The sequence below is a fragment of the Coenobita brevimanus genome, chromosome 44 (genome assembly GCF_032717465.1).
Source record: "Coenobita brevimanus isolate Jiangsu-jjx chromosome 44, ASM3271746v2, whole genome shotgun sequence".
NCBI lineage: Eukaryota > Metazoa > Arthropoda > Malacostraca > Decapoda > Coenobitidae > Coenobita > Coenobita brevimanus.
This window is the reverse complement of record NC_136997.1, coordinates 22372170-22444258: the sequence shown is the minus strand read 5'-3', so window position 1 is coordinate 22444258 and position 72089 is coordinate 22372170. Positions and strand designations below refer to the sequence as shown.

The following is a 72089-nucleotide window of genomic DNA, read 5'->3' as shown; positions in this document are numbered from 1 at the left end:
TGTCACACACACACACAAACTATCTATTGGTCTTTCTGTCTGTCCATATGTCTATCTATTTATCTATCTATCAATCAACACCAATATAATCACCTTGAGAGCAACGTTGACAGGATCATTGATAACTCGTTGTTGATACAGAAGTAAGGCAAGAGACGAAGCCACCACAATGGTCGTAGCGGCCAGCAGTCCCCACATGAGCATTGAAAAAGGATACAGAACATTCTTCCAACGTGGCAGTGGCTGTGGGACGCGTATAAGGAAGGAGTAACCCGTGTCCCAGTGAGGATAGGTGAGATCGAAGTCGTGAAGTCGTTCCCTATTTGGCTGAAGAACGTTGATGGTCATGACCTTCCCGTGGTACATCACTTGGCCAAGCATGCCTGTGTAGGTACCATTTATTTTACGACCGAACTCAGCATTGGGGAGGGGAATCATGTTCACTCCAAACCTATACTTGTCTCCAATAATGTTCAAGGTCTCTGCATTCCTCCCGACACAGCCACCCATTTTGTTGAAGTAAACAAAAGGAACATCGTAGCAAACAGCCGAAACCTGCAAAATGTTGCCCCCGAAATCCAGAAACCGAGGCGGGAAAAGAGACTTGAGCGTGTAAAGTTTACTAGGGTTCCAGACTTCCAATGGAGCTTTTGTAAGTGAGCTTCCTTGTCTGTTGCGCTGTGTGGGTAGGCTGGTGTAGGAATATATGTGTGTTTTTCCTGCTTGAACGACCGACTGCAGAAGTAGGATGAATTCTGAACGTTGGACGACAGGTTGACTCAAGATAGAGGTCGTGTTGCGATATGGGTCCAGACAGAAGAGGACCAGGTAACAAGGACTCCAGTCTTTGTTGCCTGCCAGGAGGAGGAGAAATGAAGTAGGATCACTGTAGAAGATGATGACAGCAGTGAGTCTTGATCCCCTGATGTGGTGTTGGGGACGTGGAGTGTGGAGGAGTGAGTGTTGGCTGGCGAGGTAGACGGGAGTGAAGGAGAGTCCCGCTGCTGACACCACCTGACTCAGATCTAGTAGGCGATGGCTGTGGTCCTCACTCACCACCAGGAGGTCCCGCCCACGCAAAGGACCCCCAACCAGCGATGACAGAGTGTTGGTTGGGAGAGTGTGGCTGTCTGGGGAAGAAAAAGAATGATTTATAGTTGGTTAGTTTTCATCTGAGGGAACTGGGTCACTTCTGTTGCTTGAATACTAAGTTGTGACTGCATGAACTCGAGGACCCATTGTAGATATGGCTGGCATAAAACTGTCATCTCCCCATCTTGATTGTTGATTTGTGACAGTAGATTAGCACTAGAACAATGGTAGTCACGAAGAAGTTCAATGAAAAGGACATAGAGCCAGTGTACTGAATCATTCTATCACTTAAGCTACCAATGGACGAAAATCTAGGCCAAGTTAAAAGAACTATACTCTTGTTACTCTAACTTGGCCGAAAATTAACAACTCTCTAACTTGAGTGCTGAGCTGTAGCAATAAATTAACACTAAAATATGATGCTAGTCATGTGATATAAAAAGAATGTAGAGCCAAAGTATTGCCGCTTTCTGCCACTGAGCTACGTGAAATAAGCTACCAGTGGACGAAAATCTAGACCAAGTTAGGATAAATGAGTATATTTTCTTGTCTAGTAGGAGGAACTCTCTTACACTCAATAAAATCATCTGGTATGAGGATATTTAAACATGAATATATACTGTACGTTGATCTCACTATGCGGAAGGGGTTGTTTTTGTGGCCTGAGGTTCATCTGAAACTTGGTCCCGGTGGACTGAAGGCTTAATTTGCTCCTCTTCTCCAGTCCACCCTCCTCCTTCCAATGAACAGGGAAGTAGTTGAAGGACGTTTGTTTAACCTGGCAATTGAACAGCTTGGTTATAATAGTCCCACCACATGAAGGCGTCCCTTATGAAATGTGGACCTGGTGGACTGCAGGCTTAAACTGTCGTTCTCCTGCAGTCCACAATCCTTCTTTCGGTGGATAGGGAAGTAGATGACGGAGTGAAGAGAGAAACCTGTACTTTATAGGAAATACCATCCAATATTTTATCAATATGCCGGAAAGCGAACCCGGTATGCTGCCTGGCTCTCACCTGAGAGTCCCGGGTTCGATTCCCGGCATATTGGTAATATATTGGATAGTTTAGGGAGGTTTGAATAACAAGGTAGTTGAGCCACTCGGTTATAATACCTACCACCACATGAAGGAGTCTCTTGCCAGCACCAAGGAAGTTACTAAAGAAAATACAACACTGGGGTGGGATACTCAAACATATTTACGATCCAGGCCCTGTCGTAACTGTGATGGGTTTTGACAGGAGGAACTGGAGACATGGAAACTTTTCTTTCTCTGTCGTTTCACCCAAAATAGACAACAGAAAACAGGTAACAGAAAACGGACACCAGATAACATAACAGACAACACATAACGGACAACAGATATAACAGTTTCCCTCAAGTAACCAGGAATTGTTTTTGACGAAAGAACGCCAGCCAGGGAAAGATTCTAATGTCGTTAACCATCCTGCAAAAACTAATCCGAGATACGACAGGGAATCCACCATGAAATACCTTTAATCCCACCCCTGGACTGTATTATAAATGGCTTTGGTGATTCCATAACTCCTTTTAGTTAGCGATTTGTTTTCCACATAGTACCTCATTATCCTCTTGGTGGTAGTAGTAGTAATAGTAGTAGTAGTAGTAGTAATAGTAGTAGTAGTAGTAGTAGCAGTAGTAGTAGTAGTAGCAATAGTATTAGCAGTAGTATTAGCAGTAGTAGTAGCTGTTGTTGTTGTTGTTCTTGCCCTAGGTTCATCTAAAATGTTAGCCCAGTGGACTGCAGGCTTAAGTTGCCCTCCTGCAGTCCACCATCCTCCTCTGGGGGGATAGGGAGGGAGTTGAGGGAAGTTTGTATAACCGGGCAGCTCCACAGCCATGTTATATCAGTGCCACCACAGGAAGGCGTCCCTCTCCAGCATCTATGTCGATGACAAAAAATAGCACGAAAGAAAATGTTAAGTGTAACATTCAAACTAAATAGCTAAGGAAGAGGTGTTAAGAAGCCTCCTGCACCACTTAGAATACGTCCCACTGTCACCGGAAGAAGCTAAGACTTTCTGAAGGAGGCAGAAGTATCTGAAGCTCAAGAGGGAAGACTGAAGTTAGGAGGAGGAAAAATTATAATATCTTAGCCTGTACTTCGTTCATTTTAACTTGGCGGATATTTCGTCCTTTCTGCACTTATTTCCTGTAACTCACTGACAGACTAAGGCAAGACTACGGCTCTACATCCCTCCCATTGAACTTCTTCGTGACTAGCATCATAGTCTAGGGTCAGTCTCTCGTATCAGCTGAATATTCAAGATGGAGAGATGGCCATTTTACACCTAGCTGAAGTGAACAGTGAATAACCGTAAAACTGCCCTCTCTCCATTCTCAGTACAGAGCAGTAACAAGAGATTAACACTAGAATATGGTGCTAGTCACAAAGAAGTGCTTAAAAAGAGATGTTAAGCCGCAGTGCTGCCTTTTTCTACCCATGGGCTACGGGAAAAAAAGCTGCTAAATGAAAATCTCCCCGAGATCGTTAACATTTTGGGCCATTTTTACTCTTTATACTCGTATGTCGTGGTGCTGGAGAGGGATGCCTTCACGTGGTGGCACCGATATAACCAGGCGGCTCAATTGCCAGGTTATACATATGTCCCTCAACTGTTTCAATGTTCCCCTACAGGGGGATGGTTGAATGCAGGAGGAAGGCGATTTCAGCCTGCACTCCACTGGGTTCACGTTTCAGATCAACCTGACGATATAACTGCAACTACTACTACTACTACTACTACTACTACTACTACTACTACCACTGCTGCTACCACTATTACTACTACTATTACTATTAGTACTATTACTACTACCACTGCTGCTGCTAATACTACTACTACTACTACTACTGCTACTACTACTACTACCACCATCACCACTCCACCACTCAGTACGGCTACTGTTGCTGCTGCGCTGCTGCGACAACAACTAATACTGCATCTACTGCTACAACTGCTACTACCGCCTCTGTTACTATTACTACTGCTACTGCTACTGCTACTACTACTACTACTACTACTACTACTACTGCTTCTACTACTACTACTACTACTACTACTACTGCTTCTACTACTACTACTACTACTACTACTATAATTACTACCACTACTACTACTACTACCACTATAATTACTACCACTACTACTACTACTACTACTACTACTACTACTACTACTATACTACTACTTCTCCTAATATTACAGTAGAGTCGAACTCTAAGTGACATAGCAGGTTTTGTAGCACCTCTTATAATTACTACCACTACTACTACTACTACTATACTACTACTTCTCCTACTATTACAGTAGAGTCGAACTCTAAGTGACATAGCAGGTTTTATAGCACCTCTTCCAGTGCGATTTATTTTTCATATGACACCTTACGCTATTTATGTTACTTAAGCCATTTGAATTTCCATGTAGTTTGCACCTGTAACATACAAGAGGATAATGAGGTGTAACAGAATAAATCGCTAAGTAATAGGTGTTACAAAACCTCGGCCAAACGATCATGTTTAGTTTCGAAAAATAATCACTTGTACTGTTGGCGGTACATTCTCTCTCTCTCTCTCTCTCTCTCTCTCTCTCTCTCTCTCTCTCTCTCTCTCTCTCTCTCTCTCTCACCGGATGACACTGGAAAGCTGCGCAGGGCTTCAGCAGGGGCGGCGAGGGAAGCGAAGAGAGAGAAGCAGAGGCAGTGTTGTGTGTATGAAGGCGCCATGGCGAGTGACCACACCTGCCCCGCCACACCACCACCACAGCACAAACACCAGCACCTTATAGCCGGCACCAGGGGGCTTGGCGCAGGCGTGTGGAGGGAGAAAGAGGACGGGGGAGAGAGAGAAGGGGGAGAGGGAGAGGAGTAAGGGGGGTGAGGAGGAAAGGGAGAGGAGTAAGGGGGGTGAGGATGAGAGGGAGAGGAGTAAGGGAGGTGAGGAGGAGAGGGAGAGGAGTAAGGGGGGTGAGGAGGAGAGGGAGAGGAGTAAGGGAGGTGAGGAGGAGAGGGAGAGGAGTAAGGGAGGTGAGGAGGAGAGGGAGAGGAGTAAGGGAGGTGAGGAGGAGAGGGAGAGGAGTAAGGGAGGTGAGGAGGAGAGGGAGAGGAGTAAGGGAGGTGAGGAGGAGAGGGAGAGGAGTAAGGGAGGTGAGGAGGAGAGGGAGAGGAGTAAGGGAGGTGAGGAGGAGAGGGAGAGGAGTAAGGGGGGTGAGGAGGAGAGGGTGGATGTGGAAGTGGGAAGAAGGGCAAATTCACGGACGAACACATATGGTTAATTTCGTGTTGTGTGATATACTAATATTAGGTTATTGTTTGTATTGTTATTGATAGTTGTAGTAGTAGTAGTAGTAGCAGTAGTAGTGGTGGTGGTGGTGGTAGTAGCATCATTTCAGGGTTTGATAGACGTTTGTATATCCCGTATCTCCACCACCCAGTCATGTCAGTGCCACCACGTGAAGGCGTCCCTCTCCACACCTGAGAGAGTTAAATTCCATGATCAGCACGAATACCAGTATCCCAGTTCGTCATTCTTATCAGGAGGATGTTTGTATAACCAGACAGGTGAGCCGCCTAGTTATATCGGTGCCACCGCACGAAGGCCTCCCTCACCAGAGCCAGTAGAGTGGAAAACAATGAATTAAATAGCTGAACGATTACTGCTGACATTTTCTTGATTGTCTGGTACAAATATGATCTTGTTTTTGGACACAGGAGCCAAAACAACAGCCGCATCAACTCAAAGGCTGACGTTCGTATGCAAACAGCCAATTTTGTGAGGGTTTTTATGGAACACCTGCTGAGTATTTGATGGGGTGGGTTAGCCTGCATGCCACGTTATAGACTGCGTTCAGCAGGGAGGTAGAGAAGCTGTTACCTTCACTTAAGCATTGGATGTGGTTAGCCTGCATGCCACGTTATAGAGTGCGTTCAGCAGCGAGGTGCAACAGTCACACCTTAACACTTATCATGGATTCAAGCCCTTCAGTCCGAAAACATATCACTGATTTTAATCCTGCTACCACCAAGCGATTTTATAGACGTTACTACTACTACTACTACTACTACTACAACGACTGTTCTAGCTAAACTCGCTTCACCTTAGCATGCCCAGATTTTTGTCCTTTTGCAGCTATTTTCACAGCCCAGTGGAAGAAAAAGACATTCCTACGGCTCAGCATCCATTACACAGCACATACTCGTGACTAGCAGCATATTCTAGTAATAATCTCTTGTTATCACCCGCCTTTACCATGGCGGAACGATAATGTTTTTGCCCGTGTGTGTGTGTGTGTGTGTGTGTGTGTGTGTGTGTGTGTGTGTGTGTGTGTGTGTGTGTGTGTGTTTGTGTTACCATTATATCTCATGAACGGATTGAGCTATCAACATGAAACCTTCAGGGTATCAAGATATTGCCATATTTTGGGGCGAGATCGAAAATGGACAATTGGGGTCAAGGTCAAGGTCAGCAAAATGGCTGCTAAAGGTCAACTAGCTTTTATCGCCCGCCATTAGCACCATTATATCTCATGAACGGCTTGAGCTATCCCCCCCGGACCCCCCCTGGAGGGACGCAGCTATCCGTCCCCCCCCGGGGGGGGGGCAGTTCCTCAACCCCCCCGCGGGGGAGGGGAAGCTGCTCTTGTAACTTATCCAACAGCATATTCTGGCGTGCGATTAGCATTCGGCTCCCTAATGCCTTTCTTTCATTACAAATCAGAATTCAGGCTGGAAAGATGGCAATTCTAGGTCAAGCATAGTAATTGAAAGGTTATTGAAGATCTAACCCCTCCAGTTCTCAAAGTCTCCTCTAACCTTAAGAAAATCGTCTGATGTTAGCTTAAAATATAAACCTTCACTCTAAGTTCTAAGCCTTTGACAGACAGAGTTTCTCATTACTGAAAGAATTCGTCTTGTTAGCCTGAAGGAAATCTCTAGATGTACAAATAACACAGACAGGTTTACTGTGAATATTTTTTAAGCCTGTGACTGATACGATATTGCTAAGTTTAAAAAAAAAAAAGCTGGTGTGTTTGACTAAATTTCCCAAGCACGCCATATGCGGGGAGATGGAAAGGGTCGCCTTCCCGTGGTGGCGCCGATATAACTGGGTGGATCCACTGCCCCTTGCACTAACGTCCCTCATCTCCCTCCCTCCCCACCCCCGAAAAGAGGATGGTGAACTGCGGTGAAGGACAATTTTAGCCTACTGTCCACCGGGTTCAAGTTACAGATGAAGCTGGGGCTGCAGTTACAACTATACTGCTGCTACTACTACTGCTACCACTACTACTACTACTACTGCTACTGCTGCTGCTGCTGCTACTACTACTACTACTACTACTACTACTACTACTACTACTACTGCTGCCGCTGCTGCTGTTGCTGCTGCTGTTGCTGCTACTACTACTGCAACAACAATGGCGGAATGATTGCTCTACTACTACTACTACTACCACTACTACTACTACAGTCGCGGAGAGAGCCAACCCTTTCATTCCGCTGATGTATTACTTTTTTATTCTTGCAACCCTCAGACAATTTTAATCAGCTTAGGAGAGACTTTTCGAGCCGGAAGGGTTACATTCAGCCTTCACTAACCCCTCCATTGTCAGACATCCTTCCTTGACTTAATAAAATCGTCTGGAGATAACGGTATTATAGGTAGCAGAAAATCAATGCCATCGAACTGAAAAGCTTTACGGTCGTGGGAGTCGCGTTCGATATTCTTTTCACCTTAACTTGGCTCAGATTTTCGTCCGTTTGCGGTTTATTTTACGTAAGAGCAACAGAAAAAGACGATGCTATGGCTGTACATCCTTTCCATAGCACTTCTTCGTGACCAGCATCATATTCTGGTGTCAATGCATTGCTACAATTCGTTATTCAACTTGGAGAAGTGTCTTAGTGTCTTACTCTTTTCACCTTAACTTGGTTCATATTTTCGCTCATTTGCAGCTTATTCCACGTAGCAGAATGGCAAAAAAGGACGATACTATGGCTGTGCATCCTTTCCATAGCACTTCTTCTTGACCAGCATTATAGTTTCGCGTTATTCTATTGCTACAATTCGTTGCTTAAGATGGTGAGGCGTCAGTCCATCTCCTGCATCTTCTATCATCCCTACATGAACACAGTGTGAATCAGTACCATACGAGAGAATAATTGGGTGTATTGTGTAGCATAAATCGCTAAGGAGGTGGTGTTAAGAAAATCGCCATAGCCACTTCGAATACAGCATATACAGTGGTGCATCAGTAACGCTTCTCTAACACACAGCTGGGCAATTTCTTGTACGTTGCGTGAATGGTTCAATTAGTGTTATGTCTCTTCTGCATCATTTATTTTCTGCTCCCAGTGCCGCACCCACGCCCACACAAGCAGACTTAGCCCTCTCCGCAACACAAAATACTGCCACATGAGTAATGAGTTATTTACAGACCACTCTCTATAACGTTTTGATATTTAACTAGTAAAGGGATTTTTATGAACGCCAAACGATTTCATTCAGTTGAAGATTAATTTTTCACCCTCTAGATGTAAAAAAAAAAGGTTGAATATTAGGACTGCCAAAAGATGTAAAGATTTCTGAAACCCATATCTTATGTGTATCTTATGTGTTGCGAGGACGGCTCAGTCGGCTAGTGTGGGCGTGGTTGTGGAGGTGGGAGTAGGAAATGACTGAATGATGCAGGGTAGATACTGATAACACTGAGCCGCACCCACAACACAAGAGAAATATCCCGTCAGAATGGCATACAGGGTGGTTCACACGTACAGGATGTTCAGTAAATATGTAGCAAAAATCAGGGGGTGTATTCCGGAGACGATACTGAATGCAAATTACTAAATGGGTATATTGTGAAATCTCAATAGTTTAGGAGTTACAGCACTTTATAGATCTGTGATGGATGTGTTGGAGTTAGGGGAATGTAAATGAGATGTCCATCAATTACAGTGAGATTTATTAATAGTATTATAAAACATGCTTTACAGCAAATATTCATAACTCAGGACACCTTGCTCAATGCATGCTGCAGCCCGTCGCAAAAGTGACTGTAGCACACATTCCAAAGCCCCAGGATTGTTGCTGATACGTGCCTCACTGTCCTGTGCACGACACCATATTTCCTTAGGGTCTGGAACCTTTTGGCATACACTTCGCTTTTAATGTGTCTCCATAGGTGCTCTATTCCATTATGCTAGAATAACAAGGGATTACCTAATTGCTGTGTTTCCTGGACAATGGATCGGGAGGTGGCCCAGTGCCATGGCAACCTCGGTCACCTGACATCACTCCCCTTGACTTCCACCTATAGGGGCACATTAAAAGCGAGATGTATACTACAGAGGTTCCAAACCGTGAGGAATTGTGGCGTCGTGTGCAGGACAGTGTGGCACGTATCAGAAACAGACCCGGGGCTTTGGAACGTGTGCTACAGCCCCTTCTGCAACGGGCTGCAGTGTGCATTAAGCAAGGAGGCCAGAGTCGTGAACATTTGTTGTAAATGTGAATGACATACCAGTGTTTAGTATATTGTATATATTGTTAATAAATCTCACTGTAAATGATGAACGTCTCATTTACAATCCCCTGATTCCAACACATCCATAGCAGATCTGTAAAGTGCTCTAACTCCCAAACTACTGAGATTTCGCAATATACTCATTCAGTAATTTGCATTCAGTGTCATCTTCAGAATACACCTCCTGATTTTTGCTACATATTTACTTAACACCCTGTACAACGCTTCAATTACACTTCGTCAGGTGCTTTATCGTGTTTTGTGTCTGTCCTGCATCATTCCATTTATTATCCCCACTGCCTCACCCACGCCCATGAAAAACGCATCGTTTGTACGAACTCTGCCTTAGAATCCAAATGCTTCTATTCATTTTAGGAAAGGCATCTCTTACAGTAAGGGTTAAAGCAGGCTATGTCTGATCCCTGTAGCTCGAAATGTATCTTATAATTTGTATAAAAACCGTCTGGAAGCAGCAAGCACCATGGAAAAGAAGGAAATACCAGCTGTTCGAATTCACTCCCCCCGACACCCAATCCAACGAACTCCCAACGTCTCTTGTTTTCTTGTGTTATTTATCACAGGAATACTGGGATACGGGCAAACTAAGAGCCCCATCAGAGATGCGCTTGATCGCATGGGCTGAAGTCAACGAGGGGGAGGGTAATCCCGAACCAGAGTGAGAGTAAGTTGAAGGGTACATTGGCAACAATGTTCTCAGCATCAGTTAAATTGTCCCCGACTGAGCAAAGCCCAATCCGGGGCGAGACCTGAGCGGGGTAGTGGCTGGACAGTGAAGGAGATAATAGATGAGTGGCTCCTCAGATCTAGCCAGGCAGTGGGAACATGGTTCCAGCTCTGCAGCAGAAATCTTTTTGTAACAGAGGAACCCCAAGCGCAATTGCTGGAGTCACTCCACGAGATAGTTTGGCAGGCCCAGGGGGAGTGGGGCAGAAGCAGGGCATAAGATGTGGCAGTGGCATACTATCTAGCGGAGCGAGAGCCCTCAGAAATGTAGAGCTGTTGGTCATCCCGTGACAGCCTGCCGATGGTGCCAATCCAGCTGATAACGATGTGTGAGGTGCCGAGCCAGAGCCCGAATGTGACCTCTGAGACCTCTGAGAAAGAGCAAGTGGAGCGTGCCGTGGAATCAGCAAGCTCTTTGCTGGCTATTCCCACATGACCTGGGAGCCAATGAAGAGTGATGGTGACACCTCTGTCGGTGAGAAGAGAGGCGACATGAAAGATTGCGGTGAGCAGAAAGACATTATCAATGACAAAAAAAAAAAAGTGTAGTCTCTGGAGCGATGACAGGGAGTCAGTGTGGATGAATACATGCCCGTGAGGATGGTTATAGGCATGGTGCATTGCTCCAGCAATGGCCATGAGTTCCACCTGAAATGCAGAGACTCCCTGGGAGAGTCGCCATGCTTCTGTATGTCGGCTGGAGACAAAAGCCAACCCAGTAGAGCCATCAAGACAGACTGAGGCATCCGTGAAATAAGTGGCCGAGTCAGGGGAGTGCAAAGTAGCTGTCACGAATCAGTTCGCGACATTTCCCTTTTGTGAGAAGCCACGAACTATTAGTGGAAAACTCACTGTGTATCGCTCAGCTAACCGTTTCTCCCTCCCTTTCGGAGTATACTTTTCAAAACATTCGTCACTTTCAAAAGTGACTGATTTAATGCACGTCACTAAGTGCGCTACTGAGCGATACAATTGTTTCTTTATCGTTCGCCTCTGCTTCCCTCAACCATTAGCCACGCCTTGCGTCCTGCCCATACAATGTATTTGAATTCAGTCTTGTGTTTGCTGTGACGGAGAAAGGTTCTGTGCTCAGAAGTGGAGAGGTCAGCTAGCACCCCAAGCTCCACTAGTTCAGCAATCCCAGTACTCCCACCCCTCGGGTGATACATAGTATTCATCGACTGGTATTTCTTTTGTGTATTTTGTAGTTTTAAGAGCTTAGTTAAGGTGTTTTTTCCTAGGCGTAAGTATTTAGCTTTTGTGTGAGTGAGTGAGTGCGTCTCATTTAATTGATTTGAATTGTAACGTTAAATTTATTTTTTAATTAATAAATTTAACAGTTCTTTTCCTTGAGCTTAAAGTAAAATCTTGTTTCATTTCTCCATTATTAAGCTTATTTTCCATATAGCTCCTAGCTTGCATAAACGTTTGCTTTCATAACTGGTACTTAGACCAGTCTTGTTGTATTAACTTAAAATCCGTTGTGCCAGGAGTTAATGCATCAGCAAGAACCTGATGTTATTATTATGAGTATTAGTTATTTATTGTCAGGGGTGATGTAACTTTCTCCAGAGGCTAACAGTACAGTAATTCAGCAATTGTGAGTAATTAGTCTCTGCTGTGTACTGTTGAGGAAGTTTATAAATTCTCGTTCTCAGAGAATCGTGCTAAGCCAGCGTAAAGTAATTGTTGCTTGATGTAGCAAGACAATCATTGTCTCTGCTCTTCAATATTATTGAATATTATTATCAATTTAAATAATATTTAAGCATTTATATCAAAATTACCGTGATATTATAAAAACCCCGTGACAATTGGCGACCTCATTCCAGGATATTAACTCCTAGCTCTAAAGCTATTCACGAGATAGTGCTCACTCATTCATATTTAGGTATTTATTATTAAAGTTTATAGGCACAAGTTTACTGGTGGTTACCGTTAATTTAGCAAGTGAGTTTTTGCTTTATTAATCAATAGAGTACTTAACTCTAGTTTATTCTTGGTAACGCCAGACGATTTTATTCGCTCCTGGGAAGTTGCCGTAACCATTGTGTTTATTATTGAGTCTTCCCAGTCATTTACATTTTTTATTTATTCTTTGCCAGTTAACTAGATAAGACTGGTCACCACTAGCTTGTGTCTGTATTCTTTACTTGTGTTTATTAGTATTCGTCGCTAAGCAGTCAGTACTCAATTTCGGTTTGCTTAATAAGCTAGCGCCATGGCTACCACTGTATTTTTACAGGAAGCCAAAGAAATGGGTCTTTCGGACCCAACCGAAATTAAAGAGTATATACTCTCACGGCATAATCAGGAGCAGCAGCGCGAGAATGATGCCCGTGAAGAGCGTAAGATTCAGCGCGAATGTGAGCGAGAACAGCGCGAGTACGAGCGAGAACAGCGCGAATGCGAGCGAGAACAACGAGACAGAGAACGAGAGCACGAACGTGCCGAACGTGAGGCACGCGAAAAACATGAACTTGAAGTGCTGAAGCTCAAGCGAGATTCCTTGGCTTCAGACACGTCTGGTGCAGTTGGTCCAAGCTCCACGAGCGTTCTCCCTGCACATGTCCTGGCGACCCCACGCATCAAGCTTCCTTCATACAAGGAAAGCGAGCGAATCGAGCCGTACATAGCTCGTTTTGAGGACATGGCAGACTTATATCAACTGGATGAGGCAGCTAAGCGGCTTCAGTTTCTTAGCCTATTTGAGGGCCCTGCCCTCGATATTCTCCACAGAATTCGTGGAGACAATCTCACATATGAGATGATGAAAGCTGCACTCATTAAGGCGTATGGTCTCACAGTAGACGATGCCAAAGTTCAGTTCATGCGAGCTCGTCTCCAAGACAAGGAGACAGCTGTTCAGTTCCTTGATCGTCTCACAGCTTACTTAAATGAGTGGATGGAGAAAGATGAAACTCCTTCCACGCCTGAGGGGATAATTGACCTTATGCTGCGTACACAGCTAGAGAGGTCGTGGCCTGCTGAGCTCATAGCACAGCTTAAGATCTGCCAGGTGAAAGATGCCAGCCAAATGGCAGAAAAGGCTGACGCATTCTTTACTGCATACGGGTATCAAGCTCGTAAGCAAAACACCTGGAGCAGAAAAGATACTGCCAAGTCTGGGAAGCCATCTCAGACTGAACCCCAGCAACAAGGCCATTCTCAGAATAATGGCCAAGGTCCAAAACCGCAGTGGAAGGACCAGGGGCAAAACACTCAGAAACCTGAGTGGAAGAGGTACAACAAGTACCCTAACCAGCAGCAGTATCAGCCACACAACCGAACGTCGGAACAAACTTTTTCACCACCAGCTCAAAAGAGGCAGGAAGCGAATGCAGCCTTCATTCCTCAGCAGCAGCCTGGTGGTCACGTCCCTACCAGTGTGGGTACTTCCCCACAGTTCACTAGTCCCACAGTGACAGTGAACCCCCCTCCACAGATGGCCAATGTTCCATCTTATAATTCTCAAGGCACAATGTTTGCCGCATCAGTTCAGCAGCCTCATGAGTGGCTAGCTGCTTCCTCCACAGGCCCCACTACAGGTGACAGCACCTTCCTTGTTCAGCCAGGGTTTGTGGGAGGCATTCCTGTGAAGGTCCTGAGAGACAATGGTTCCTCAGGTTGCTCTGTTAAGCAGAGTTTAGTTCGGCCTGAGCAGTATACAGGTCGACAGATCCATGCAAAGCTTATTGATGGATCAGTGAGATTGTTCCCTGAGGCATGTATCCAGGTGGCATCTCCATTTTATACTGGTACGACACTTGCAGTTGTCATGCCAGAGCCTCTATTTGACTGTATAGTAGGCAATATTAATGGAGTCAAGGATAGTTGCTCCGATGACGCTACTCAGACTTCGGCTGCTGCGGTAACACGAGCCATGACTGAGGCTCCAGACTGTGTCACCCCAGTGATCATTGAATCGCCGCAAGATCTGATGTGTAGCCAACTTGTTGTGCAAGAACAACAATCTGACCCGACACTTGCTGCCGTGCGGAACAAACAAAAGGGTCGAGTGATAAAGTATTCACGGGGAGGTCGAGCCAAGTTCCTTCGCAAACAAGGACGGCTCTACCGTGAGTCACGAACACCCGAGGGCGAGGTTCGACTGCAGTTTGTCGTTCCCGCCAAGTACCGCCCAGCAGTGTTACAATGGGGTCATTGTTCAGCCTCAGGAGGTCACTTGGGCAAAAGGAAGACCCAGGGCCATATCCGAGCTGACTTTTTCTGGCCAGGGATGGGACGGGACATAGATAGTTTTGTCCGTTCCTGTAGTGTGTGCCAAAGTATCACCACTAATCAGGGACATGACCTTCCTGTGCCATTCATAACCACACCTGTAATCTCTGAGTCAGTTGAGAGACAGGGTAGTGGTGAAGTGGGTGCAGACCTGACGTCTCGCCCATTGGCCCCACAGGACACATTATGTCCGGGGCCTGTACATACATATTATGTACCGTAAGTTAAGGGGGAAGTTGAGAGGCGACTTGAGGCTATGGAAGACCCAAGTTTGCACAAGGATTCTCAGCTTCCCGGTACTAATAGAAGTACTGTAGGTTAAGGGGGAAGTTCGAGAGAGAACTCCGCAGTGGCGACTTGAGGCTATGGAAGACCCAAGTTTGCATAAGGATTCTCAGCTTCCCGGTACTAATATAAGTATTGTATTGTAGGTTAAGGGGGAAGTGAGAACTCTGCAGAGGCGACTTGAGGCTATGGAAGGCCCAAGTTTGCACAAGGATTCTCAGCTCCCTGATATTAATATAAGAACTGTAGGTTAAGGCACAGGTTGAGGACCCGTGTGCAGTTCGAGGCTATGGAAGACCCGAGTTTGCACAAGGATTCTCAACTTGCCGACCATAATCGTGTGCTATAATTAATGGCGACCTCGAATGTACGAAGCTTAGGCTGTCACTCGTATTTTTCAGCCAAAGCGTACTTTTCGTAGCATGTACTGACTGCTAGGCAGAGAGAGTAATTGTAACATAATAAAATTTTGTCTCATTGACACTTTTGATGCTCCACCTCAATTGGTTTTGCAGGTTCAGCAATGGGTGTAGCAGTTTTGCTGTGCGGGCCAGCTGATCGTCTGCTCCACGCTGCCGCCTCTTCTCCTCTGCCTTCGTCGTCGTCATATTATTATTTACTGTGTCATTTTACACGTAGGTACAGTTACACTACAACTGTCACACCTACATCGTGTATTACATACACCACGCTACACAACAATTAGTTGTCAGTGTAAATGTAGCGAATTTTCGCTCAGTTTGACCTGAGTACAAGATTTTCACCGTCGTCACGGAGTTTTTCCCTCAAGCTTGCTTCTATTAACGTAAATACGAGGTTTTTTCGCTCACTGACGACTGCGACTTTCTCCTGTAGCAGGATAGCACACACACCACAGTGTGAATCTTGTGTGAATGACTTAGGATGTATACATATATATATATATATATATCCACAAATTTTTTCCCATAAGGAAAAAATTTAATTTTGTAGGGGCGTAATGTCACGAATCAGTTCGCGACATTTCCCTTTTGTGAGAAGCCACGAACTATTAGTGGAAAACTCACTGTGTATCGCTCAGCTAACCGTTTCTCCCTCCCTTTCGGAGTATACTTTTCAAAACATTCGTCACTTTCAAAAGTGACCGATTTAATGCACGTCACTAAGTGCGCTACTGAGCGATACAATTGTTTCTTTATCGTTCGCCTCTGCTTCCCTCAACCGTTAGCCACGCCTTGCGTCCTGCCCATACAATGTATTTGAATTCAGTCTTGTGTTTGCTGTGACGGAGAAAGGTTCTGTGCTCAGAAGTGGAGAGGTCAGCTAGCACCCCAAGCTCCATTAGTTCAGTAATCCCAGTACTCCCACACCTCGGGTGATACATAGTATTCATCGACTGGTATTTCTTTTGTGTATTTTGTAGTTTTAAGAGCTTAGTTAAGGTGTTTTTTCCTAGGCGTAAGTATTTAGCTTTTGTGTGAGTGAGTGAGTGCGTCTCATTTAATTGATTTGAATTGTAACGTTAAATTTATTTTTTAATTAATAAATTTAACAGTTCTTTTCCTTGAGCTTAAAGTAAAATCTTGTTTCATTTCTCCATTATTAAGCTTATTTTCCATATAGCTCCTAGCTTGCATAAACGTTTGCTTTCATAACTGGGACTTAGACCAGTCTTGTTGTATTAACTTAAAATCCGTTGTGCCAGGAGTTAATGCATCAGCAAGAACCTGATGTTATTATTATTAGTATTAGTTATTTATTGTCAGGGGTGATTTAACTTTCTCCAGAGGCTAACAGTACAGTAATTCAGCAATTGTGAGTAATTAGTCTCTGCTGTGTACTGTTGAGGAAGTTAATAAATTCTCGTTCTCAGAGAATCGTGCTAAGCCAGCATAAAGTAATTGTTGCTTGATGTAGCAAGACAATCATTGTCTCTGCTCTTCAATATTATTGAATATTATTATCAATTTAAATAATATTTAAGCATTTATATCAAAATTACCGTGATATTATAAAAATCCCGTGACAGTAGCCACCCTATGAAGGCCCTTCTGACGTAGCATGGCTGGAATGGAGGAGCATGGTTTGGCCTCTGAAGGACAGAGGATCATGAAAGGATGAGGGTCCCATGGTGGTGGGATAGCAAACCCAGGACAGGGTAAGTCTGGATCCCGACAGATGGCAGGGGCAGCACCCAAACCGTGAATAAGAGCAGCCATTTGAGCATGGCCAAGACTGGCAGTTATGGACGACGTTGCACCAATTGGAGAGTGATTACTGCCACCCTTAACACAACGTGATGCGCTAATGATGGCCCACTCTCCATACATAAATTAACCAGCTGGGTCCAGCAAGGAGCACCCAATATGATGCAGAGGGTGTAACTTTTTAGGACCTCCCTAGATCTAACGATTGGCTGGGAGAGGCCAGTTAAAAAGATGGCACTGTAGTCCACCAAAAATCTGATGACATGGATATAAAAAGTCTGGAGGACCTTGTAAGACGCCCCCAAGCTCCGGCTCGAAAGACACATGAGGGCAGCCAGGTGGGTGAAAGCAAGCTCCTGCAGGTATCTGTTGTGTTTTGCGAAGGTGAGGGCTCCATCGAACCAAACTCACAGATACTGGTGGAGAGTGACGAAGGTGAGCTGATGCCCACCAAGAGTCATTGGGAGGTCTTTTTTTTTTTTTTTTTTTATAAATAACAGAACGGAGGAAGGAAAAACAAATGGGTAAAAAAAAATAATCCATACACCAGATTACTGCTGTCCTCTGTTCATAAAATATCTTTAACAGTTAGGCTTGAACAGTTGTGGGTTGGAATTTGGAGGAAAACAACTCTGGGGAAGCGAGTTCCAGAGAGATGCAGTTCGGGGAATGAAAGAATTCTGATAGGCAGAAGTTCTGCAATATGGTTGAGTGACATTCCAGTCATGAGCGCTACCAGATGCCCGTGTAGCACGAGGGAAGGCATGGAGAGGTGGCACCATGGACGCAACTTCGTCTGAGCATTTGCCAAAGAAATATCTGTAAAATAATGCAAGGGAGGCAACATTTCTTCTTACTTGCAGGGGAGGTAGTTTATATGTAATGGCAGGGTTGTTAATGATTCTAACAGCTTTATTCTGAATTTTGTCTAGTTGTCTTAATGCAACCTCTCCACAACCATTCCACAAGGGTGAGCAATATTCAAGCTGAGAGCGCACATGACTCTTATAAATTATAGCCAACTGCTCATCGGCGAAGAAGTTACGGACTCTGTACAATAATCCAAGTTTCTTTGACGCGGTTTTAGCAAGTGATCTGACATGAGAGGTCCAGCTGAGGGCACTGTTAAGTGAGACACCAAGAATTTCAATACTTTTGGAGATGGGAATATTGGTAGCACTGAAGGTAATGTACGAATCTGGCAATATCTGTCTATTAGTAAACTGTATATATTTAATTTTACTAGCATTAAAAGAGACAAGGTTGTTTTGTCCCCATTCACTGATTGTAGATAGATCTTGATTTATGGAGATGGCTGTACTGAGTTGAGAGGTAGAGATATTAGACTTTGTAAATGGATGTCCGAGTGTGAATGAACTATGTAGTGTTGAGTCATCTGCATATGAGTGAATGGGATTGTGAGTGACAGATAAGAGATCATTAATATGAACCAGAAATAGGGTTGGCGCCAGAACTGATCCTTGCGGCACGGCGGCGTTAATTGAGTGGAAATTCGAATATACATCATCTACTTTTACTCTTATTTTCCTGTCACTAGGATAAGAAGAAATCAAAGGAACAAAAGACGTTAGTCCATAGCAAGGGAGTTTGGACAGCAGGGAATGGTGCCATGCTCTGTCGAAAGCTTTAGAGATATCAAAAGCTACTGCACGAGTTTCTCCAAGAAGATCAATTGATTGATGGATGGTACGAGTTAAGAGATTGAGTATGTCAATGGTGGATCTTTCGTGGCGAAAACCGTATTGTCTATCACTAATTACGTTGTTGGATTCAAGATGTTTAACAATATGCTTATTAATTAAAGTTTCAAATACCTTACCAAGAGAAGATGTGACAGCTATTGGTCTGTAATTGGAGGGGTCAGACGAACTCCCTTTCTTCGGAACTGGGTGGATATTGGCTTCTTTCCATGAATTTGGGAATAAAGAAGTACCTATGCATAGTCTGAATAATTTAGCTAGGACAGAGGCAAGTTCAGGGGAACACTTTTTCAAAACAATTGGCGGAATTCCATCTGGGCCTGGAGCTTTGTTGGTAGGTAAATTGTCTAGGATGGATTTTACGTATCTTGTCTGTATTTTAAGTGGGGCAATTTCGGGAGAGTCAAGTTCCAGTACTGAGACATTCTGGCTGGTATCATCTATGGTAGAATTTCTGGCAAAGGTACTAGCAAAGATATCTGCTTTCCCACGTGGGTCATTTGTAATATTGCCATCTGAAGATTTTAGTGGGGGAATGGAAGATGACTTGTTAAAGTTATTATTGAAAGAATTAAGAGTTGACCAGAATATTCTATTGTCATTAGGGTTGTTAGGTAGTTTTGATGCTTGCTTTTGAAGAAAGTTTGATTTAGATAGACTTAATTCAGCTTTTGCATGATTTCTAGCAATTTTAATTTGGGAGAGTGATTCAGATGTTTTTGATTTTAAGTAAGAGTTATATGCTAATGACTTTTGGGCTGTTGCTCTGGCACAATTGCCATCAAATCATTTTGGAGAGTTTGATCTTTTAGTGAATTGTTGACTTGGTATGAATAAATCCATACCAACTAGTATTAAGTCGCAAATGTGGGACTGGGTAGAATTGGGATCACTAGAGAAAAAAGACTGCCATGGAACATCAGCAAGATAATTTCTAAATCCATCCCAGTCTGCCCTGTCAAAGTGCCATTGGGTCACCCCGACAGGTTCAGAATGGGGAGGTGTAGGAGGGTTAACTAATGAGGCTTGGATGAGATTGTGGTCAGAAGATCCAAGTTTTGACAGTACCTCTATCCTGTATTGATCTGGATTATTTGTCAAGAATAAATCCAAGAGATGGGCATTATGGTCAGGATTATCAGGTATTCTGGTTGGTTGCTTTACCAACTGGGTGAGATTAAACGATTCCGCAAACAGCTCGCACTCTAGACCAGCGTCGTCGGTCCGGGCAGAATGCAATAACCATTCAACATTGTGTATGTTAAAATCACCTAAAATGGTAATTTCATTGCCAAGGGCAAGGTCAAGGTTACTTAACTGAGTGGATATGGAATCAAATACACTGGGTTCCGAAGAAGCATTGGGGGAACAATAAACTACACAGATATATTTGGTAATGTTTTGGCAATTTAATTTATATAATGAGTAATCAAAACTGGATGAAGTGAAGTTTAAAATAGTGTCAACTGTATATTGGGATTTGATATAACAACAGGTGCCGCCCTTGTTACGAAAGTTTGTAAGGAGATGGTAACCTGGAAAACAAAATGGAGATATATCGGTAGAGGGTGAGATTTGTGGTTCTGTGAGGAAAAGAGCCAAAGGGGATATGGACTGAAGGAAAAAATGAACTGAGTTTAAATTTGTGGTAAGGCCGCGGATGTTGGTAAAGAAGAAGGCCGCACCGTCACCTCTTTGCTGACGAGCATTCCCGGAAATAGCAACAGTCGCTGCCGGCACAGTCGCTTGATGGCGACCAGGAGGACCCTGTGCCTCCAGCCCTACCCTGCTGGTGGTGGCAATCCAAGGTACCACCTCATTTGACAGTAAGATTGCAGCGGCCATTACTAAAGATGTGAATAGAAGGTGTGATATGTTATGTGCATGTAGTGTGGTGTAGACAGTTGAAGGTAGAGGTATTATGAGAGCATGCTGGCCTACTCTCTGTGTAAATGAATGCACTGAAAATGTTCAGAAAAGGGAGATGGTCAGGATCAAGTCCTGAGGGCTGGTGAAACAGGAGCTCCAGCTCTCCCTATCACCAGCTTGCCATCAACCTCGGGAGTACTGCCCTGTTCGACTGGTGCTACAGTCTACTCTAGGGGATGGAGGCTGAAGGGGAGACATCTGGTCTTTGCCAAGTTCATTTTCAGGCCCAGCTCATTGCACCTGGCATGCAGCTTGGAAAGAGCTGAGTGGGCCAGGGTAAAACAATCTCGTCTCATAAAGACAAGGGTCAAATCGTCGGCGTAACTCAAGAGGGTCACCCCAGGGCTGTAATTGATAGTCAGTAGCCCGTCCACCAGAATGAATGAACAGTAACAGGTTCAAGACACTTCCCGGGGGGGTGCCAATGGGATGACGATAAAACGGGGAGAGGTGCCCCCGGAAGCGGACCTCTGCGGTATGCTTCTCAAAGAAGTCCCTGACCCATGACTGTCTTGGCTGCAGGAGCCACCTGAATAACAATAGGGCTGGCCAGTTCAAAGACTTTTTCGAGGTCAGGGAAGACAGGCATCCCCCTTCCACCTCTAAGCTCCTTGAGGAAGGATGCTAGGCAGTGAGTAGCACTCCTGCCTAGATGGTAGGCACAAATCCTCTGGTGTAGCAGTTCCAGACACCAGGCAAGGCGAGAGCGCATAACCCTCTCCACTGTCTTAGTGACACTAAGAAAGGAGATAGGGCGCATAGTGGAGGGATTGCGAGGTTTTAGAATTGGATGGATGATAGCTGTCTTCCACAACCTCGGCAGCCGACCATCGGACCACGAGAGGTTGAGCAGATCAAGCAGTCACTCACTACCTCAATCTCCAGCATGGGATAAGATACAGTATGGGAGTCCGTTGAGCCCAGGTGCAGTGTTACTCCCACAGGGCGGCACTTTTTGGAGTTCCCCGCTGGTGATAGGGCAATCAGCTGGGTCAGGCCTTTCCAAGGCAGCCTGGATCTCAGCGAAATGGGAGGCAGACAGCTGCGCTTGTAGGGCTCGGATGGACTGCGGGAGATTGTGGGAGACCGAATGGTCCGCGAAGTGCTGTGCAAGATGGCTGGCCTCAGCAGCAGGGTCAGGATGAGAAGGTGAGAGAGGAGAAGTTGGATCAGCAATGGACCGAATTCTCCACTTCTCATGGAGAGTGGAGTGAGAATCCAGGGTACAACACCACCTGATCCATGCCTCCTCATTGATGTGGCGCTTCTCAGATGTTACGTGGCACTGAACCGCAACCAGTTACCGACGGTTCAGGGATGTATGGCTTTGCTGGTACTGCCTGCATGCCGCATTTAGCCTGTTATTCAGCTCCCTGACCCTGTCACAATAGATCCAGCCGTCTCGGTAGCACCTCGGGGATCGTTGTTGCAGCGGTGTAGTGAGCGAGGCCACCTGTGTAAAAGCATGGGTTACATGATCCGCTCAGCTCTCTAGGTCCAGGGCAGGACAAGATGCCTCAAAGGCTGCCACCAAAGCGTGGCCAAATGTAGCCCAGTCAGCCCTGCGGAGATCCCATCATGGCGGACAGAGTGGGGCAGGTGGAAGTGGAGCCATGGGCAGAGTGACCTGTATGACAAAGTGATTGCCAACAAGATGGGGATGGAGTGACAACATTGCAGAGCCCGCAAGGGGGGAAGAGACAAACAACAGGTCGAGGTGATCCCCAGCAATATGTGTGGCCAAGGCAGTGTTATTTAAAAGGGAGACACCACACATCTGCAGAACTAAGGAGATGTGCTGCTCTGTTTCACTGGACCAAGGAAGTGAGGACAGAAGGGCGTGGTGGTGTTGAAGTCACCCCTGATGTACACAGAGGCCGTGGTAGCCTGGGAGAACAGGTCTCCGACCTCCAGGGTGCCCCTGTGACTTCAGTATATGTTGTACACCGCTAGGGATGATGTCGCCAGCTGAAAGACCACGCCCTGTACCTCTACATCAGGCCCACCGAAGGCAGAGGGGTCACAATCTGTGGACGCGATGTGGTCACGAACCAGGACGGCACAACCCCTGTGACACCATGCACATGTGGGAGGATATGAGTGTGTAACCCGGGAGATGGAAAGCTGCCTGCTCTGGCAGTAGTGTCTGCTGTAGCAGGAAGACATGAGGACGGTCCCTCATAGCTGCCTCCAGTAAGAGCGGGAGCTTATTCCTGGCCCCTAAACAGTTGCACTGGAGGATGTGGAGGCAGGAGGTGGCAACTCACAGGCAGGTGGATCTGGCTGCGAGGCTTCCTCCATTGGAACCTGGGTCACTGGGATCATCATGACCACAGTCGGTGTTGTCAGGGGCTCTGCCGAGGGCAGTGAAGGACATGACACCTGAGCGGCTGGTGGAGGGGCAGAGGAAGGCTGGACTTCATTTTTCTGAGCTAGATAAGGCTTTCTGTGGGAGTGAGGAGAAGCAGCAAAGTGGAGCTGCCGCTTCTCCTCATAGGTCTCATCAAGAATGCGACTGACCGTGGCAACAGCAGGGTCTGTGCTCATCAGCATCCCTGTCATCTCTGCAATGGTATGCACTACTGCCACAATTATTTGCATCCCCAGCGACTTGAGCTCTTCCAACAAGAAAAAGGGAGTTGACTGGATAAGAGCCTGGGGTGGGACGAAGCCATGAGCTGGGTGACAGGCCCTGGGGAGAGTGCTCTATCTTACAGTGGATCTCGGCAGTGGTCTGGCCCTGGATGATGCCTGTGGGCAGAGGTGGATAGTCGGTCTCATTGAGAGTGGGCGGACTTGGTGCAGTGGGGTGTCGTTGCTGTCCCCAGACAAAAGTACCTGGGGGAGCTGCAGTGGCACTGGTGGCCTGCTGGTTCCTCACCTACGCAACCTTCCGTTCCCGTCCCTGCGTCATTCTCATCACCCTTGCAAGGCAGCTGGGATGCTATGTGTGGTGAGACCCTGAGCAATTAGGGCAGTGGGCAGTAACAGGCTCCTTCACTTTGAAGCACGCCAGACACCACTCAGTGTCATGTGTACCACTGCATATCCCACACACCACAGGGCGGTAGCAGTTGGTGTGATGGTGGCCATACCATTGGCTAGGGTAGCACCTCAACGTCTCTGGCGTATAAGGGAGAAGGTAATACGTACCCCTATTCCCCAGATTGAGCTGTGGCACCAGAGGGCCACTCAGGGTCACACACACCTGCTGCGTCTCCTCCCATGTGCAGTGGTTTTGGCACCACGTTGCCTCCTCCACTAGGCTGTGCTTGAGCAGGATATCCACCAGCATATGCCGGGGATATCCCATGACTGTTGCTTGGTGTGCTGTCTACCACGAGTCAGCTCTACGAGCTGCACTTGCAGTACCTTGTCCTCCGCCACCTCCATCAGCTGCAGATACACTTCCTCGGTAACCAGGATCAGCATGCAGCTCTCATCGCGTCTGAAGCAGTTGGTAACCACAAGCCCTGGCAGGTGACTTTCCAGGGCAGCGACTGCGTCGTCACTGGTGCTGTGTCCCGACTGAACAGGAAGCTGAAAAGTGGGGAAGGTGGAACAGAGTGGTGGAGGTGCCATGACAGAGACTACAGGGCACGGAGCAGTTGGAGGCCCTCGTGGAGCTGCAGAGCATGATGCCAGGTGGGAGTCATTTCCCTGTGTCGCTTGCCGTGTTTTCTGTGACACAGGGTACCAGTCGTCGTTCTCTGGAGAGGCAGCAGGGGCTGCAGAGATGGCAGCCTGGGCAGGAGGAGCAGTGGCTGGGGGCGCCACAGAGGCACAAACGCCTGTAATCATGCCAGAACGAGCTGGGGAAGGTGATGGCCTGGAGGGAGCTGGTGCGGGGCAGTGTGGCGTCGTGGTCTTAGCGGCAGGACCACGCACAGCATGAGAGGAAGCTAGGGTGCCAGAGTTGGTGGAGAGAGTGGGTGAAGCAGTAGTCAAGTCCTCCATCACTTCATAGAGGCAGGTGACCTTCACCGAACTTGCCAAGGAGTTGGTTGAGGTAGCATAGTGGTGACGAGAAACAGCCCCAGTGGATTGAGGAGAAGGAGAAACTGAGGGGAATCCCTGGGCAACAAGAAGTGGGTGCTGCTGCTCCCACTTTGCGACGGCCACTGGTTTAAAGGGGGAGGGCCTCGATGGAGGGGGAGGGTGGCAGGCAGGCCCCATGGGCCTAGGGATGCTGGATCTCTTCATGCTCCCCGCAACAGACTTCACACATGCAGACGCTCAGATATTCACTGCAAAAAAGAGATAAACAGAAAAACTGGCCAAGTTCCCTACAGTGACGTGCAACCTATGCTCCCCACCTTCTAAAGGGTGATGTAGGAGACCCTGCCACTGCTCTGTGAGGGACTTCCCTAATCTAACAGCAGCCCCCCTCACTGCCTTCTTTAACCAGGCCCTAAAGGCCCCCCTCATGGAAATGCCCTAACGGCAGCCCTTCAGGGTTTGGCGTCGTTCTACAGTAAGAGACGCTAACGGCAGGCCAAAAAAAAAAAAAAAATCACACCCACACACACACCCACACTCGCTCACAGTCAGCCAGACATCTGTCAGCCTGAGCAAAAATAGGTAAAACAAAAAATAATTTTATTGTCAGACACAAAGTCCCAAAGGTGGCCAAAATCTGGTAAAATACCAGGAAATAGTTTCTCAATAAACGAGACAGAGTCCAGCTCCCTAGACAGATTGGCCACAGGTTCGCTCTGAAATGATGCAGGATCAAGACTGAGCTGAATGTCTCTCATCCGTCTCATTCAACTCCAGACGATCTTATGCCATTTAAGTAAGACGTCTCCTACTAAAAATGTTAATGAAACCTATATCTAACTCTTCTAGATCGAAATATCCGCTTAGTATGTTTAAATTGTCTGAATATAGCACAATAGGCTAGAGAAAGGAGGCGTCACAGTGAACGAGTTAGAATCAGGTGTTCAAAACTCTCCACGGTAATGCTCATCTTCCTGCTTCGAATCCTCTGAACCATTAAACCCTCTCGATTCCCTGATTTGTCCGACCGACGTGAGAGAGAGACGAGAGCAGGGATGCGGTAATTGCTATTTCTATCGTTATTACGCTATTTCGTTTATTATTACTCTTCTTTATGGTACTTTTCATGTTTTGTGCTTGGATGTGATTTAGTTAAAGGTGATTCGTGTTTACTTAAGATGAATGTGAGATAATTGTTGGCTGGTGCTGGAGAGGGATACCATAATGATAAATGTGACGCCATCTGTTGTTTCTTTCACGGCATATGAACGAAACATTTTAAACCCGCTGAACTGTAGAGTTAACTCACCATAATTACTGCCTATAGAAGTGGTTTAAAAGAGACCAGGCAGCGTCTTCATTCCCGTTCCCAAGTTGAATAAAATCATTTGGTGGCAGCAAGCCTGCGTCTGATCATCTTCCCTTATGTATGGTTTCCTTAGCACTGTTACTTATTGTATCGTATCTTTTGTTCTGGGACATTATTTGTCTAAAGAGGTATATTTTTTTATTATACTTTTTGGGATGTTTATTATGCCTACCTAAACTCCTTTGGACGGTTGATGTAATTTTTATATATTATTCTTCTATCTTCGGACGGTAATCCTTAAGGAGACATAACAACATCCTCAACCTAACACCAGGCTCATTCATATACTGTACCTCTGCACCCCATCCTTTCACCCTACCCTCAGCATCCCCCTCTTCTCTTTTTCTCTTACCTCTTCCACTTCACTCACATGCACTCTCCTAGTCAGTCTCTCTTAATTCTCTCCACATAACCCAAACATTTAAGACTACTTCCTCCAGTACATCCATATCAGCTCCACAACGCTCCTCCACTTCCTAATTTATCTGTCTCCACCTACCTCCACATGTGCTCTCCTAGTCTCTCTCCATTTTCTCCACAAAATCCAAACATGTCAGGGTACTTCGAACACTTTTCAGCTAATCCACATTACCTCCACAACGCTCCTCCACTTCTCATTCATCTGTCTCCATGTTGTTGTTGTTCCATAGGCAGTCTGGCCGAACAGCCCCGAGTCCCTTAGGAAGACCATGGCCAAGGCTGGGATTTCCCACAGAGCTCTCAAAGAGTGTACAGTATGTTGTGTTGCTGGTGTAGGTGATTGTGTGCAATGCAGTCTTCCATAATGTGCTTGATAGTATGGGGTGCTGTGTTGCATCCTGGACAGGCATCAGCGACAGAGTCATCTAGCCTCTTCTGGTAGCTGAAGAGGCCTGGATGGTGCCCACATCTCAGCCTGGTCAGGTGGACCCTGTCCTCACGAGGGAGATAAGATTCAGAAGCGTGGATGTCAAGAGGCCGAGCATGCAGCTGTGTGTTGTCTTTAAGTAACTGAATGGAGCGGTGAGTGATCTGAGTGTGGATATGCTTCTGGAAGCTGGTCTGAGATGGGCGAGGGGGAAGAGACGACAGTATTTGTGTATGGTATCTTGTGCTGGGTGTTGTTTTGATGTTCCTTGGTGTGGGTGGATGTGTTGCCATGTAATATAGTGGATGTTGTGGGTTTGTGGAGGCAGCAGCAAGAAACTGGGTGCCTCTCATGTCTAGGTGATCCTTGACTTTGAGGACATTGGTTTCTTGATGTAGGTGGTCTGTGGGTGTAGTAGCTGTGCAGCCTGTGATTATTTTTAGGGCCTTGTTCTGTATGGTCTGTAGAGTGTTGTAGTGTGTTTTGGTGAGGTTAGGAGCCCAGGCAGGGCTTGAATAATTTATCGCTGAACGTATGTATAGTTTGTATACTGTGGTGTTGGTTTCTTTGTTGTGTCTGAATGTTGTATGGGCAAGTGACCCCAAGGCAATGAGTCTTGGTGTTATTTTATTTTCAATGTTTGTGATGTATTGTATGTTACCCCAAGGATTTTGTGTGTGTGTGTGTGTGTGTGTGTGTGTGTGTGTGTGTGTGTGTGTGTGTGTGTGTGTGTGTGTGTGTGTGTGTGTGTGTGTGTGTGTGTGTGTGTGTGTGTGGTACAGGAGTGTTGTTTATGGTGGGGTGTGGGATGTGACTGTGTTCTGGTGTCCAGTTTGTGAGAAGGGTCATTGTAGATTTGGCTGGGGCTATTTTGAGCCTGTTTGTGGTGAACCATTCGTGTAGTGAGTTGAGGTAAGGTTGAATGATGTGTGCAGCTGTGTTTGCGTTTTGGTGCGTACATGTAAGTGTTATATCATCTGCATAGGTAGCTATGTGTATCTGCGGTGTGTGGGATGTGGGTATGTCTTACATGTATAGGTTAAAGAGTGTAGGGGACAAAACAGATCCTTGGGGGACGCCGTTTCTGAAGTTTCTGATGTTACAAGACTGACCAGCAATTGTTACATGTGCGCATCTGCCTGCTAAGTAGTTTGCCAGCCATCTTTTTGTGTTATTGTGCATGTTGTGGCGGGGGAGGGTATCAAAAGCATTGCTGATGTCTAGTGTGATTAGGAGTGTTCTGTGTGGTGGCCTAGCTGAATTCATGCCATCAAACACTCTCTGTGTAAGGTCTGTAAGAAGGGTGTTTGTGGAGTGTAGTGGCCTAAAGCCATGTTGTACTGGGCTAGGGGAATGTGAGGTGCGACTAGTTGTAGTACCAGTCGTTCAGTGACTTTAGAGGGGGTGCAGAGGAGTGTGATTGGGCGGTGTGAGGAGGGTAACGTGGGGTCTTTGTTGGGTTTAGGGATAGTGATGATAATGCCATGTTTCCAGATGTTGGGTATTATGTTGTGTGAGTAGCTGTAGTTTGATATGTTGGTGAGTGCTTGTATCCCTTGTTGTCCAAGGTGTTTAAGGTGACTATTGCTTATGTTGTCTGGTCCACAGGCAGATGAATGCTTAAGGTTGTTAATGATGTGCTTCATCTGGTTGTAGGTGAAAGGTGCATAGTCTGGGTCTGTGGGGAACTGTCTCTTACGTCGGATGATATGTCTGTCGTCGCAATGGGGGTTTAGATGGCTGACTTGTGAAAAGTGATTGATGAGAGTGTTTGCTTGTTGTTTGTTTGAGGGTATGGTGTCTGTTATTCTGATGGCAGCGTGTAATTGTGTGGTGTTGCTGTTGGAAAGTGTGATGCTGTTTAGTGTTTTGTAGAGTTTGCTGGTGTTTGTTTTGTGGTCGAGTGTTTGGAGGTAATTTTTCCAGTTTAGTGTTTGCTGTTCTGATATTTTATTGTTTATTTTAGTGTTAAGTTCTTGTATTTGTTGTACGGTGTCTTGTATATGGGGTGTTGGGGAGTGTCACAGTGTGTCCCGTTGTTTGATGAGGCCTTGAATTTCTGGTGTGAAGTTGGGGTTGTGTCTCTTTCTGTTGCCTCTAAGGATGTGTCTTTTGTCTGCATTTTCTATAACTGTATTGAAAGTGTGCACAGCAGTGTTGATGTTTGTGATGGGTGTACTGTTTAGTGTTTCGAAATGTTGTTCTGTTTCAGTTAGAAAGGCCTCCCAGTTGGCTGTCTTATAATTAGAGTATGTGTGTTTGTGGCCAGCTGGGGTGATTCTGGTTTTGGTACTGATGATGAGTGGAAGGTGATCAGAACCTAGGATTTTGACCACTCTCCAGGATGTAGTGGGGGAGAGATTTGGGGAGCAGAAGGTAATGTCTGGGGATAATGGGAGGGAGAGGGCTTGGTGTGGGATATGGGTATGTTGGGCTAGATTGTTCAGTATGAAAATATGATCTGTCTGGGATTGTAGTACCAGCCCTCTGTCCGTGTCAGGGTTGTTGACATGCCAGGCCGACGACTTGGCTTTGAAATCACCACCCAGGATGATGTTGGGTATGTTAGTGATGTGGTGTATCTGTGGAGCGTAACTGTGTGGTACTGTGGGGGACGATTGAGGTGGAATGTATGTGTTGGCGATTGTTATATGTGATTTGTTATCAGTGCGTATTTTAATTGATTGCACTGGTTTACCAAAAATTTGAGGCAAGCATGATTTTAGGTGTTTTAACCTAATTTTGGGGTGCTGATTTCAGATTCGAAATCCGTTTTCACTCACCCCCTCTAGTTTTTGAAATATACATGTATACATGTATATACATGTATACATATAGGCCTAGTCCCAAAATATTCACCAAAAATCTATTTACCGTCCTATTTTCTTGGAACTTGGTTTAAAACGCGCGCCACAACAAGCTCAAACATGTCAAGCACTTCACGCAGAAGGATTAGGGGTATAGGAGCACTTTCGTGCCTGGGAAACACAATGCCCAAGAAAATCCTCTTGTGGACATGCTTCTTCCCCCTCTTCATATCAAGTTTGGCCTTATGAAGAATTTTATGAAGGCCATGGACAAGGATGACGCTGCATTCCAACACCTGTGCACTCTGTTCCCAGCTCTCAGTTCTGCTAGGCTCCAGAAGGGTATCTTCATCGGACCTCAGATCCGGGAGGTGCTGAAGGATGAGGTATTCAAGGGAAGCTTACCTTGAAGGAATTGAGAGCATGGGAAGCATTTAAGGTAGTCTGCCATGGCTTCCTTGGTAACATATGGGCACTAAATTACCAAGAGCGTGTCGAGAAGTTGTTGCAGGCTTATCAGGATATGGGGTGCCGAATGTCTCTTAAGATTCACTTTCTCCACTCCCACCTCAACTTCTTCCCCCAGAACCTCGGAGCAGTAAGTGACGAACATGGGGAAAGGTTCCACCAAGATATTACTAAGATGGAGAGCAACTACCAAGGCAAGTGGAACCCCAGCATGATGGGGGACTTCTGCTGGATGCTCCTGCGCGACATCCTGGAGGCAAAGTACACCAGATCGCCCAAAAAAACTCACCTCTGACTGTCTGTAGTACTATGGTGTGTATATATGCTTATATCCAAGTAAGGGTAATATTTAGTTCTGTCAGTGTTCTGTGTCTGTTTTGTTTCGTTCTCTAATATGCCATTTTAATATATGAAATAAACTCATTATACTATAAATATATGCATTATAATAAAAACAGGTATATGTGAAAGGAAAAAAATTAGAGGTGGTAGAGCAAAACTGTTTAGAAATTTGAATTAAGCATATCAAAATTAGTAAAAAACACCTATTCACATGTTTGCCTCAGATTTTCTTCTTTTTTTTTTTTTTTTTTTTTTTTTGTAAACCAAGTGTTGTATTTCTGTTGTGGTGTCATGTGGTGGGAGAAGTGACTTTGTGTGTGCACTGGTATCTGCAGAGTTGATGGATTTGTGTACCAGGGTGATGAGTCCACCGCCACCGCCGTCGGCCCGGTCTTGTCAAATGGTGGTGAAGTTATGAAATGTCGGTGTTTTCTGTGCTCTGTGTAGTTTTGTTTCTTGTAAGATGGCAATGTGTATGTTCTGTTGTTTGATGAATTGTGTGAGTTCTTGTTTTTTTGTGTTTATGCCATCTATGTTTAACGAAGGATGTTTATGTTGTGTGTACGATGTGTGTTAGCTGCTGCAGCGCGTGGGGGGAGGTGGTGTGGGTGGAGGGGAAGGGGCAGCAGGAGGTTGTGATGGAGGTGAGGGTTGAGGTGGATTAGGATGGGTTGGAATGGGAGGAGTTGGGGGACTGGATGGTGTGGGAAGGATCGGTGGGTTTGGCTGTGGAGGTGTGAAGGAAGTAGGAGTAGGATTGTTGGGGGGGTTAGTGGGTGGGGAGAAGGAGTATAAGGAGCAGGTCCAGGTGTTTGTGTAATGTTTTCTGGATGCAAGTGTTATGTAGGTATAATGGGTTCAGTTCTTGTACGAATTGCACTGAATTGAACCCTTTGTCTGTCGGCTCGACGTGATAGATTTTGAGCATGTTGGATATATGAATTTGTTGGTGGGTCCTGGATTGCTCTCAATGTCCCCGGCTAGAAGAAGTCGTCGAGAAATGACAGCCGGGGAGTCATTTCTCGGTGTAGAAAAAACAGTGTTGTTGTGTGTGTTGTGTTGGGAGATGTGGTACTTGCCCGGGCGACCGAAGCCACTCCCAGGTACTCGGGCCCAGTGAGGGGCCGGGGGGAGTTGCGGTGGTTTGGCCCCCATGCTGTCCTCCACTTCTCTTCGACAGCCTCTGGGGGGTAGACCCACGACGAAGACGCCACCGCTCCAGGTCTTCTGTCTCCATGTAACTCCACGTGCTATCCTCTGTTCTCCAGTCCCTTCAGTCTTGATACTGTGTCCCTGTAGTGAAGTGCAAGCTTGTTCCCTGCATCATGTTGACACATCCCTGTTATATAGGAATGTAGAAACTGATTAGCAATTTTACACACACACACACACACACACACACACACACACACACACACACACACGCAAGCAGGTTCACGCACATGCACTCCTCTGCATAATTAGACATTAACACTAAGATCTTTGCGTTTCCACTTTTTCGAAACTTGCCACTATCCACCATCTAGTGACACCAGCCGCCGTCTTGTGACGCCATCCGTCATCATCTGACACCAGTCACTACCTTATGACACAAACCGATATCCTGTAACACCAGCCGCCATCTTGTGACACCTGATGCATGCCTGGCATCAGTCACCATGCTATGCATGGTCTTCTTTGTTGTTTTTTAGATTAGTATTTTTTGCTTCCTTTCAAGGTGTGTGTGTGTGTGTGTGTGTGTGTGTGTGTGTGTGTGTGTGTGTGTGTGTGTGTGTGTGTGTGTGTATGTGTGTGTAATTCACCGGGTCGGTCAGGATCACTTGATGGTCGTGATCGTCAGCATTTTACCCTCCCGGAAGGGAGCTGAGAGCTCATATAGTCCGATCTAAGGGCAAGGCTGTGACCTTCACACACCCGTCCCCTTGCTCAAGGGGGACAGTAACCACCCACTTCGTTAGTGAAACTTTTCGCAACCTGAGCGAGGCGCGAACTCCCGTCTACCAGATGGCAAGCGAGAACGTTACCACTGCGCCAGCGAGTGTGTGTGTGTGTGTGTGTGTGTGTGTGTGTGTGTGTGTGTGTGTGTGTGTGTGTGTGTGTGTGTGTTACTTTGAGCAGAAAGTAAACTCATCTCATTTAGCTCACTCATTTTTTTTCTCAAACTCATTTTTAATATTAGAGTCCTATTTGAATTGGCTGTGGAAATTTCGTGATGCATTTCTCATAGCTATTTATTCTGGATATCACACCTCGGTATCCTATTTCTCGTAACTAAATGGCTGGATAGATATTACAACCCTTCATCCTTTCCACAGCACTTCTTCTTGACCAGCATCGTGTCTGTGTTATACATACAATTCTATTATCATATTGTTTTTAATGACAGGTCAAACATTAATTTCTGTCTATGCCTAGCCTCCGTTTATTGATTCTTCCATCTATCCATCACCCAATCCTATGCCGCTCCACGAGAAGCGTAGAAGCCCGGGGCTAGGCATGTTGGTCCTAACATTTATGATGAGAGTGAGCACCCTCACTCATCCCTGAGTGGCATTACGTGAGCACTAAGCCCCAAGCATCTCTTGGATATAAACCTACACGGGCTCAATCCTATTGGAACTCCTTAACTACCCACTAAACCACCAGGCGCCACAATTTGGTTATGTTGTTACCACTCAGCGTAGTGAATGGTTTCTTGGTGTACAGGAAACCATTTGGCTTGTCACTCAGTGTAGAGTTATCAGTAGGCGGAAGGAAGAGGAAAGAGTGAAGGAAAGAAAGACACAAGAGGGAATGTAAAGTGAAGAGGAAGGAAGGTTGAAAGGAAAGGGCAGACACCCAAATCAGCAATACATTGAGTGAGGGGATGGTGAGCGCCCCCCACCTAGCACCTTATTTAATTATTTTTTTATTTATCTAGAGAAACTAGGCAACTACCAAAGTTTAAATACTGCATCTTGAATATATAAAATTCGACCAGCTGTACAGTAGATATGAGGTAGGAATGAGTCTCCTTGGTTACTAGTTGCATCTGCCCTCAAAACTAACTACACTTGCCCATTAACTTATCTGAAAGGGGCTACGGATCTTTGTTAGGGTAGAGAAAACGCGCTATATATATATATATATATATATATATATATATATATATATATATATATATATATTTTTTTTTTTTTTTTTTTTTTTTCGCCTCCATCCTTTATCATTTTCTTCAGTAATTTTCGTTTTTTTTTTTAAGTTCTTAATATTTTTCAGACTCCCCAGTGCACTCTCTGCAAATTTAGGCTACTATATATTTTTCTCTTTAGTTCCGCACCTCTCTTGTGTTTCTAGAAGAGGTACACCTAAACAATCAGGAAATAAAAACATTAACTACAAACCAGCTACAGAGAAGAACACAGATATGGGATGCAAAGAAGTGGGGAGAGGAGACAGAAAGTAAAAAAAAGCTTAAGGATATACCAGGAGTGGAAAACAGAAATACGGGAGGAACTTATTTATGCCAATACACTAAACTCAATTACTATGTACACTGGCGGTCAAAAGTTCTGTCCTGATCCCAGGCACAGCATGAATCTCTACCAACTGAGGTTCGAACAACGGTGCTTCGGGAGGAGGGGGATGCGAGATGCCGGTGTGGCAGGAGACGGGGTCACAGGGAGGGATTCAGTGTCCAGATCCATGGAATGATAAGTTACCAATATTGCCATTATCTCAGTCTGATTCACTGATAAGGTTAGGTTGTTATATTCAAGACTTACAATAATATGATTATGGTCAAGTATTTCATGAGACTATGAGAATACGTAAATGTCAGCCTAGAAACTCTCGTAGTGATTTTCAGCCTCTACGGTTCAGTGGTGGAGGAAACGGACAGCACGAAGTGAAGAGGTTAAGCAGAATATAGAAATATCCCAGACTACTACCAACTCCGATCAAAATAAGTAGCTCTGGTTATTTTGTTGTATTCCCCTGTATCTCCATCCTTTTCTCTTACATCTCGATCCCCATGCCACCCATTCTCACCCTTCCTATCAACCTCCTACCTCTCTCCTTCCAACTCCTTACCTCTCTTCGCCCACATTCGCTCTTCCTACCTACTTACTCCCTCCCCTGAGGGTCCACGGACCCCGTGTTTAGATCCAGTGCTATATGTGATCAAAAATACAGGGAGGGCCAGTGGGTGATCTAAAAACCAGTGATAGTGGAAAATTTCCCTGTATCGCGTATACCACACATTCATTGCATACATATTAACTAGAGACAGTCTGACCAGCTTTATTCGTAGTCTCTTGATTATAAAAAAAAAAAATACTCATTTCCCAAACCTTCCCTTAGTCATTGCACGAATCTCTCTCTCTCTCTCTCTCTCTCTCTCTCTCTCTCTCTTCATCATGATCATCCGGACCTCCATTCCCACCCTACGGCAGGGTGATGAGTAGCAACGTCCAGACAGCCCAAGTCTGCCCAGTCCAATGGGCCACGCTTCCATTCAATCATAAATCAAGCCCCCGGAATCCTGGCTCTACCTAAAACGCCAAAACCATTCACCATATTCTGTAGCATCACTTAGGTATCCGATAGAGTTATATCCATCTATCTATCTATCTCTATATATATATCTATATCTATCTATCTATCTATCTATCCATCTATATTTCTATGCATAATACATAGAGAGAGAGAGAGAGAGAGAGAGAGAGACTGCAAACTCAATGCGAAGTATTTACTAAGCATTGCAAGTTATCATGGATGGCAAGAATGTGGCAATGCCAGGATGGTAAAACCTCATAATTATGTAGTAAAATGACATGAATGGTTGTTCGAAACACACACACACACACACACACACACACACACACACACACACACACACACAGTACATAGCCTATGATTTCATCATCCTTTGTGTAATTCTAACGTACAGTATGCTGCATGTTTGATCACAAGCGTGTTCTACATCACTCCCCCCTTCTACCCTTATAGTAGAGTAAGTCGTTCTTTCTGTTGTTCAGGGCAGGATTGTCAGCTCTTTGTCCCCTATGGCTTCATTTGCACGTCCTTCTTGCAAGTTGCATCAAGCTCTGCCGGCCCCTATATAATGAGCTCAGTCTCTGCATTAATTGCCACTTATCTACTCCTCATTTTGCTCACATCTCTGTCCTACCCTGTACAGTTGTTATTATTGTGAGTGCTCAGGAAGTCTCCAGCCATCTAGCAGCTGTGTAATTTGAGTATAAGTGTTATTACATTTTTTCCTTGTACTGTATAGCATAAGGTGTTGATTCGTAGGCCTAGTGAGGTTTTTGTGATTCATGTGTTTTTATGTCAGTCATTTTTGATAATATTTTGTGTCTGTAATAATATATCTTGCATTCACTGAGCATTAGCCGGTTTTCTCGTTTTATCAAGGCTGACTTAGATAAATTTACTCTTGCTAATTTCGTGTTAATAGAGGCTATTGCAGTTAACCATATATTTAACCTGTTTTTTGCCATTACATTATCCTTATGAGTCCTGAATGTTTTGTTGTTAATTTGAGCATTAAACTTTAACTTGTAATTTTACCTAACTCTTTTGTTTTGAACCTGGAACTTTACGGGACAGTAGTGATTTTTAGTATTCTCACTTAAAGTGTACATTATCTTTCTCTGTTCCGTAACATAAATTTGGCGACCTCTTATCAGGATATTCAGGATATTATCATAAGGATATTGCTTGATATTTTGTGACTGTGATTTATTCATGATGTCTACTATTACTACGCTTCATGGAGCCTAAGATTTTTTGTCAAATGTGCAAACAGCGTGTGATGTAGAAAACAGAACAAAGAATGAACTTAAGCTTGTTGCTCAACAATTGGGAATTGCAGTTCACTCTCATCATTCTAAAGATCAAATTGTTGGCATGATTAATAAAAGCTTGTTTAATGTAACTCCTCTAAATGAGCAAACGCAGATTGAAATAGCTAAGTTACAGCTAGCTCTGCCGGAGGCTCGTCTTAATGAGGCTGAGTTTCAGGCACGTGCTAAGGAGGCTGAGTCTCAGGCTAAGGAGGCGGAGTCTCAGGCTCGTATTCAGGAGGCTGAATTTCAAGCCAATGCTAAGGAGGCTCAATCTCAGGCTCGTATTCAGGAGGTACAGGTAAAGGCTCAGGCACTAATTGAACTAGCTAGGATTCAGGCAGACCATGAGTATCGCATGAAACAAGGTGGAACTGGATCATCTAGCTCTGATGATTTTGATGTGGCTAAAAATGTTAAACTTGTCCCTCCTTTTAATGAATCGTACAAAGTTTTTTCAGTTGTTTGAGAGGGTAGCTACAGGTTTTAATTCGCCCAAAAAGTATTGGCCAGTGCTCCTTCAAACTGTTCTCACCGGTAAAGCTCAAGTAACTTATGCATCTTTGCCTCAGGATCAATCTGATAATTATGATGTAGTTAAGAGCTTGATTCTTAAGGTCTATGAGCTTGTTCCTGAAGCCTATAGAGTAAAATTTAGGACAACTTATAAGCAAGATAAGCAATCCCATGTTCAGTATGCAAAAATCAAAGAAGATCTGTTAGAGCAGTGGTTAAATTCTAAGAATGTGGATTCTGATTTTGACAAATTTAAGCAGATGATTTTGCTGGAGGACTTCAAAAGGTGTATTAATGATGATGTAAGCCTATATCTTGATGAGAAAAGAATAGATAATTTGTCTGATGCTGCAGTTTTAGCTGATGAATATGTTCTCACTCACAAGAGATATTCTAGAGAAAAAAGGAAAGCTGAGAGTAAGTACGTTGCCTCTACTCAGAGTACAGGTAAAAGGAAAGAGAATAAAGATGATGTTTCTCAGGAAGTAAATACCAGCTTCATCTCTAGATTTGAGAAAAGTAAATGTACTTATTGTAGTAAGCTTGGTCATACTACGGAGAAATGTTTCAGGAGACAGTGTGATGTGAACAAAAAGGAGTCTTTAAATATTCAGTCAATTGGTCTAGTGTCCACCCTTGAGAGTTCCCAGAATTCTTTAACTGAGTTAACTGAACCTGCTTTGAGGGGTAAATTAAATTCTCATGATGGAGCTCCTCTTTTGAGCAGTAACATGGGTGACACTCTCAAGAGTTCATGTGCTAATTTCCTGTCTAATGGTTTTGTCAGTCCTCTGGACAGTAATGACAGGAAATCAGTTAAAATATATCGTGATACAGGTGCTTGCCAATCCCTTATGCTGACCAGTGTTCTAGGCTCTAATGTTAATTCCTCTGATGAAACTGTAATCTTACAAGGTGTAGGGAATAATTACTTCTCTGTCCCTCTGTGCAGAGTGAATTTAGAGTCTGGTTTTGTTAATGCTTCCGTTATGGTTGGGTTGGTTGAGACACTCCCAATGTCAGGTGTAACTTTCTTACTTGGAAATGATATTGGTGGAGGTCGGGTGTGTCCAGCTCCTCAGTTGTCTGGTGAGCCGGTGGCTGCAGCCCAGGATTGTGATGTCCCTGATGTGTTCCCTGCATGTGCTGTCACTAGGGCTAAGTCTAAGGTTACTGGTGACTTAGAGGATAATGATGATGATGATGTTATCCTAGCTGACACTTTTCTTGCTAATTTGGACCACTCACCAGATGAGGCAGTACCGCGTAGTGTTGATAATTTGTCTCGTCAAGAGTTGGTTGAGTTGCAGGTTGCTGACCCTGAGTTGAAAGGTCTAGCTAACTCTGCTTGCAGTGAGGAAGAGTCAGCCGGTGCTTCTACTTGTTATTATATAAAGTCAGGAGTACTTATGAGGAAGTGGAGACCCCCAACAGCATCAGCCGACTGTGAATGGGAGGTTGTACATCAAGTTGTCATCCCTCGTGTTTATAGGCAGGATATCATTAGAGTGGCTCATGATTCCAGTTTGGCAGGACACCTTGGAGTGAGGAAGACTGTGGCACGCATTTTGAAACACTTCTACTGGCCAGGTATCTTCAGGGATGTTTCCTGGTATTGTAAGTCTTGTCACACCTGTCAAGTTGTGGGGAAGTGTAATCAGACCGAAAAGGTTGCACGTCTAGTTCCCATTCCTCCTTTTGAGGTGCCATTCACCCGTGTGTTGGTGGATATTGTGGGTCCTCTTCCTAAGACTTCTTCAGGATTTTCTTATGTGTTGACCCTGATTGATATGGCTACTCGTTATCTTGAAGCCATTCCACTTAGAAATATCTCAGCAAAGAACGTGGTTAAGGAAATGCTAGGGTTCTTCACAAAGTTTGGTCTGCCCAAGGAGGTACAGTCAAACCGGAGAAGTAATTTCATGTCAAATGTTTTCAAGCAGTCTCTGAAAGAGTTGGGCATCACCCAGTCATGTCTTCAGCTTACCATCCCCAGACCCAAGAAGCATTGGAGAGATATCATCAAACACTCAAATCGATGCTCAAGAAATACTGTTTGGAACATCAGAAAGACTGGGATAAAGGTCTTCCATTCGTCGTATTTGCCACAAGAGAATCTCCAAATGAATCACTGGGCTTCTCACCTTTTGAACTACTGTTTGGCCATGAAGTAAGAGGACCCCTTAAGTTACTCAAGGAATGCTGGCTGTCAGAGGAAGATGACGTCAACCTGCTGGAGTATGTGATGAAGTTCAAAGAACGGCCGTCCACTGTTTTACAGCTGGCGAGAGAGAATTTAGGAGCTGCTCAGGAGAAGATGAAGACTTGGTATGATAAGAAGTCCAGGTTAAGCCACTTTCAGCCAGGAGATCAGGTTTTGATTCTGCTACCGGTGCATGGGCAACCTCTTCAAGCCAAGTTTAGTGGTCCTTATTTCGTGGAGAAGAAACTCAGTGATGTCAACTATGTCATTGCCACACCAGATCGTAGAAAGAACAAGCAACTTTATCACATCAACATGCTAAAGTTATATCACAGGCGGGACGAAAATAACCCAGTCTGCACTGTAGCTGTTCCACCCGAGTCTGCAAGTGAAGCTCTCCCATGCAGCATGAGCCTGAGTGATAGTTTGGGGAAGAATCCTGATATCATGAATGATCTCCAGACTAAGCTTTCTCATCTACCTCCCGAAGAAAGGGAGGAGTTTTCGGCGTTACCGCAGGAGTACCCGCAAGTGTTCCGTGCCACTCCAGGAAGAACCACTGTGTTGATGCATGATGTCGATGTTGGAGACGCAAAGCCAATTAAATTGCCTCCTTACCGTGTGAACCCAATGAAAGTTCCTCTCATCCAGACGGAGCTTGGCTACCTGTTGGACCACAAGATGATTGAGCCCTGTCAGAGCGAGTGGAGTTCTCCTGTCACTCTAGTCCCTAAGCCAGGTGGGTCACAGCGGCTTTGCATCGACTACAGACGTGTTAATCAGATAACCAAAACAGACACTTACCCTCTCCCTCGCGTGGAAGATTGCATAGACAAGACCGGAAAGGCTAGATACATAAGTAAGTTTGATTTGTTAAAGGGATACTGGCAAGTACCTATGACTGAACGTGCTAGGGAGATCTCATGTTTTGTAACACTAGGAAAGACTTTTGCATGTTCTGTAATGCCATATGGTATGAAGAATGCACCAGCCACATTTCAGAAGCTCATGAATGTTGTAACAGAGGGTTTGGCAGGGTGTGTTGTTTATATTGATGATGTATTAATCTTCAGTGACAACTGGAAAGATCACCTATGCCATGTCAGTAAATTTCTTGAGCGTTTGGTTCAGGCTAATCTTGTAGCTAATTTATCAAAGTGTGAGTTTGGTCAAGCTAAAGTTCAGTACCTTGGGTACGTAATTGGTGATGGACATGTTGCACCAGCAGCAGCTAAGGTTCAGGTTATAAGTGATCTTCCCAGACCTAAAAGTAGGAAAGAGCTACAAAGATTTTTGGGAATGGTAGGTTATTACAGGAGATTTGTTCATAACTTTTCAATTCTTGTATCACCACTTACAGACCTACTGAAAAAGGGAGTTAAATTTGTCTGGACCGATGACTGTGAATCCTCTTTCAGCAAACTTAAAGCTATCCTATTAAGTCAGCCAGTGCTCACTACTCCAAATTTTGCTAAGCCTTTTAAGATGGTTGTTGACGCAAGTGATACAGGAGCTGGGGCTGTTTTGCAGCAAGAGGATGATCAGGGTATTGAACACCCTGTATCTTATTACAGTAAGAAGTTCACTCCACCTCAAAAGAACTACTCAACTATTGAGAAAGAGCTTTTGGCCTTGATTTTGGGTTTACAGCATTTTTCATTTTATTTGTGTTCTGGTTTTGACCCCATAGTCATTTATACCGATCATAACCCACTGAAATTCCTTAGTAAGTTTAAAGATAAAAATCAGAGATTGACAAGATGGAGTCTACTTCTTCAGGAGTATTCATTAGACATACAACATGTCAAGGGGAAAGAAAATGTTATTGCAGATTGCTTATCTAGACTTTAGACAGATTGTTTTACAGTAATAAGAAATTTCCTTTGTAAATTTCTTTTTCTTTGTGGGGAGGTGTTACATAGCCTATGATTTCATCATCCTTTGTGTTATTCTAACGTACAGTATGCTGCATGTTTGATCACGAGCGTGTTCTACATCACTCCCCCCTTCTACCCTTATAGTTGAGTAAGTCGTTCTTTCTGTTGTTCAGGGCAGGATTGTCAGCTCTTTGTCCCCTATGGCTTCATTTGCACGTCCTTCTTGCAAGTTGTATCAAGCTCTGCCGGCCCCTATATAATGAGCTCAGTCTCTGCATTAATTGCCACTTATCTACTCCTCATTTTGCTCACATCTCTGTCCTACCCTGTACAGTTGTTATTATTGTGAGTGCTCAGGAAGTCTCCAGCCATCTAGCAGCTGTGTAATTTGAGTATAAGTGTTATTACATTTTTTCCTTGTACTGTATAGCATAAGGTGTTGATTCGTAGGCCTAGTGAGGTTTTTGTGATTCATGTGTTTTTATGTCAGTCATTTTTGATAATATTTTGTGTCTGTAATAATATATCTTGCATTCACTGAGCATTAGCCGGTTTTCTCGTTTTATCAGGGCTGACTTAGATAAATTTACTCTTGCTAATTTCGTGTTAATAGAGGCTATTGCAGTTAACCATATATTTAACCTGTTTTTTGCCATTACATTATCCTTATGAGTCCTGAATGTTTAGTTGTTAGTTTGAGCATTAAACTTTAACTTGTAATTTTACCTAACTCTTTTGTTTTGAACCTGGAACTTTGCGGGACAGTAGTGATTTTCAGTATTCTCACTTAAAGTGTACATTATCTTTCTCTGTTCCGTAACAACACACACACACACACACACACACACACACACACACACACACAGACGTTGTTTTGAATGTAGACAAGAGTGGCAGAGCAAGATGGTTTTACCTGTGTTATCGTGCAATCAACAATGAACTATGAATAGTCTAAGACTACAGTACCAACTATTGCATTATTTTGTATTCACTGTAGAAATGGCAGAGAGGCGCGTCAATGCAATGGGTGAAGGGAAGAGTGCAAAAGATCCTGAGCATTAACCTCCATGTCCGTATCATCGGGATGTGGGAAGTGGGAAAATCATTAAGAGAAATTGTCTTCTTCACAGGTGTCCCTGTCAGGATTGTGAATCAATGGATTCGTCAGTGGCAAATGGAGGGTTCAGTGAAGACAAAACCTCGCAGTGAAAGACCTTGGGTTCTCACTGTCAAGATGTCGCCCGTATAGCGGAGATGGTAAACGAGCAGTGAAAGTGTTCAGCAGTTTAAGTTACTCGGACTTTACAACTTCCTTGCGATCAACCGACGACGAGAAGACGCGTTCGTGAGATGGGCATTCACTGTTACAGGATGGCCAAGAAATAAAAGCTCTTTCAAGCCAATAAAGAGTGTTGACTAGGCTTTGCTTTACAGCATTAAGGAACAGACGTTGATTTTTTTGAACAGTAATATTAACTGATGAGAAATGCTACACGTCGGTGTAAGCAGGGGCTCGAACGTGCTGGAGATCGGTCAATAGACAGTATGAGATGAAAAATATACAAAAGGGCAAAAGTGGTCTGGTGAACGTATCATTTGGGGGATGGATGTGGGCCAATGGACCTGGAGAATTGACGATAATAGAAGAAAGATTTACAGTGCAAAAACACACTGACGTGTTAGAAATCGTTTTATTCCCATCCGTGCGAAGTACGGCAGTCCCACTTCCTCGTCCTATTAGACCTGTTCAAGCCAGGAGTCCTGTGCATATGCGCACTGTGTTAATGGATTGGTTAAATCAGCACCCGGAATTGGAAGTCCTCGATTGACCCTCAAAGGGTTGTGATCTAAACCCAATCGAGAATTTATAGCCCTTTATGTGCAAGGACTGGGTCGTGGGTGAATAAATACGTGTTCAAGCTGTAGAACATAAAGCCCTTGAGGTTTGGGAGTCTGTAAGAAACCGTCAAAATACACTACTCAAAACAATTAAGGAAACAAGATTTTGATTTGTGATATTTCAGAATCCATGCTTTGTTTAGGTTCAGAATTGCTTATGGGTATTCCCCGATATGTTAGCAATGAAAGGCAATGTTCAGCAAGGAATCAACACGAGAAGTTTATTGTTGGAACAAGCGAGTACCAGATAACCCCCAAAACAGAAATGAACAAGAGATAGGCTCAGCCATGGAATGTCTCAGAATTGTCTTAAAAACTGGTTCTGAAGTCTCTAATAATGAGTGTAACCTCCTCTTTCCTGGATGCACTCCCCACAACGACGAGTCATGCTCCGAATCACGAGTCGTATGGCGTCCTGGGGGATATTCCCCCACTCTGCCACCAAAGCCCCGGTAAGTGCTGGAACCTATCAGGCCGAGGTTGGCGAGCATGTACCCTCCGTGCCAGCATGTCCCAGACATGTTCGATGGAATTGAGGTTTGGTGAGCGTGCTGGCCATTCCATTATGGCGATCCCTTGCTCCTGGAGGAAGTTCATCGAGACACGTGCAGTGGGAGGGCGAGCATTGTCCTGCATGAAAAGGAACTCCTCTCCCACAGCGCCACAGGGTCCAGTATCTGTTCCACATATCGTGCAGCTGTCAGGGTACCGCCATTCAGCACAACGAGGTCTGTGCATCCCTCAATGCATATGCCCCCCCAGACCATTACGGAACCACCACCATACCGGTCATGTTCCACAATGTTGCACGGTGCGTACCGCTCTCCAGCATGTCTCCACACTCTGATATGGCAGTCGTTGGTCGAAACACTGAATCTGCTTTCATCTGAGAACAGTACTGAGGTCCAGTGGCGTAACTGCCACTGTACGTGATCTCGGGCGAACTCCAGACGTGCTCTTCAGTGAGCTGAGGTCAAAACTGGGGCCACAACAGGTCGTCTAGCCCGAAGGCCGTCCTCGTGAAGCCGATTGCCACAGTCTGGTTTGAGACACGGACCCCAGTAGCCCGTTGGAAGTCGTTTTGCAGTGCCCTGGCAGTACTCTGTCGATTCTGGGTGGCCAGCACTCGCAGGTAGCGGTCTTGTCTTGCGGATGTCATGCGCCTGTGACCTTGCCCAGGTCTTCTGGTGTACAGCCCGTCATCTTGGTATCGTCTCCAGAGCCGATTGATGACGCTAGGAGTCACTCCAAGGGCTTGGGCAACCCTTCTTTGGGTGTGTCCTTCCTTGAGCATCTGTAATGCTTGAGCCGCCTCAATTATGGACAAATACCGACGCACACACTCAGTGATGAAACGGAAACACAACAAAATCACCCAAAGCCAGAAACACCTCATGTTGATGCTGACTTTGACCAATTCTACTCAATGAAAAATGAGTGTGGTGGTGGTGGTGGGATATTCGCCCCGGCCCAGAGGCCGAGGCACGGGCAAACTGGAGCCCGTTAGGGGTCATGCCAAAATGGCATAGACAGACTAACGAGGAGGCGGGTATCGGGTTACCACCCGTATCAAAGTGGGGAGAGGGACCCCCGCAATCACAGCGGGGGCGTCCCGCAGGTCCTCCCCGGACCAAACAAAAGTGCGGGCCAAGCAGGATCGGAAGGCATGCGTCACCGGACACCGCAGGACATAATGTAGGAGAGGCTCCTCCTCCAACTCCAGACAAAAATTGCACGGGTCCGGCCGGGCTAGAGCTGTCTGCCTGTAGCATAGGAAGCCCAGACGCAACCGACGAATGTGGACCAGGACAGCATTGGGAACATCAGGCAGTGGTGGCAGAGGCTCACAGCGGGTAGCCGCCGCATACCAAGTAGCAGAACGAGAGCCTTCTGCCACACAAACCTGATGCTCCTCCCGGGCCCACCGCATGACAGTGGACCTGAGCGGCTGAAGGATCTGATGCGTCCCGCTCGGGAGGACAAAAGACACCTCACGGAGCGAGCACGCCAGCCGCGCCGCCTGATCCGCATGCTCATTACCTTCGAGTCCTATAAAAAATGTTGTTGTTGTTTGTATATTCTCCCCACAGCATGGTGGGGAATGGGCAAACTAAGAGCCCGTCAGAGAGAAGCAGAATCAAAAAAGCACAAAGCAGAAAAAAAAAAAAAAAAAAAAAAAGCGGGGACAAACGAGCGTAAAGGAGGCAGAGGGCATTCACGAGCTGCAACAACTGGAGCAGGAAGGTATAAATCAAGGCACCTCATCAGAATCGTCGATGTCGGTATATTGGGAGTCCCGATCGAGATCTTCGTAAATCGGTAAATCCCCAGAGTCTCGTAGGCTAGATGGACAGCCTAGATCATTGCTCTCCCTCATCTTTTCTATGGCTTCAAACAAGCCACGCTCGAGTTCAGCCTCTATGAACTCACGAGCGGCTGCAGGATTGACAGCAGCCGTCTCAGCAAGATGGGGAGGCAAGATCGCAACGAGCTCAGGGCGAAGAGGAGAGTGATCAGGGACAGCCACAGGTGTGGAGAGCGAGGCCACGGGCACAGCAGCAGGCGTGAGGGCCACACCCTCAGCAGCAGATGGAGAGTCCTGGGAGGAAGGGCCCTGATGATCCAAGGAATCGGCTGGATCAGGTGAGGCAGCCCTGTCTCCTGCAGCTGCGGTAGGCAAGGGGTGTACCTCAGCAGAAACGGTGATTGTGTCTAAATCCATAGCCGTAGTCGGATCCGGGTCGGTGATCGGAGGGTCAGTCAAGCCAGTCGCCCTGTTGATGGGGTGATCCAATCGCAGCCTTTTCCGCGGTGTAGTGCGAGGCCGAGGTGGACGTGGCCGTGGCTGCGACTGCGGCCGCCGGGGACGACGCTCCTGACGAAGGACGAAATGTGGATCGCCGGCAAAGCTCCGAGGGATGGCAAGGCCCGGTAGCCCGTTCTCCTCGAAGATCTGAGGGAGGAGAACGCGCAAAACAGCCTTGTCACCCCCACTAAAAGCCTGTGCCGTGGCGACACACATCGAAACAAGGAGATTCGTCTCCCCAGAACACCCAGGACCGCGAGGCCGGCGTCTCTGGGCCATAGGGCGCCGCCGTGCATGGGCGGAGCCCTGCACAGCAACACCCCCAGGCCCAGTGACGTCACTAGCCTCAGGACCCTTAGGAGACTGACGGAGACGAAACTCCACTGTCTCACCCTCGCCAAGAGAACGCCGAAAGAGTCGGGGATTTGGTGCAATGATCCCGAGTCTATGTACGAAAACATCAACACCGGTGTCCCGGCGCTTGATGAACCCGTACCCGGACTTCACATTGAACCAAACCACCACACCCACGATCTTACTGGCTCCCGGCGGCTTCGAAACACTACGAGATGCCCCCCTCAACGGGTCGCAGGCGTGAGCAGTGGAAACAGGAGCTCGAACTTCAGGCATCGAGACGTCTGCCTTGGGCGAGAGCTGGACCGGAACTGATGAAATTTTTTTTTTTTTTTTTTTTTTTTTTTTTTTTTTCCGGCCTATCAACCATTGGGGCCGAAGCCCCTGGTTATTAAGGCCATTTATATATATATGTATATACATTTAAACATATATACATATATATACAAACATATATATATACATACATACACACACACACACACACACACACACACACACACACGCTTCTATGCATACATACAGACACACTTTCATGCAAACGTACATATATATATAATAATTTTAATCTTATTTAAATTTTTTTTTTGTATTTTTATTTTTTGATTTTTTCTTGGTTTTATATTTTTTATACCTTATATTATAAAGTAAAACTAATCTAAAGACCCTAAAACTAATCACCTAACAGACAAATCGCTAACCTATACTAAATCCTACAGAGACAAATAGCTAGACCTACACTAATGGTAAAAATACCTCGACTAACAGAACACCATCGACTGCAGATATGTAATGCCTTTCTACATTACATACCTGCACTCATCACCTGGTAACTGTCAGTCGAGGCACAACCTAATATAGGGGACATCAATATATGAAAGGGAACCAGACGAGTCAGGAACATTTCCATATACGTCAGCTGTCGTCCCTAATTAGAATAACTTAAGCAAGATAATATAATGTATTTACATAATTTGTACAGAGAGTGAAGAACCTCGCCCAGCAGACTACCATCGACTGCAAGTGCCCAATACCTTCCTATATTGCACACTTGCACTCATCAGCTGGTGACTGTCAGGCGAGGAACTTGGCTTAATGTAGGGGACATCAATATTAGAAATAGATCGGTGAGAGGAGGAACTATTTAAAATATGTCAACTGTCAACCCTAATTAATATTACAATATATACATATTTACTCTTCATAAAAACCATAACCACACAGTAAAAAAGTCACATCACTCTGATCAGTCCGGTCTCTCTCAAGAAAGCCATCAATTTATCAGTCATAACAATGTCCCCATCACCCAGGATGGTGGAAAGGGTGAAGGGGACGTCTACTGCGCCGCAGTAATTTATAAGTGAAGCACGTTCACGAATAAATCGCCGACAGCGCAGGATGATATGACTGATAGATAACACCGCATTACAGATGTTACAGTGCGGTGGGAAGCGTCTTTCCATATATGGTTTTATGTGGGTTAAAATGGTGGCATTAAGCCGCAACCGTGCCAACACTTTTTCTTCTAGGCGACTGGGACGGTTGGCAGTGTCCCAGTCGCCCAGGTACGGCTTACAAGTTGGAATATTTAGTCTGGTCCACTGACCTTGCCACAGAAGATTTATTGATTTCTTTCCGAGAGAGAGACTCGACCGTAGATCACGAGGAACGTCCCAAGTCTCCTCGAGTTCCACAGCCGACTTTGCAAGTAAGTCAGCCTGCTCATTGCCGTAGATACGACAATGACCAGGCACCCAGATCAGCGTGAATGACTTGTTGCATGAATGCAACTTATTAACGATGCGGCCCTGGATCTCGTGAGAGTCCGTAGTACAAGATCCAATTGCCTGAAGGGCTGATTTTGAATCTGAAAAAATGACAAATGAGTCATGCCTAGAATTGAGAGCATAGTCTATGGCTTTGTCAATAGCAAAGAGTTCTGAAGTAAACACAGATGTATGAGTCGGCAACCGATACCTGAGGGCACATTCAGTCGACCACACACTTGCACCCACACATTCACTCGACTTGGAGCCATCGGTGTACAATTGATGGGACCCCAAGTGACGAACAATGATGTTACGAAACAAGTGGTGGACCTCCGCCTCCGGCGCCTTGGCCTTTGGTGCTGGGAGCCATGTAACATCGACTATAAAGCCGGGTGGCTCCCAAGGCGCTATGTTTTTAAGCACCAACTTGTCACAGTCACTGGGGTCCACATCAAGCTCCTGAGTCAGTAAGTGGAGGCGAGCGGCAAGTGGCCGACGCACCCCCCGCAGAAGGTGGTGGTATTGACGCAGAGGGGTACAGGCCACATTGCCGATATTACTTTTTCTTAATGTCCTTACACCATAGGACAAGGCCAGGTGGTCACGGCGAATACGGAGGGGAGGCACATTCGCCTCCACTTCCATACGAGCTACACGGGTACACCGGACAGCTCCAAGACACATTCGCAAACATTTATTCTGCAACACATCCAATCCTTTCAGAGTGGCATCGGATGCCGAGCCATACACCTGTGCGCCATAGTCTAGCTTCGATCGAATAAGGGACTTATACACCATTAATAAAGATTTTCTGTCGGCACCCCAGGTAGTACCCGCTAGGTACTTGAGGACATTTAACGGTTTATCACAACGAGCAAGCAAAGTATTAACGTGAAGTTTAAAATTCATTCTACGATCAAAATGTATTCCTAAAAATTTTACAGAATTTTGAAAAGGTACCGCCTGATTATCCAAAGTTAAGCACAAATTAGGTACGTTACGATTAGTGAAAACTATAGCGGCACACTTACGTACGGAAAACTTAAATCCCCACTGCAAGGCCCATTGGTGGACGGAGTCAAGGGCTGCTTGAATCCGCCCAGCCGAAAATTGTGCATTACGGGAAGAGTGCCATATTGCACAATCGTCAGCGTAGAGTGAGTATTTAAGATTCCTCGGGATGGGAGCTGATGACAGAATATCATTGATCATAATACTAAATAAAGTAGGACTAAGCACACTTCCCTGTGGCACCCCGTTTTCCTGGATAAATATATCCGATGTTACGTTACGGGGCAATTTGACAGAGAAAGTTCTGTCCCTTAAGAAATTTGAAATAAAAACAGGCAAATTTCCTCTTAAACCATAAGCATAGAGCTTCATTAGTACACCGTGTCGCCAGGTCATGTCATAGGCTTTATGGATGTCCAGGAACACCCCTATCATGAATTCTTTATTGGCAAATGCCTCTGCAATACAATGCTCCAAATTCATTAAATGATCTAGTGAACTTCTGTATTTACGGAAGCCACATTGTTGATCATTTAACAAATTCTTCGACTCTAAAACAAAAAGAAGCCTATTGTTAACCATTCGTTCCATGACCTTACATAGACAAGAAGTCAACACAATAGGACGAAATGAAGTGGGATTCATAAGACGACCAGCCTCTTTGGGTATCGGTATGACGTGCGCAAAGTGCCATGAGTTTGGGAACGTTCGAGACGCCCAAATCTCATTGTACAATGCTAACATCTTAATCAGGTTGTCCTGATTAAGATGCTGGATCATACCGTACGTGATGGTGTCTGGTCCAGGGCTGGTGTCTTTACAGGATTTAAGGGCAAGGAGCAGTTCATCTAGCGTAAACTCTTGGTTGTACGGGGAGTTTACGTCTTCTGTGGCAAAGTCTAATATCTGTAGCTCAGCCGTGCGTTTATGATGTTGGAAACGCGGGTCATAATTGGCTGAGCTACTTACATGAGAAAAACTCCTGGCGAGGATGTTAGCAACGTCCACGGGCTCGTCATAGATGTTATTATTCACCTGAAGGGTGGTGACTGGGAAATATGGGCCTTTATTATTTAATATTCTTATGGTGGACCAGACTTTACGTAATGGTGTTGTACGAGTCACCGTAGACACAAAGGACCGCCAGGAGTCACGTTTGGCCCTTCTTATTATTCTCCTTGCCTCAGCCCGTGCCTGTTTGTATGCAATAAAATTTTTCTCAGTGGGCTGACTATCAAAAATCCTGTATCTCCTATTGCGTTTTCTTAATGCTTGTCGGCAATCCGGCGTCCACCAATGTGCTCTATGCTTCGCATGAACTGTAGAAGTCTTGGGAATAGCAGCCTCAGCTGCGTGTAATATGGAAGTAGTTATATTTTCGACCTTAACATCTATGGTCTCCCCGGATATATCTAAATTGGTGATCCTTGAGAAGGATCCCCAATCTGCTTTCTTATAGTTAAATTTTGGAGGTGGAGGGTCCGAAATGATGTCGCGTGTATAAGAAAGACACATGGGTAAATGATCACTTCCCAAGGAGTCGTCGTAAGGGTCCCATGAGAGATCTTGATGTATACCAGGGGAGGCCAAAGATAAGTCAATGGCCGAAAAGTTACCAGTACGATCATCTACACGAGTCGCTCTACCATCGTTCAGAAGACAGAGGCTGGACTGTAGTATTAGGTCGGCTACTTGCTCCCCACGACCATCGATCCTCAAGCTACCCCATTGATAGTGATGGGCGTTAAAATCGCCCAACACTAACTTATTCCCAGGGAGATGTTCAACTAGTGAATTTAAAGCATCACTATCAATGGGGCCATGTGGAGGACAGTACAGAGAGCAAATAGACAGATACGTGTTATTAAATTTTACTCTGCACGCGACAGCTTCCAGAGTAGAATTTAGAATCACTTCCGTTTGTGGGTGTGATTTATGTGTGTATATGGCAACTCCGTGACCTTCATATCTTCTATACGAGTGATAGTGTCTGAACTGTGGAGGATCAGGGTGATCCTCCAGGCGCGTCTCCTGTAAACAAACAACGTCTGGCCTGTGTATAGAAAGCAAGATTGCTATATTGTGTAACTTATTCCCAATACCTCTACAATTCCACTGTAATACAGTGAAAGCGACGGTTTAAGATTTTCGTTGGGGGCCAGTGTGCTTTGTCTTTCTTGTCTCCCGCCGGCTGGCGTGCGACTACCGGGGGACCTATCCCGGTGCTTGTTAATGGAAACCTCCATATTGTCATCAATAACTAGGTTCCCAGCCTCCCCGAGGAAGAGCTAACCTTTCTCTCCCTCGCTGGAGTAGGAACCGGAAGGACATGAGGACGTGACTGTTTCTGTGAGGGTGGTCATGTTACTTTTACTAGACTTGTCAGGCTTCGTTTTAGGCCGTACCGATGAAGAGGCAGCAGCAGCCTGAGAGTAAGTTGATGCCTTAGGGATGTCAGTGAGAGAGTTGGAACGGACAGGAGGTCGAGATGGAGATGTACTGTGAGTGGCAGGAGGGAGAAAGACAGGGTCAGTCTGGGTCTCTACAGAGCACATCACAGGACGGGACATTACCGCCGAAGCATAGGACCTATTCGGCGTGGGAGTTGCATGCAACTCCTTCACCTTTTTCCTAGCTTCGTAATAGGAAATGCCCTCAGTTGCCTTCACTGTGCAGACTTCCTTCTCCTCCTTCCACTTGGGACAATCCCTAGAGGAAGTGGAGTGAGCGCCCTTACAGTGAAAGCAACAGACCGTCTCAGATGTACAATGTTCCGCATCATGACCCTGGCTTGCACACTTGCCACACACTGGCTGGGAAGCCCGACAAGTCTTCGAACCATGCCCATACAACTGGCATTTCAAACAACGGAAAGGGTTAGGGATGTATGGTCGAACGTGAATGATTTCATAACCAACTTTGACTTGACTAGGAAGAGAAATTTTGGCAAATGTCAAGATAATAGTTGCTGTCTTCGTCCTTATGCCTTCCGAATAACGAGTTATGAATTTAGCTTCAATTACATCTTGCTGCGCCAATTCTTGTACGATTTCGTCCTCGCTCATCACCATGAGATCCCTGCAAGTGACAACACCCTTGCAAGAATTCATGGAGACTGGGAGTTTGGCTTCGACATCGTAACAGTGGAATTTACGCAGTTTCAGCAAATCTCTCACTTGTGACGAATTAACAGTTTTTACCAGGAGATCTCCGTTAGCAAGTTTTTTCACGTGTTCGACTTCTCCTGCACAGTGGTCAATCACCTTCTTGATAAGGAAGGGATTGAGACTGGACAGGGGAGTCGAACCTAGAGCATGGATAATGACGAACGTGGCATTGTCAACAGGAACGTCAAGTGGGGCACGAGTTTGGCGTCCGTCAGTCTGGGGGTGGTCAGTCCGGTCGTTACATTCGTCAGGACCACCTCCCCCCCTGAAGGGGGGGGAGGCAGCAGGGGCGTCCGTCATAGCAACCACTTCCCCCTCACGGGGGAAGTGGGAAGAAGGAGAAAAACAAGCAAGGGACAAGGTACCTGGGAAAGACACACCTAGTCTGAGATTACCCTCTCAAACCACTCTCGGGAGGACGCGCCCGTGTGTAACTCACACCCCAGAGCGATCAGTGGGGGGTACACTCCAGAGGTGAGTAGGCAAAGGCAATCTCAGGAAACAGATATAGACACTTACTATATCTCTAAAGGGCTGGGAGGAAAATGAGGTCTAGCTAACCTAACTTTATTGAAAAACGCCCTAGTGGCGGACAAAACAAAGCTAAGGCCGGTGAGGCAACCCTGCAGCTAGAGGAGAGCCAGAGAAACACGTCTATACTCTCCACGACCATTCATCAAAGTCCCGATTAAATTTTTTTTTTTTTTTTTTTTTTTTTTTTTTTTTCCGGCCTATCAACCATTGGGGCCGAAGCCCCTGGTTATTAAGGCCGTGTATATACAGTATATATATATATGTATATACATTTAAACATATATACATATATATACAAACATATATATATACATACATACACATACACACACACACACACACACACTTCCATGCATACATACAGACACACTTTCATGCAAACGTACATATATATATAATAATTTTAATCTTATTTATTTTTATTTTTTTTGTATTTTTATTTTTTTTAATTTTTTCTTGGTTTTTTATTTTTTATACCTTATAATATAAAGACAAACTAATCTAAAGACCCTAAAACTAATCACCTAACAGACAAATCGCTAACCTATACTAAATCCTACAGAGACAAATAGCTAGACCTACACTAATGGTAAAAATACCTCGACTAACAGAACGCCATCGACTACAGATATGTAATGCCTTTCTACATTACATACCTGCACTCATCACCTGGTGACTGTCAGTCGAGGCACAACCTAATATAGGGGACATCAATATATGAAAGGGAACCAGACGAGTCAGGAACATTTCCATATACGTCAGCTGTCGTCCCTAATTAGAATAACTTAAGCAAGATAATATAATGTATTTACATAATTTGTACAAAAAGTGAAGAACCTCGCCCAGCAGACCACCATCGACTGCAAGTGCCCAATACCTTCCTATATTGCACACTTGCACTCATCAGCTGGTGACTGTCAGGCGAGGAACTTGGCTTAATGTAGGGGACATCTATATTAGAAATAGATCGGTGAGAGGAGGAACTATTTAAAATATGTCAACTGTCAACCCTAATTAATATTACAATATATACATATTTACTGTTCATAAAAACCATAACCACGCAGTAAAAAAGTCACATCACTCTGATCAGTCCGGTCTCTCTCAAGAAAGCCATCAATTTATCAGTCATAACAATGTCCCCATCACCCAGGATGGTGGAAAGGGTGAAGGGGACGTCTACTGCGCCGCAGTAATTTATAAGTGAAGCACGTTCACGAATAAATCGCCGACAGCGCAGGATGATATGACTAATAGATAACACCGCATTACAGATGTCACAGTGCGGTGGGAAGCGTCTTTCCATATATGGTTTTATGTGGGTTAAAATGGTGGCATTCAGCCGTAATCGTGCCAACACTTTTTCTTCTAAGCGACTGGGACGGTCGGCAGTGTCCCAGTCGCCCAGGTACGGCTTACAAGTTGGAATATTTAGTCTGGTCCACTGACCTTGCCACAGAAGATTTATTGATTTCTTTCCGAGAGAGACTCGACCGTAGATCACGAGGAACGTCCCAAGTCTCCTCGAGCTCTACAGCCGACTTTGCAAGTAAGTCAGCCTGCTCATTGCCGTAGATACGACAATGACCAGGCACCCAGATAAGCGTGAATGACTTGTTGCATGAATGCAACTTATTAACGATGCGGCCCTGGATCTCGTGAGAGTCCGTAGTACAAGATGCAATTGCCTGAAGGGCTGATTTTGAATCTGAAAATATGACAAATGAGTCATGTCTAGAATTGAGAGCATAGTCTATGGCTTTGTCAATAGCAAAAAGTTCTGAAGTAAACACAGATGTATGAGTCGGCAACCGATACCTGAGGGCACATTCAGTCGACCACACACTTGCACCCACACATTCACTCGACTTGGAGCCGTCGGTGTACAATTGATGGGACCCCAAGTGACGAACAATGATCTTACGAAACAAGTGGTGGACCTCCGCCTCCGGCGCCTTGGCCTTTGGTGCTGGGAGCCATGTGACATCGACTGTAAAGCCGGGTGGCTCCCAAGGCGCTATATTTTTTAGCACCAACTTGTCACAGTCACTGGGGTCCACATCAAGCTCCTGAGTCAGTAAGTGGAGGCGAGTGGCAAGTGGCCGACGCACCCCCCGCAGAAGGTGGTGGTATTGATGCAGGGGGGTACAGGCCACATTGCCGATATTACATTTCCTAAATGTCCTTACACCATAGGAAAATGCCAGGTGGTCACGGCGAATACGGAGGGGAGGCACATTCGCCTCCACTTCCATACGAGCCACACGGGTACACCGTACAGCTCCAAGACACATTCGCAAGCATTTATTCTGTAACACATCCAATCCTTTCAGCGTGGCATCAGATGCCGAGCCATACACCTGTGCGCCATAGTCTAGCTTTGATCGAATAAGGGACTTATACACCATTAATAAAGATTTTCTGTCGGCACCCCAGGTAGTACCCGCTAGGTACTTGAGGACATTTAACGGTTTATCACAACGAGCAAGCAAAGTATTAACGTGAAGTTTAAAATTCATTCTACGATCAAAATGTATTCCTAAAAATTTTACAGAATTTTGAAAAGGTACCGCCTGATTATCCAAAGTTAAGCACAAATTAGGTACATTACGATTAGTGAAAACTATAGCGGCACACTTACGTACGGAAAACTTAAATCCCCACTGCAAGGCCCATTGGTGGACGGAGTCAAGGGCTGCTTGAATCCGCCCAGCCGAAAATTGTGCATTACGGGAAGAGTGCCATATTGCACAATCGTCAGCATAGAGTGAGTATTTAAGATTCCTCGGGATGGGAGCTGATGACAGAATATCATTGATCATAATACTAAATAAAGTAGGACTAAGCACACTTCCCTGCGGCACCCCGTTTTCCTGGATAAATATATCCGATGTTACGTTACGGGGCAATTTGACAGAGAAAGTTCTGTCCCTTAAGAAATTTGAAATAAAAACAGGCAAATTTCCTCTTAAACCATAAGCATAGAGCTTCATTAGTATACCGTGTCGCCATGTCATGTCATAGGCTTTATGGATGTCCAAGAACACCCCTATCATGAATTCTTTATTGGCAAATGCCTCTGCAATACAATGCTCCAAATTCATTAAATGATCTAGTGAACTTCTGTATTTACGGAAGCCACATTGTTGATCATTTAACAAATTCTTCGACTCTAAAACAAAAAGAAGCCTATTGTTAACCATACGTTCCATAACCTTACATAGACAAGAAGTCAACACAATAGGACGAAATGAAGTGGGATTCATAAGACGACCAGCCTCTTTGGGTATCGGTATGACGTGCGCAAAGTGCCATGAGTTTGGGAACGTTCGAGACGCCCAAATCTCATTGTACAATGCTAACATCTTAATCAGGTTGTCCTGATTAAGATGCTGGATCATACCGTACGTGATGGTGTCTGGTCCAGGGCTGGTGTCTTTACAGGATTTAAGGGCAAGGAGCAGTTCATCTAGCGTAAACTCTTGGTTGTACGGAGAGTTTACGTCTTCTGTGGCAAAGTCTAATATCTGTAGCTCAGCCGTGCGTTTATGATGTTGGAAACGCGGGTCATAATTGGCTGAGCTACTTACATGAGAAAAACTCCTGGCGAGGATGTTAGCAACGTCCACGGGCTCGTCATAGATGTTATTATTTATTTGCAAGGTGGTAATGGGGAAATATGGGCCTTTATTATTCAATATTCTTATGGTGGACCAGACTTTACGTAATGGTGTTGTACGAGTCACCGTGGACACAAAGGACCGCCAGGAGTCACGTTTGGCCCTTCTTATTATTCTCCTTGCCTCAGCCCGTGCCTGTTTGTATGCAATAAAATTTTTCTCAGTGGGCTGACTATCAAAAATCCTGTATCTCCTATTGCGTTTTCTTAATGCTTGTCGGCAATCCGGCGTCCACCAATGTGCTCTATGCTTCGCATGAACTGTAGAAGTCTTGGGAATAGCAGCCTCAGCTGCGTGTAATATGGAAGAAGTTATATTTTCGACCTTAACATCTATGGTCTCCCCAGATATATCTAAATTGGCGATCCTTGAGAAGGATCCCCAATCTGCTTTCTTATAGTTAAATTTTGGAGGTGGAGGGTCCGAAATGATGTCGCGTGTATAAGAAAGACAGATGGGTAAATGATCACTTCCCAAGGAGTCGTCGTAAGGGTCCCATGAGAGATCTTGATGTATACCAGGGGAGGCCAAAGATAAGTCAATGGCCGAAAAGTTACCAGTACGATCATCTACACGAGTCGCTCTACCATCGTTCAGAAGACAGAGGTTGGACTGTAGTATTAGGTCGGCTACTTGCTCCCCACGACCATCGATCCTCAAGCTACCCCATTGATAGTGATGGGCGTTAAAATCGCCCAACACTAACTTATTCCCAGGGAGATGTTCAACTAGTGAATTTAAAGCATCTCTATCAATGGGGCCATGTGGAGGACAGTACAGAGAGCAAATAGACAGATACGTGTTATTAAATTTTACTCTGCACGCGACAGCTTCCAGAGTAGAATTTAGAATCACTTCTGTTTGTGGGTGTGATTTATGTGTGTATATGGCTACTCCGTGACCTTCATATCTTCTATACGAGTGGTAGTGTTTGAACTGTGGAGGATCAGGGTGATCCTCCAGGCGCGTCTCCTGTAAACAAACAACGTCTGGCCTATGTATAGAAAGCAAGATTGCTATATTGTGTAACTTATTCCCAATACTTCTACAATTCCACTGTAGTATAGTGAATGCGGCGGTTTAAGATTTTCTTTGGGGGCCAGTGTGCTTCGTCTTTTTTTGTCGGCCGCCAGAAGGCGAGCGACTACCGGGGGACCTATCCCGGTGCTTGTTCATGGAAACCTCCATATTATCGTCAATTAAGAGGTTCCCAGACTCCCCCGAGGAAGAGCTAACCTTCCTCTCCCTCGCTGGAGTGGGAACTGGAAGAACGTGAGGACGAGACTGTTTTGTGAGGGTGGTCAGATTAATCTTATCAGACTTGTCGGGCTTCGATTTTTGCCGCACCGACTGCGAAGGAGCAGCGGCAGCCTGAGAGTAAGAAGTGGCGACAGGGATGTTTGTAAGAGAGTTGGAACGTACAGGGGGTCTAGACTTAGAGGTAGGGCATGTGGCATGTGGAGCGAAGGTAAGGTCAGTCTGTGTCTCCACAGTGCACATCACGGGACGGGACACAACCGCCGATGCATAGGAGACATTAGGCTTGGGAGTTGCATGCAACTCCTTCACCTTCTTCCTAGCATCGTAAAAGGATATGCCCTCAGTCGCTTTCACTGTGCAGACCTCTTTCTCCTCCTTCCACTTGGGACAAGCCCTAGAGGAAGTGGAGTGAGCATCTTTACAGTGAAAACAGCACTCAGTCTCGGATGTACAGTTGTCAGCAGAGTGACCTACAGCCGCACACTTGCCACACACGATGTTGGAAGCCCGACAAGCCTTTTCATGATGTCCATAGAGCTGACATTTTGAACAACGAAGGGGATTCCGGGATGTACGGTCTTACATTTACAATTTCATATCCTACTTTGACATTTGTAGGTAGCAAAACTTTGCCAAAAGTGAGGATAACAGTGGCTGTCTTCGTCCTAACGCCATCCTGGTAACGAGTGATGAATCTGGCATCAATTACATCCTGCTAGAGCAAGTTCCTGTATGATTTCTTCCTCACTCATCACCATGAGATCCCTGCAAGTGATAACACCCTTGCAGGAATTCATGGATGTTGGGATCTTGGCCTCGATATCATGACAGTGAAACTTACGCAGCTTTAGCAAGTCTTTAACCTGAGCTGAGTTGAATGTCTTTACTAGGAGGTCTCCATTTCCAAGTTTTTTTTAATTGTTCCACCTCTCCCGCACAGTGGTCAATCACCTTCTTGACAATGAAGGGATTGAGTCTGGACAGGGGAGTAGAACCTAGAGCATGAAGCGTTACGAAGGTCGCGTTATTTACAGGGATGTCAAGCGGGGAACGAGTCTGGCGTCCGTCAGTCTGGGGCCGGTCAGTCACGGTAGTGATGTCGTCAGGACTATCTCCCCCCCTGAAGGGGGGGAGGCAGTAGGGGGGTCCAGCATAGCTACCACTTCCCCCGTGAAGGGGAAGTGGGAAGAAAGAGAAAAACGACCAAGGGGCAAAGTACCTGGGGAGGACCCACCTAGGCTGAGATTACCCTCTCAAACCACTCTCGGGAGGACGCGCCCGTGTGTATCTCACACCCCAGAGCGATCAGTGGGGGGTACACTCCAGAGGTGAGTAAGCAAAGGCAATCTCAGAAATTAGATATAGACACCTACTATATCTACTAAGGCCAGGGAGGAAAATTAGTTCTAGCTAACCTAACTTTATTGAAAAACGCCCTAGTGACGAAAAAAGAAAAAGCTAACGCCGGTGAGGCAACCCTGCAGCTAGACGAGAGCTCAGAAACACGTCCTCACTCTTCGCAACCATCCATCAAAGTCTCGACACTCGATTTTTTTTTTTTTTTTTTTTTTTTTTTTTTTTTGGCCTATCGACCATTGAGGTCGAAGCCTCTGGTCATTAAGGCAAATATATATATATGTATATATATTGACATATATATACATATATATACAAACATATATATATACATACTTACATACATACACACATCCATGCATATGAACATACACACTTTCATGCACACGTACATATATATATAATAATTTTTATTTTATTATTTTTTTGTAGTTTTATTTTTATTATTTTTATTTATCTTTTATATTTTTAACCTTATATTACTTATAAATAAAAGACCTAATTTAAAGACCCTAAAACTAACCACCTAACAGACAAATCGCTAACCTATACTAAATCCTAAGAGACAAATAACTAGACCTACACTAATATTCAAAAAGCCTCGACCAAGAGAACACCATCGACTGCAGATATGTAATGCTTTTCTACATTACATACCTGCACTCATCACCTGATGACTGTCAGTCGAGGCACAACCTAATATAGGGGACATCAATATATGAAAGGGAACCAGACGAGTCAGGAACATTTCCATATACGTCAGCTGTCGGCCCTAATTAGAATAACTTAAGCAAGATAATATAATGTATTTACATAATTTGTACAAAAAGTGAAGAACCTCGCCCAGCAGACCACCATCGACTGCAAGTGCCCAATACCTTCCTATATTGCACACTTGCACTCATCAGCTGGTGACTGTCAGTCGAGGAACTTGGCTTAATGTAGGGGACATCTATATTAGAAATAGATCAGTGGGAGGAGGAACTATTTAAAATATGTCAACTGTCAACCCTAATTAATATTACAATATATACATATTTACCGTTGATAAAAACCATAACCACACAGTAAAAAAGTCACATCACTCTGATCAGTCCGGTCTCTCTCAAGAAAGCCATCAATTTATCAGTCATAACAATGTCCCCATCACCCAGGATGGTGGAAAGGGTGAAGGGGACGTCTGCTGCGCCGCAGTAATTTATAAGTGAAGCACGTTCACGAATAAATCGCCGACAGCGCAGGATGATATGACTGATAGATAACACCGCATCACAGATGTCACAGTGCGGTGGGAAGCGTCTTTCCATATATGGTTTTATGTAGGTTAAAACGGTGGCATTGAGCCGTAACCGTGCCAACACTTTTTCTTCTAGGCGACTGGGACGGTTGGCAGTGTCCCAGTCGCCCAGGTACGGCTTACAAGTTGGAATATTTAGTCTGGTCCACTGACCTTGCCACAGAAGATTTATTGATTTCTTTCCGAGAGAGAGACTCGACCGCAGATCACGAGGAACGTCCCAAGTCTCCTCGAGCTCTACAGCCGACTTTGCAAGTAAGTCAGCCTGCTCATTGCCGTAGATACGACAATGACCAGGCACCCAGATCAGCGTGAATGACTTGTTGCATGAATGCAACTTATTAACGATGCGGCCCTGGATCTCGTGAGAGTCCGTAGTACAAGATGCAATTGCCTGAAGGGCTGATTTTGAATCTGAAAATATGACAAATGAGTCATGTCTAGAATTGAGAGCATAGTCTATGGCTTTGTCAATAGCAAAAAGTTCTGAAGTAAACACAGATGTATGAGTCGGCAACCGATACCTGAGGGCACATTCAGTCGACCACACACTTGCACCCACACATTCACTCTACTTGGAGCCGTCGGTGTACAATTGATGGGACCCCAAGTGACGAACAATGATCTTACGAAACAAGTGGTGGACCTCCGCCTCCGGCGCCTTGGCCTTTGGTGCTGGGAGCCATGTGACATCGACTGTAAAGCCGGGTGGCTCCCAAGGCGCTATATTTTTAAGCACCAACTTGTCACAGTCACTGGGGTCCACATCAAGCTCCTGAGTCAGTAAGTGGAGGCGAGCGGCAAGTGGCCGACGCACCCCCCGCAGAAGGTGGTGGTATTGACGCAGGGGGGTACAGGCCACAATGCCGATATTACATTTCCTAAATGTCCTTACCCCATAGGACAAGGCCAGGTGGTCACGGCGAATACGGAGGGAGGCACATTCGCCTCCACTTCCATACGAGCTACACGGGTACACCGGACAGCTCCAAGACACATTCGCAAACATTTATTCTGTAACACATCCAATCCTTTCAGCGTGGCATCAGATGCCGAGCCATACACCTGTGCGCCATAGTCTAGCTTTGATCGAATAAGGGACTTATACACCATTAATAAAGATTTTCTGTCGGCACCCCAGGTAGTACCCGCTAGGTACTTGAGGACATTTAACGGTTTATCACAACGAGCAAGCAAAGTATTAACGTGAAGTTTAAAATTCATTCTACGATCAAAATGTATTCCTAAAAATTTTACAGAATTTTGAAAAGGTACCGCCTGATTATCCAAAGTTAAGCACAAATTAGGTACGTTACGATTAGTGAAAACTATAGCGGCACACTTACGTACGGAAAACTTAAATCCCCACTGCAAGGCCCATTGGTGGACTGAGTCAAGGGCTGCTTGAATCCGCCCAGCCGAAAATTGTGCATTACGGGAAGAGTGCCATATTGCACAATCGTCAGCGTAGAGTGAGTATTTAAGATTCCTCGGGATGGGAGCTGATGACAGAATATCATTGATCATAATACTAAATAAAGTAGGACTAAGCACACTTCCCTGTGGCACCCCGTTTTCCTGGATAAATATATCCGATGTTACGTTACGGGCAATTTGACAGAGAAAAGTCCTGTCCCTTAAGAAATTTGAAATAAAAACAGGCAAATTTCCTCTTAAACCATAAGCATAGAGCTTCATTAGTATACCGTGTCGCCATGTCATGTCATAGGCTTTATGGATGTCCAAGAACACCCCTATCATGAATTCTTTATTGGCAAATGCCTCTGCAATACAATGCTCCAAATTCATTAAATGATCTAGTGAACTTCTGTATTTACGGAAGCCACATTGTTGATCATTTAACAAATTCTTCGACTCTAAAACAAAAAGAAGCCTATTATTAACCATACGTTCCATGACCTTACATAGACAAGAAGTCAACACAATAGGACGAAATGAAGTGGGATTCATAAGACGACCAGCCTCTTTGGGTATCGGTATGACGTGCGCAAAGTGCCATGAGTTTGGGAACGTTCGAGACGCCCAAATCTCATTGTACAATGCTAACATCTTAATCAGGCTGTCCTGATTAAGATGCTGGATCATACCGTACGTGATGGTGTCTGGTCCAGGGCTGGTGTCTTTACAGGATTTAAGGGCAAGGAGCAGTTCATCTAGCGTAAACTCTTGGTTGTACGGGGAGTTTACGTCTTCTGTGGCAAAGTCTAATATCTGTAGCTCAGCCGTGCGTTTATGATGTTGGAAACGCGGGTCATAATTGGCTGAGCTACTTACATGAGAAAACTCCTGGCGAGGATGTTAGCAACGTCCACGGGCTCGTCATAGATGTTATTATTTATTTGCAAGGTGGTAATGGGGAAATATGGGCCTTTATTATTCAATATTCTTATGGTGGACCAGACTTTACGTAATGGTGTTGTACGAGTCACCGTGGACACAAAGGACCGCCAGGAGTCACGTTTGGCCCTTCTTATTATTCTCCTTGCCTCAGCCCGTGCCTGTTTGTATGCAATAAAATTTTTCTCAGTGGGCTGACTATCAAAAATCCTGTATCTCCTATTGCGTTTTCTTAATGCTTGTCGGCAATCCGGCGTCCACCAATGTGCTCTATGCTTCGCATGAACTGTAGAAGTCTTGGGAATAGCAGCCTCAGCTGCGTGTAATATGGATTGGGTTATATTTTCGACTTTAACATCTATGGTCTCCCCAGATATATCTAAATTGGCGATCCTTGAGAAGGATCCCCAGTCTGCTTTCTTATAGTTAAATTTTGGAGGTGGAGGGTCCGAAATGATGTCGCGTGTATAAGAAAGACAGATGGGTAAATGATCACTTCCCAAGGAGTCGTCGTAAGGGTCCCATGAGAGATCTTGATGTATACCAGGGGAGGCCAAAGATAAGTCAATGGCCGAAAAGTTACCAGTACGATCATCTACACGAGTCGCTCTACCATCGTTCAGAAGACAGAGGTTGGACTGTAGTATTAGGTCGGCTACTTGCTCCCCACGACCATCAATCCTCAAGCTACCCCATTGATAGTGATGGGCGTTAAAATCGCCCAACACTAACTTATTTCCAGGCAGATGTTCCACTAGTGAATTTAAAGCATCACTATCAATGGGGCCATGTGGAGGACAGTACAGAGAGCAAATAGACAGATACGTGTTATTAAATTTTACTCTGCACGCGACAGCTTCCAGAGTAGAATTTAGAATCACTTCCGTTTGTGGGTGTGATTTATGTGTGTAAATGGCAACTCCGTGACCTTCATATCTTCTATACGAGTGGTAGTGTTTGAACTGTGGAGGATCAGGATGATCCTCCAGGCGCGTCTCCTGTAAACAAACAACGTCTGGCCTGTGTATAGAAAGCAAGATTGCTATATTTTGTAACTTATTCCCAATACCTCTACAATTCCACTGTAATATAGTGAATGCGGCGGTTTAATATTTCCGTTGGGGGCCAGTGTAAAGCTGTTTTTGTCGGCTTCGCCAGAAGGCGAGCGACTACCGGGGACCTATCCCGGTGCTTGTTCATGGAAACCTCCATATTATCGTCAATTATGAGGTTCCCAGACTCCCCGAGGAAGAGCTAACCTTCCTCTCCCTCGCTGGAGTGGGAACTGGAAGAACGTGAGGACGAGACTGTTTTGTGAGGGTGGTCAGATTAATCTTATCAGACTTGTCGGGCTTCGATTTTTGCCGCCCGACCGCATGCGAATGCAGCGGCAGCCTGAGAGTAAGAAGTGGCGACAGGGATGTCTGTAAGAGAGTTGAACGTACAGGGGGTCTAGACTTAGAGGTAGGGCATGTGGCATGTGGAGCGAAGGTAAGGTCAGTCTGTGTCTCCACAGTGCACATCACGGGACGGGACACAACCGCCGATGCATAGGAGACATTAGGCTTGGGAGTTGCATGCAACTCCTTCACCTTCTTCCTAGCATCGTAAAAGGATATGCCCTCAGTCGCTTTCACTGTGCAGACCTCTTTCTCCTCCTTCCACTTGGGACAAACCCTCGAGGAAGTGGAGTGAGCATCCTTACAGTGAAAGCAGCAGCTCAGTCTCGGATGTACAGTTGTCAGCAGAGTGACCTACAGCCGCACACTTGCCACACACGATGTTGGAAGCCCGACAAGCCTTTTCATGATGTCAATAGAGCTGACATTTTGAACAACGAAGGGGATTCGGGATGCACGGTCTTACATTTACAATTTCATATCCTACTTTGACATTTGTAGGTAGCAAAACTTTGCCAAAAGTGAGGATAACTGTGGCTGTCTTCGTCCTTACACCTTCCGATAATCGAGTGATGAATCTGGCATCAATTACATCCTGCTGAGCAAGTTCCTGTATGATTTCTTCCTCACTCATCACCATGAGATCCCTGCAAGAGATAACACCCTTGCAGGAATTCATGGATGTTGGGATCTTGGCCTCGATATCATGACAGTGAAACTTACGCAGCTTTAGCAAGTCTTTAACCTGAGCTGAATTGAATGTCTTTACTAGGAGGTCTCCATTTCCAAGTTTTTTAACTTGTTCCACCTCTCCCCGCACAGTGGTCAATCACCTTCTTGACAATGAAGGGATTGAGTCTGGACAGGGGAGTAGAACCTAGAGCATGAAGAGTTACAAAGGGCGCGTTATGTACAGGATGTCAAGCGGGGAACGAGTCTGGCGTCCGTCAGTCTGGGGCCGGTCAGTCAACGGTAGGAGTGTCGTCAGGACTACCTCCCCCCTGAAGGGGAGGAGGCAGTAGGGGGTCCATCATAGCTACCACTTTCCCCGCAGTAAGGGGAAGTGGGAAGAAAGAGAAAACGACCAAGGGATAAAGTACCTGGGGAGGACTCACCTAGTCTGAGATTACCCTCTCAAACCACTCTCGGGAGGACGCGCCCGTGTATCTCACACCCCAGAGCGATCAGTGGGGGGTACACTCCAGAGGTGAGTAAGCAAAGGCAATCTCAGGAATTAGATATAGACACCTACTATATCTACTAAGACCAGGAGGAAAATGAGTTCTAGCTAACCTAAACTTTATTGAAAAAGCGCCCTAGTGAAAAAACAAAAAGCTAAGGCCGGTGAGGCAACCCTGCAGCTAGACGAGAGCTCAGAAACACGTCCTCACTCTTCGCAACCATCCATCAAAGTCCTCCGAGACTGGTCTGTCATCCTCGCCTTAAATACAGGGACTAAGTAACCTAGCCCAAGGTTCCGAAGCTCCTGACGGGTTAGAATTCGAAGATGCACACACACACACACACACACACACACACACACACACACACACACACACACACACACACACACACACACACACACACACACACACACACACACACAAATATATATATATATATATATATATAGAGAGAGAGAGAGAGAGAGAGAGAGAGAGAGAGAGAGAGAGAGCGACAGACAGACAGACAGAGACAGACAGACAGACAGACAGAGAGTTGAGAAATAAATATAATCCAAACTGAGAGCATTACACTAGTTGTCCTCCAGAAGAAGCTAAAGAAATGAATGATGTAAATCAAGTTACCATTATCTCATATTGAGATTCCTATACCCGTTGTATTTAAAGAGGCAGGAAAGACCCATGACCAGATGACCAGCTGAGTATTATGAAGACTGAAAATATCTGAAAAAAAAACTCTGCTTTAGAAATATGGTACAAATAGAAATATTATGGTACAAATAGAATGAAGAAATAATCATTAGAATATGTAACTACAGGATTATGAGCTTGTCATTGTAATGATAGACGAATGCAGGTAGTAATGCTGCCTCAGAGGAGTGATCGTTATTTTGGCAATTCCCATGATTGTATAATATATTTTTACTGAAAAATTAGCAACGATTATGAAAGCTATTAACTAAGTCTCTATCCAGAACACTAATTTTATCAGTTCCGGCGACCTCCAGTTACACTTCATTACCACAGAGAGAAAGGGAAACCCAGTGATCAAAGAGAGAGAGAGAGAGAGAGAGAGAGAGAGAGAGAGAGAGAGAGAGAGAGAGAGAGATAGAGAGAGAGAGAGAGAGAGAGGCATTATTCTTTAGTCAAAACGACGAAGTCCAGTTACACTACTGGATCTTGTTTTTATTGTATGAGAGAAGCGACTCATAGTTTGAACTTTATATTTTATGATTTACTTCTTCCTCGTAGAAAATGTCGATCCGGTCAGTGCAGGTGGTAATAAAATAAGTATTTACTCTCCGTTTAGTGACTGATTCATTACTCATTTGGAAAAAAATGGTCAATGATAATGCTCAATAGTTTCCTTCCGCTAGGAAGAAACTACTTGATATTATTCTCTGTAGTATAATTCTGTAGCACCAGCCGAACAGGGAGGTACTACTGTAAGGTGAATGGAAAGCTGATGACAGGGAGAGCTGGAGCTCCCGTTTCATCAGCCCCTCACGACTAGTTTCTGACCAACCCCCCAGTGCTGAACTTTTACAGTGTTTCGGTAACAGAGAGTAGCCTTAGCATGCTCTTCCATACAACCTCTTTTAACTGTCAACATCAAACTACAGGCAACATTACACACCATACACCCTATTCAAAATAAAGAAATGGTATCTCAACATCCTGCCTCGGAGTCCCCGCGGGGTTGGGGGTGTGGGGGGAATAAAAAGCTCCCACCATGCGTCCCTGTCCCAGTCACGGCCAAGGTAGATGCTGAGAATCACTGTCTCACTCACTTCTTCGTTCCTACAATATTCATGGCCTTTCCTCAAATTTCCGTCTGTTGAACACCACTTCTCCTCTAAACATCACCTTCACTTCCTCACTGAGACACATTTGTCTGAGGCGACTGATAGTAAACCCTTCTCTTTATCCTCCTACTTTCTCTATATACTCACTTCATAGCAAATGTCACTGTTGTGTATATGTACACAATAACACATATTGCTCTCGTGTTCTTGAACTTGAATCTTCTGAAATATCTACTCTTTTGGCCTCGGCTATTCTGTCATTCTCTGACCATACATATCTGTGGTGTGCACTCTATTCCCTGGTTCCACTGACTATGAAAATTTTTTTGACTATCATCCTTCTAAGATGGAACATTTCCTATCAATTTCTCCTTTCACTGAAATCTCCATTTTAGGTGATTTAATTTCACCACCCACCTTGGCTCTCATCTCCTTTCAGTGATCCTCCTGGTCAAATATAGCACCCTACCCATATATCCTTGACTGCCTTTGAGAGTTCTTCAACACACTTGACCTTTTCCATGCAGCTAATCCTTCTGCTTAATTTTTCTCTCCATATCTGTCCTACCACTCCAGTAAGGCCTGTGGACCCTCCCAGGAGGTAGTGGCTGTGACCCTTTGAGTTGCTGATCGGAAGGCCCACAGGCAGTACATCACTGATTTTCCCTGGGATGATTATTGATTCCATGACCGAGAGACATCTGAGTGTCTCTTGCGCATTATGGATGTTATTCTCTGAGTCATAGAAACATATTTTTCTTTCTCTTATCCTGTGACTAATGGAAAAAAACATTGGTTTAATCATGCATATTCTAATCCTGTGCACAAGGAGAATGACTATAAAAGGAATCAAAGCAGACCCAACCCTTAATCTCATCTCTCCTATGTTTCTGCCCAGAATCGTGCTAAGTCTGGTCCTTCACTCTGCTGAAAATATAATCATACTAAATGCTAGTGAACTCTGACCCAAATTCTTCCTGTCCTTCTGGCACCTTGTCAAAAACTCCTTTCTAGCAATTTTACCTTCCTCATCCTTCTCCTCTTTTCTGCTCTGATGGCACTGTAGCTGTTTCTTCTGTTGATAAAGCAGAACTTTTCACTCAGACTTTTTCCTCCAATTCCACATTAGACGATTGTGGAGCTGTTGCTCTATCACTTCCTCCTCTGACTTCCTCATGGTTGACATGAAAATTTCTTCAGTTGATGTGTTTTCTGCCATTATTGGCCCTAATACTCAGAAGACATATGGACCTAATAGGGTCCCTCCTGTTCTGTGCCTACATTCTGCCTGGGAAATTCTTTTGCTTTTGTCCGTCAATTTGCACCTTTCCTTCTTGCTGGAAGTTTGCTCTTATTCAGTCTTCCCCAAAGAAGGGTGACCATTCCCAACCTTCTAACTATTGCCCAGTTGCTTTAACATCTTGTATTTCTAACGTTTCTTATTTATTATTAATGAAAACATTGTAAAACAACTTTCCTATCACAACCTCCTTTCCGATCGTCAGAATAGATTTCGCCAGGGATGATCCACTGGTGTGCTTCTCACCTTGCTTTCAGACTCCTGGTCATCCTCCTTTCGGGATTTTGGCGAAAGCTTTGCCAATGCATTTGGCATTTTTAAAAAATGCTCTATAAATACTACATTTATGAAGAAGATGCAGCACTCTGAAATGTGTATTACCCACCCAACCAATTGGTCTACGGGCTGAACATTTTACTTTGCCGTGTGACACTGCCCCTCAACGTTTTATTATCAAAACAAATTTCTATATTTTTCCAAATGGTTTAGTGCTATTTGATTTGACCTTGCTCTGTGACCTTGAAATTAGGCTTTAACTTATGCCCCTGATTTTTGCCTGATTGTTCTCAAATCGAACCCGTTGTCCTCGCCTTTTCCAGAAGATTGTCTCTTACTTTGGTGCAGATCGGAAAAAAAAAAATCAGTTACTTAATTTAACCATGTAACCTTGATCACTGACCTACTGCTTCCAAATATGATTAGTCAACTGCTTAGCTGGTCCTCAGAACTTCCTATGAGTGTGGGCCAAGTCAGATGAAAACTTCGTTAGGTATTTTCTTCACATAGAAACATACCAGTCGAACTCTAACCTTGGCTTGTGATCTTGGCCTTTGACTAAATGCCCTCAAAATTAATACCATCGTTCTTGCCGTATCTTCCACCCTTCCACCAAGTTTAGCCTAAAACAGATAAAAACTGATCAAACTGATAAAACTAAGCAAAACTTTGACCCAGTCCTGTGTACTTGACAATGGACCCGTTGCTCCAAAACCAATAGGCTTGCTTCTTGACTACTTTTCAACTCTTCCAATGAGTTTGGACAAAATCAAATAAATACTGAAACACACACACACACACACGCACAGTTGCATGCGTGCGCACTGTACCATCGTTTAACACATTCTGCTTCTTGGCGTTTAAGCTTAGACGTTGTCCAGTTATATATATATATTTTTTTCATTTCCAAACACGGTTTATACTATGTAACTTAAGTAAGTAAAGTCAAATGTATCCATATACCTTCAAACTCACACTGTTCTAAAAGGAAGCCCTTTTTAGCTGTGTAAAGATATCTTCTAACAATTATTGTAGAGATAATAGATATGTTACCTGAACGATTGATATGATAATACTTTAATGGAAAGGAAATACATGAGGAAAAACAGGAAGATGAGCTAATGGGAGTGTGTCTGTATGAAAGGTATGGGTGGTGGGTTGGGTCGGCGGTGGGTTGGGTCGGTGAGGGAGGGGAAAGAGGGGTTGCCGCACAGTGATACTGTGACGAAACTTATTCATTGCCGAATGTACAAATATCAAAAAAGTATCGCACATATGGGGTTCGATGGATGTAAAAATGAACGAGTTTTGCAGATGTACATGAATCTATTATCATGTTGCTTCAAAAAATATACCACCCAATGTATGACGATTTTATGTGATTTCGATTTTTGAGAATTACCAAGGACAATATATACGTTTATTATCACAGGGTGCACCAAATACCACAAAGCTTCTGGTTCATGTTTCAGATTGATACGTGAGGTAAGATGGCCGATACTTTTATTAATGGGTGGATTACACAATCTAATGTTTTTGACAATTGTCACAAACTTGCAATGCTACTATATTATTTGGTAATGCGAATCAGAGTGATTAGTATTCTCTCCTCAAATATTAGGCGCAAAGACAAAAATACCTTTCACTGTCCTTATTCCCTCTATACTAAAACCATCCCCAACTCCAAGCTCACACCACGGTTTACAAACAGCCATCCCCCTGCACCCCTCTCTACTCCACGTACGATACAGCTGAGCCCAGACCTTGGAAGAGGTGAGCGATTACAACGCTGTGCTAAAGGTGTAAACTTGGCCAAAAGTACACTACATGCTCTCATCTACCTATTGTTTGATATGTACAGTACTTCATGATCTCTTTTAGAATTTGTTAGTTAGTCGTGTTTATTATGTACACCACAGAAACAGTCATTTTGTGTTAAGTCCAGTTGTTGTGTTCTTTACGCCTTCTTTGTGGTTTAGCTCTTGTCTTCGCTTTTTCCCTGGTACAAAAGTGAGGTGTTAACGCATAGCACGACTTTGGGAGTGAAAGATATAGCACAGCACTGCAGTTGTTGTGAATGGATTGCACGTGATGTTCCAGGCAGCAATCTTTACTTAGAATTTAGTCGTCAATCAGGCCACGGTACATGACAGTGTGTGCATCATAGACACACTTGTACTTTTACATGCCGTGTTTACTGTTGCCCGCTTTATGGTTAGCTGAATATTTTGCTCAGGTGTTCCCATTAATCACAGCATAACACTACCCAATAACCTATCAGTACACACATCCCTTCCGACAGGATGATATAAGTTTTTTAAGTGTGTACTTTTGTAAGTGGTTTTTCTGATTCACCAAAAGCTCTTTTTCAGTTTTTGCCTAGATGTTTCTTTTCCTCGCATGATACATAAGGCGAGGTGATTTTTTTTTTTTTTTTTTTTTACAGTGGCGGCAAGTTGCGAGGAGGGACAGTTGGATGTGAAAGATGACTGCAGCATCACTGAATGTTACCAAGGCTCACGCCGAGCATATCAAGGTACACAGCACCACTTTAATCAGAACATAAAGTTCCATCTTAATGCTTTATGTTTTTTTCTTTCAAGAAATACCATGTTTCTGTATAATAAGCTCCACTTGATACCTTTGGTCTAATTTTGCCTGCGCTGTAAGACGCTGGGATACTGAGAGCACTGCGGGCATTTTTTATTAGTTCTTCTTGATATCGTTCCACCTCTACCAAGGCGGAACGATAATGTTTTTTTGCACGCCTCTGTGTGTGTGTGTGTGTGTGTGTGTGTGTGTGTGTGTGTGTGTGTGTGTGTGTGTGTGTGTGTGTGTGTGTGTGTGTGTGTGTGTGTGTTTGTGTGTGTGTGTGTATGTGTGTGTGTGTGTTTATGCGAGGAAGAAGGAACAAAAGGCCATGAGCCCGCAGTAACAGTTCCCTCCAAGAGAAAAACAAAATACAATAGAGAGCCAAATTCAAGATCCGATCATTTTGAGATGCCTGGACACACTGCGTTTCAAAGAATGGAGATCATAGGCAGCAGGAAATACAGACAGAGGGAGACAGTTCCAGAGCTGACCTGTTGCATAAATGAAAGACTGGGAGTAACGGTTAACTCTTGCATTACAGAGTTGGACAGAAAAGGGATGAGAGTTTGCTGCCAGACGGGTGCTACGCGCCCGTCGTAGAGGTGGAGGAATGCAAGCAGACAGTTCAGAGGAGCAGTGACCATTAAAGTAGCGATAGAAAAGAGATAAAGATGCAACAGTGCGGCGAAGAGACAGAGGTTGAAGGGAGTCTGTAAGAGGAGGAGAGTTAATGAGACGAAAAGCCTTTGACTCCACCCTATTGAGAAGAGCTGTATGTGGGGAGCCTCCCCACACATGAGAGTTGTACTCCACATAGGGGCGGATAAAACCCCTGTATAGAGTCAACAATTGTGCAGGGGTAAAGAAAGAGTGGAGTCGGCTTAGCACACCCAATCTCTTGGAAGCAGATTTTACAAGAGATGTAATATGATCTTTCCAAGATAAGTCCCGAGTGAATGAAACCCCAAGCATGTTCAAGGATGATGCAGGATTAAGCTGAATATTATTAAACATTAGTGGGTATA

At 44.9% G+C, this 72089-nt stretch overlaps 1 protein-coding gene across 1 annotated transcript; it reads right to left on the bottom strand.

Annotated features, from left to right (window-relative positions):
• Positions 1-43888: 43888 nt before the first annotated feature.
• On the bottom strand, positions 43889-44311 carry LOC145398010 (uncharacterized). Its single transcript, XM_080270976.1, has one exon. It carries the CDS (start codon positions 44309-44311, stop codon positions 43889-43891), a length of 423 nt encoding a protein of 140 aa, XP_080127102.1.
• Positions 44312-72089: the final 27778 nt, after the last annotated feature.

Coding starts and splice junctions, on each gene's coding strand:
- LOC145398010 (XM_080270976.1), bottom strand. CDS start 44,311: ATGAGGTGTTTCTGGCTTTGGGTGATTTTGTTGTGTTTCCGTTTCATC.